The 72089-nt window shown below is 37.9% G+C and overlaps 1 protein-coding gene across 1 annotated transcript; it reads right to left on the bottom strand.

Moving 5' to 3' along the window:
• Positions 1-27846: 27846 nt before the first annotated feature.
• Positions 27847-48940, bottom strand: LOC103985137 (probable protein S-acyltransferase 22). The gene is made up of 9 exons (XM_065109169.1): positions 48230-48940; positions 47990-48103; positions 46028-46417; positions 44827-44895; positions 44672-44743; positions 44334-44462; positions 44147-44227; positions 43682-43870; positions 27847-29011 (listed from the first exon to the last, which is right to left on the bottom strand). Exons 1-9 carry the CDS (start codon positions 48269-48271, stop codon positions 28229-28231), a joined length of 1869 nt encoding a protein of 622 aa, XP_064965241.1. The 5' UTR covers positions 48272-48940; the 3' UTR covers positions 27847-28228.
• Between the last annotated feature and the right edge of the window lie 23149 nt (positions 48941-72089).

Genomic DNA, 72089 nt, shown 5'->3' on the forward strand with positions numbered 1-72089 from the left:
CGTTGGTCATGTTTTCAAGGGCTGATTGGGCTATTCAATCTGACCCAAATCGGCCCTATTAAGGGCCTAGTTGGCCCCTAATTAAGTTAGAGAAATTACCTCTCAATCCTAACTTAATTTATGCTCTAACTACAATAATTAAGACATGATCACTTCTTGTTCTAGTGCGTCAATTGCTCTTCCGACGAGCTTCCGGCGTTCTTCCGGCGAACATCCGACGAACTCTCGATAATGCTCCGGCGGACTCCCGAAAAGCTCCTGGACTTTACGACAATCTTCTTGGCAAGTTTTGATGAGCATCTTTGGCAAGCTTCGATAAGCATCTTTGGCAAGCTCCTGGACTTCTCGGTTAGTTCCGGCAAAACTTCCGACGAACTCTCGAACTCCGAACGTGATCTCGATCTTGACTCTGGCATAACACCTGCTTTATGTCTTACTGCTATCGTAGTTGATCCTACACACTTTTCTCAACATATAGATTAGATTAAACAAATTATAATTGACATCATCATCAAAATCCGAGATTCAATAATCTCCCCCTTTTTTATGATGACAATCAAATCAATTGATGACGGAGTTAACCTTAACTCCCCCTATCTATATGCCATACTTGAGAAAAGACACTCTTGAATTCAGAGCCTTTGAATTCAAGTATCAAACTGATAAGTTGGATTTATTTAAACTTATCAACATGTACATCATGATCTAACATTCTCAAGATACGATGCCAAGTATGATGTCAAGTAAGATATTTCAAATATGAAAGATGACAAAGATAGCAATTCATCATTATATGGTAAGATATCATTTTTAAAATTACAAGTTAAGCTCTAGATATCTTATATGAAAGACATTTATCAATTTGATACGATAAGATATGTTTTTGCCATATTTCAACTCATGATATCTTATATGAAAGACATTTATCAATTTGATATGATAAGATATGTTTTTGCCATATTTCAATATGTTTCAAATGATAAGCACATAAGCATTTATAATAAGATGCATTGCATATATTGTCATCAATTTACCACATTTTGGTATCATTTCTCCCCCTTTATCATCAACAAAAAGGAGAACAATTCAACAATACAAGTAAAGATTCATGCCACATTTCAATTTGTATTTGATAATACCAATCGTATTTCTAGCATTCATGACATGGTATCATTTAAAAGTTCTCAATATTAAATGTTATCAACATTAAAGCAATAGCTTCCATCAACTTCTCCCCTTTTTCTCATCAAGACTTTACATGAAGAAGGAAAGAAAGGAGAAAATCCATTAAAAATCAACTTTGTAAAATGATTTGAATCAAGTCAAAAATGATAAAAGAGTTTCATTAAATCATACTTCAATTTTCACAAGGATCAAGATATTCATGTGAAATCAAATCCTCACTCTTGCAAGTGTTCATCTCATACTAAAAAATTCATATAAAATTTTCTTTCATTAAGAAAGAATTCATGTGAAAGAATAAAAGAAATTTCATGAATGACCACATCAAATATATTTCTCATAAAAAAATTCATAAGAGTGAAATCCGTGAGAGATGCATTTATGAATGAATTCCATGTATCCAACATTATTACATGATAGAGCAAGGATATGGAATAAACTTGATATGACATTAAACTCATGAAAGTTCCATTCAAGAAGATAGTCCGGAAAAGAAATTCACCAAATTCATGCATTCGGACAATTTAACATTCCTAACTTCGCAAATGATCATCAAATAATGCGTCAGGTTATAAATACTAAAAGTTGAATGTAATAAGGAATTTATTTAGTTAAAAGATTTATCAAGTCTAATTCTTAGAGTGATATATTCATCAAAGTAAGCACAGAATTTCACCAACAGAGTAGGTAACATAATGAAATTTTTGCATCAAAGTAAGCAGCATTTCAAGATTACAAATAGCAAGGTAATCAACATAAGATTACAACATAAAAGTAAGCATAATACAATAGAGAGATTTCATCCACTGCTCATTCAGGTGGTGGTAAGTTAAAATGTCTAAACAAAGTATTAAACCATTAGTGAATCTATTGCAACTCAGTTAAGATTTGATCTTGGCATTGTTTAAGTCGATCTTGTCGTTGTTCAAAATGATCCATCCGAGTCCCTATGTTATCGATAGATGAGGGAGGTGCTTGCTATACTGGAGATGAATCATCAAAGGGACCAGTTGGAGGAGATTGATTATCCCTAAAAATTGGTGTTTCAGGTTCTGGTTCAGGTTGGAGGGGATAAGTCCTTCTAGGCAATCTAGTTCATATACCATTTCTGAATGTATATCTCATCCGTTGAAGTAGATTTCTATTTATGATACTAAATCTATCTAGTTTTATAACTTCTTCTTCGGGTGGAATGTCAATATCATAGGCATGGAGTAGTCTTGTGATTAAGTCACCATATGGAAGCATCATGTCCTTTTTCGATAGTTCTATCATGTTTTATTGGATTAGATAACCAAAACAATTGTTATGTCCCTTCATAATCCAATACATAGTACCTAATTCCATTTGGCTTACTTCATCATGATGATATTATTTTGAGAGAATGATACTTATCAGGATATGATGAAGTATTTTAGTGCTTAAAGGTAGTAAATGTTTGTAGCTTTTTGGAAGAATCGTTAAGTTAGGATTCCAAAAATTGTTCCTAAGGCATCAACATAAGTAGTCCCAACTGTTTCTTCATCCCATTATCCTCTAAAATAACACCCTCTTTCTTTAACCAGAATTCTTATGATGTTATAAATTGTTCTATCCATAATGGGTATATGATGTCCTAATAGATAGGTAGATACTCTTTCATTTTCATCTATATGTAAATTATTGTAAAATAGTCTAACAAGCCTAGGGTAGATGAGTTCACTTATTTGCAGGATTGGGAGAATGTTTAGATTAGCAAACCATTGAATGAGTTCTAAGTCACTTAGTTCCTCTAAATCAACATATTTACTTTTATGAACATTCCTAGACTCTATGGATGAAAATTTAAGGGCATGTTAATTAGAATCGAAAAGTAAGGAGTCATAATTTTCATCTAATCTTCTCTTTCCTTTGTCCCTAGAGGATCTTCTAGAAGCCATGAGACTAAACACATAAATGATGAGAGAACTACACATAAGAGGCAAGATCTATCAATAAATTGAAAGAAAAGGTTTGAGAATTACCCTTCCAGTGATCTTCTTAAAAGATTGAGATTGATCCTTGAATTTGAAGAAGAGGAGGGTTTCCTAGAGTTTCTAGAGGAGGATCAAGGAGAATGAGGGGTGGAGAGGTGTTTAGAGGTGTGAGGAAGGAATGTAGGAGGGCTTGGGGTCGGTTCTACCACCGGCCCTAAGTGCCTTTTTATAGGGCAGAGGTTGCGGGCGGTGCTACCGCTTGCCACCCTTGATAACTAGCGGTGCTACCGCTAGTTGGGCGGTGCCACCGCCTACAGGCAATGAGCACTGCTCACATTGGTGTGTGTTGCTGTTATAGGTGATTCCAATTTTACAAGATTTTTATTGTTGTGAAGCACACAACCTTATTTACATCATCATGTAAAATTCACATCATAAGAGGAGAAGACTCATATTGAAGATTGTACATTCATGATTCATTGTATAAAATGCATACCATACTTAAACATTATATAGAACTTGTATATATAAAAAAAAAATGCATACTATAATTTCATGATTCACCATATAAAATTTGTATGCAAGCATCGTAACAACTCATGTGGAAAAATACATATGGCTCATTACGCACACTATAAGATCATGATTTAAGTGAGTGATCCAAAGAATCAAGAAAAGTCTGAAAACAAAATTTAACAAATTCATGATCTTGTTGGATAAAATTCGATCCGGAAAAAAAATTTAGGGAATGTATCCAAGAAATTTAGAAATCCAGAAGAAGTGAGAAAGGGAACTTATGCATATGAATTCTCAGGTTTGAGAGATCAAGATCAAGTGTTTATCACATAAGATTTCAAATAATTATTACATTATGATCTTATAAGTATCATTTTATAACTAACAGTTTTAATTCTTATGATCCCCTTTTTATTATTTTGGCTAGAGAGCTTTATGAGTTATTTAAGATCTCTGGTCATAAGCCTTGAGCATCCAAAATCAAAGTATCATCTTTTGCTCCTAGCTTATGATGGTACATTTTTCTATAAAAAGATGAATTTTTGGTACCCATTTGACCTTGGGTACCTCAAAAATCAATCTACATAGTTTATCATGTTGCATTAAGTCATCTGAGGTTCTTTTAGGAACCCAAATCAATTTGTATTGACTATATCTCTTGAATGGACATTTGTACACAATATGTCCAAGTTTGCAACAAAAGTTGCATTTGATATGAGGTGATATATGTAAGGTAGGGCCTTTAATAAATGTAGTTGGATTTTAGTGAGAGCTACTCACAAATTCGATTCTGCTTTTTTATGAATGTGACCCTTATTGGCAAGAATCATGTTCAATGACTTGCTACCAACCTCAAATTTCTTCAAGGTTTCTTTGAGTAGCAAGTTTTCCTTTTGAAGTATTTCTAGTTCATGGCATTTTGTGTAGGAAGCTAAGTTATTTTCATGCTCAATCTTTACTCTATCATAGTCGCTAATAAGAGAAGCATGTTCCTTTTTTAAAGAGTTATACTTTTTACTCAAGATTCTACATTCATCAAACAATTCATGAAAAGCACTTGAAAGCTCATTAAAAGTTAAATTTGCGTCTAATGAACTTGTTACCTTATCTCCAATAGCCATTAGCACATAGTGAGCAACTTGCTCGATGTTGGTTGGCTCCTCTTCTTCGAAAGCACTTGAATCGTCCCATGTAGCTTTGAGAACATTCTTCTTTGGTTGCCTCCTCTTTGCATTCATAACATATCACTTGTTCTTTCTTAGGTTTAAATTTATTTTTAGTATCATTTTTAAATTTATTTCTTTTTATGAATCTTTTGAACTTCTTTGTTAAGAGTGTCACGTCATCATCAAAGTCCTCATCACTTGAGTTTTCTTTCAAGTGGTCTCTTATGTTCTCAGTGTCATATCCTTCTTGTTCTTTGGAAGAGTGTCCTCAAGCTCTTCATGAGCTTTACATGTTATTTCATAGGTCATTAGTGACCCAATTAGTTATTCAAAAGAAAAAATATTTAGATCTTTAGTCTCTTGAATAGTCGTTACTTTAGGGTCCCAACTTTTTAGTAGAGATCTTAAAATCTTATTAATAAGTTCAAAATTTGATAAACTTTTATCAAGTCCTTTTAGACCATTGATGACATCTGTAAATCAACTGTACATGTCTCCAATGGTCTCACTTGGTTTCATTCAAAATAACTCATAAGAATGCACCAAAAGATTAATTTTTGACTCCTTCACTCTACTAGTACCTTCATGAGTCACTTTGAGTGTGTGCCAAATGTCAAAAGCAATTTCACAAATCAATACTCGATTAAACCCATTTTTATCTAATGCACAAAACAAGGCATTCATAGCCTTGGCATTTAAAGTGAAAGTCTTCTTCTCCAACTCATTCCAATCGTTCATTGGAAGAGAAAACTTTTGAAACCCATTTTCTATGATATTCCATAATTCGAAATCAATTGAAATTAGGAAGATACTTATTCTAGTCTTCCAATATGTGTAATACATCCCATTGAACATGCGCGGACGTATAATTGAATGACCCTCTTAGTTGTCGGCAAATGCTATCTCTCTTAGGTTTTAAACCAAATGAGAGTGAACCTTGCTCTGATGCCAATTGTTAGGATCAAGAGCGGCACTAAGAGGGGGGTGAATTAGTGCAATGGAAAACTTTCGCGATTTCAAAAGTTTACATTTTGATTAAAATCGATTCCAACGAAAATCGTTTCGTAAGGAGTTTAACTTGAAAGCGTATGTGAGTGTAGAAAAGGTAGTAAGAAGGTAATGTAGCTTGCAGTAATGAAACTTGTACAAATTGAAAAGCAAACCAGAATTTAGAGTGGTTCAGTCTTTGTGACCTACATCCACTTTCGGATTCCTCCTCCGTCGAGGTCACTGGCGTTCACTAAAGGCTTTCCTTCAATAGGCGAAGACCAACCACCTCTTACAGTGCTTTCTCCTTTTCATGAGTTTAGGAGAAAACCCTTACAAGTCTCACACCTCTCTTGAATGATTTCAAAACTTAGAAAGGGAGGAGGAGAACTATAGCACTTGTTTACAACACTTTTACACCTCAACAATTCAAGATTATCTCAATGCTTTCGTACCCTTTCATGTAGAAAAGAGTGAGGTTTTTATAGGCCCCAATGGCTTCAAAAATGGAGCCAAAAAGTTTATCATCCCAGATTTTCGGGGTACTGGTGGTACCATTGCCATTACTGGGTGGTACTATGTTAGAACCCTTGCAGATTCTAAACTTGGGGTTGATTTCTTTAGGAGATCGGCCTCCTTGGAACTCTATAGGGGTTCCTCCCTCCAAGTTACTGCTCAAAGGCTGCAGAAAAGATTCATCTATTGCTTATGAAAAAAGGAGGAATATATGGCTATTTATAGGGCTTCTAAACCCTAACTCTTAATAGGACTCCTACTCAAGACTCCTACTTCTAACCAACTCCTAATAGGACTTCTACTCAAGACTCCTATTCCTTTACAACTCCTAATTCTTCTCTAAAAAATAACCTCCTAACCCTAGTTGGCCTTTTCACCTCTTTAATAGAGGTTAGCTTAGGTAAGTTTTACATGAATGTCCCTCTCAATTAGGACTCTCCTAGCTAGAGTCCTAACAGACCTGCCCTCTTCAAATCAGCCTTGTCCTCGAGGCTAACGATTCATGAATTTTGAAAATTTGATCTTCAAGTTGTCATAGTTCTCCCAAGTGGCATCTTCTGTTGGTAGGTTCACCCACTGTATTAGCACTTTAGTAGTGGGTCATCATTGTCGAGTCACGATCCGTTGATCAATATTAGCACTTGGCTGGGTCTGGAGTTCTCCTTGGGTAGTCATATTTGGTGGGTGGCTTTGGGCTGTCTCCAAGCACCTATTTACAACTTCTGTATGGCCGTCGATTTGTGGGTGATATGTCATACTCCTTTTCAATTTAGTACCCTGTATATGGAATAACTTTATCCAAAATCTGCTCGTGAAGATGTAAGTAGAATTTATCATAAGCACAATGCGTCCCTTACAGTGTAATTTTTTTTAGTCCCAATTGTAATGAGCCACGGAGCTTGGTGCTTTCTCCAATTTTTTTATGATTTTACTAGTCTCCAAATCTTCCTACCATTCTATCTTAATATCCTCAAGGAAGTCATTGGTCAGAAGTGAAACGATTGAAAATTCAGCTTGCTCGGATAGTTGCGAAAGTGCATCTGCAACAACATTCTCTTTCCACTTTTTATAAGTTATTTCATAATCAAATCCAAGAAGTTTTGTTACCCATTTTTGCTGCTCAAGGGATGATATCTTTTGCTCCAAAAAGTACTTGAGCCTTTTATGGTCGATTTTAATTTGAAATCGTCGACCGATCAAGTAGGGTCTCCATCTCGTTGCTGCGTGCACAATGGCGAGCATCTCCTTATCATATGTTGACATATTTTGATAGGAGGGAGATAATGCCTTGCTAGTGTATGCGAGTGGTTGACCATCTTGTATGAGAATGACTCCAATTCCGACTCTAGATGCGTTCGCCTTAATAATGAAGGGTCAGTTGAAATCTGGTTGTGCTAGCACTAGCGTCGTCGTCATGGCTGCCTTAAGTTTGTTGAAGATAGCGAAGGCTTTGTCCGATCATTGGAAGACATCTTTTTTTAGTAAGGAAGTAAGTGGTGTATTAATCTTTCCATAGTTTTTCACGAACTTACGGTAGTAGCCTATTAAACCTAGAAATTCATGTAGCAATTTTATGTTCCTTAGGGTCGGCCAGTTCTGCATTGCTTCTATTTTGGAGTCCACCATCATACCTTTCTCTGATATGATATGCCTAAGATATTCCATCTTTTGTTACAGAAAGCAAAAATTTATAGTGGTCGTTGTGTGTTCGAAAGGCGATTTTCGGTATACTTTTTTCACACACTCGTATTTGATGATACCCAGATCGAATGTCCAACTTTCTGAAGATTTGTGCTCCCTTTCATCTAGCAATTCATCTACTACTAGAATAGGGTATTTATCCTTGATGGTTATGCCATTGAGAGCTCGGTAATCAATGCATATTTGCCATGTTTCGTCCTTCTTGCATACAAGTAGCACCGGTGAAGATTAGAGACTGCAACTTGGCCGAATAACTCCTGTTTCGAGTATCTCTTTTACAATCCTTTCTATTTCATCCTTCTGGAGATGTAGATACTGATATGGCCGAGTATTTGCTGGAGGTTTGCTTGGAAGAATCGTTATATAATGATTATGCCGCCGGGTAAGAGGTAGGTTGTGCGATTCATCAAATATATCTGAAAATTCAGCAAGCAAAGGAAGTAGGTTTGGATCTTCAAATTCTATTAGCTCTCCCTTAGTTTGCTGCTCAAGTTGTACCAAAAAGCCACTGTATGCTTTATGCAAAACCTTCTCCATTTGTTGTGTGCAAATCGTTATTACGTCGCCCCCACGTTTCCCGTGCAGTATCACTTATTTCTCCTTACTGTAAAATTTCATAATTAGTTGCATAAAATTCCAAGAAACATCACCTAATGTCGTCAACAATTTAATTCTAAGCATGGCCTCATGATCATTAAGAGGGAGGAGGAAGAAATATGTAATTATCTCTTGGTCCTACAGCAATAGTTTCACTCGCGGGCGCCTACGATCATACTTCAAAATCCATCCGTCGGCAACATTAACATCAAATCTGCTGCAATTCTTGATAGGTAAGGCCATATAGACAGCAACCTTACTATTTAGAAAGTTATTAGTACTACCCGTGTTGATGAGAATAGTGATCGGTTGTTGTTTGAGAAGGCCTCCAACTTTCATCGTTTGCGAGTTTGAGTAGCCGGCTAGTGCATGTATCGTAACTTCGGTCGGTTGTGGCTCTTCTTTCACATCTTCTTCTTCATATTCAAGGCTCTCTTCTAAATGTTCAATGACCTCTTCTTCTATTGGTTCAATCATAAGAAGTCTCCCTTTACTACAGCGATGCTCATGGCTCCACGGCTCATCGTAATGCCAACATAACCCCTTCACATATCGCTCCCGAAGCTCTTCTCTTGTTAACCTCTTTGGTGTAGGGACTCGGTCGATAGTAGGGGGGGCTGAATGCTTCAGTATTGTTAGTTGAGAAGTGACTCTAGTCCTCCGAGCTTCATGGTTCAATCGCTCCTCTTGATGTCGTGCGAAAGAGATTGCCATAAGCGTGTACGGTTGTCGCGCTTTAACTTCTCCCCGGATCTCCAGCTTCAAGCCCTTAATGAAGGTCCCCAATAGCTGTTTTTGAGACCAATCACGAGTTTGATTAGTTAACCTTTCAAACTTGATTTGGTACTCTTGAATGGTGAAGGTTTATCGGATCTTTGCTAGTTGTCCATCAATGTTCTCGTAATTGATTGGTCCGAAGCGGATCAGCAGTCCTTCTTTGAATTATCGCCATGAAAGGACTCCATAAGTATGTTCAAATCAGTCAAACCACTGTATAGCATCCCCTTCAAGATGTATAGCTACAATTTTCACCATAGATGCATCCGCGGTTTTGTGGTACCGAAAATATCGCTCCACGCGTGAGATCCAACCAATCGAGTCTCCTTCTTCCCATCTAGGAAAGTCCACTCTCATGCATGGATAGTTGGGGTCAGTCATAGAGCTTCCCCTCTCTTGGAAGTCATATCTTTGGGCTTGGTGCGATTGGGCAAAGCTCTCTCCTTGATGTGGTTTCTTTAGGCTTAGTGGTCAGCCCAATCTGAGTTTAGTCAAGAGCGTCCGAATCTTATCCTCCATTCATGCCTCAAAGTCTTCGAATTTAGCATTGATTACCTCAGATGCCATAATATATGCCGCCAAATCTGTGATGTTAAGATCTCTCTTTTGTTGTTGGGTTAAAGGTATGTATTGGTTGAGAGAGGTGATGGTCAAAAGGGTTGGTGGATTGGTGGATGTAGGCTACGGTTTAGGCTTGTTTTGTGGCTATTTTGGGTGTAATTTGAGGGTGTGGTTTGGTGAAGTTTTAGGGCTGTAGATGAAAGTTTTGGATCTGTGGTAGATGACAGCAAAGGTTTGATAGAAATCAGTGGAAGTTGCAGCAAGTATGTGCCGTCTTATAAGAGCAAAATTATTGTCGAAGAAACAGCGGTTTCTCGACGAAATTTCCATCAAAAACTTACGAGAATTGAGGAGGGAATTGATAGTAAAATCATAGTTTATATGACAACAAGGATGTATAATTTAATCAAGAAAATTTTGGCAGTATAATAGCAAGGAAATTGGTGCAAGCTGCGATAGCAGAATTCTCGTCGAAAAATTTCATCGGCTTGGGATGAAAATTTGTAGCAACACAAAATCATTTTTAGAAATAAATTCCTCAATAGATCAATCTTAGATGGAAGCTAAGATGATCTATGAAGTATCTAAGAAATTTTGTTCAGAAAAGATTGCAAATAGATGGGTTAAGGCAATAATATGCGGTTGAAATTTTCTATAGCATAGATTTTCAAGTGTATCAGATTGGACGTAAAAGATCAATGGTTTATATTAAGATTTTTTCAATGAAACCAAAGGGAAATCTACTATTAGAAAGTGTCAAAACTATCATAAAAATTTCATAGAGATTTGGATAGAAAAAACATAGTATCAATATCAAACAAACAGTGTTATGCGGCTGAAATTTTACAATGCAGATTTTCAAGTATAGCAGATTAGACGTAAAAGATCAATGGTTTATATTGAGAATTTTTTGACAAAACTAAAGGAAAATATGCTGTTAGGAAGTGTCAAAGATTTCATAAAAATTTCATAGAAATTTGGATAAAAAAAACACAGCAGCAAGATCAAACAGACAGTGCTATGCGGTTGGAATTCTGCAATGTATCTTTCGTCGTAGAGATGAAAACTTTGTGACGAAAAGTTTATGCAGCAATATAGGAACAATTTATTTTAGATTTTTGAATAAGAATAACTAAATTGCAGCAGCAGTAAGGTAGGAAACCAGAACCTGTTACAATTCATGGGGAGATTAAAGGATGATCCGCGGTGGTGGAGATAACGACGTAATTTGGCGACGATCTTTTAAGCAATTATGGGAATTGCTTTAGGCGGCTGTGGTGGGTTGATGGATGACTGTGGAAGGGCAGTGAGATGCCAAGAACGTTGCTTTGATACCAGATGTTAGAACCCTTGCATATTCTAAACTTGGGGTTGATCTCTTTAGGGGATCGACCTCCTTGGAACTCTATAGGGGTTCCTCCCTCCAAGTTGCTGCTCAAAGGCTACAGAAAAGATTCATCTATTGCTTATGAAAAGAGGAGGAATATATGGCTATTTATAGGGCTTCTAAACCCTAACTCCTAATAGGACTCCTACTCAAGACTCCTACTTCTAACCAACTCCTAATAGGACTTCTACTCAAGACTCCTATTCCTTTACAACTCCTAATTCTTCTCTAAGAAACAACCTCCTAACCCTAACCGGCCTCTTCACCTCTTTAATAGGGGTTGGCTTAGGTAGGTTTTACATGAATGTCCCTCTCAATTAGGACTCTCCTAGCTAGAGTCCTAACATACTACCACCTGCAATCTGACACTGGGCGGTACCACCGCTTGACAGAGCTCGGAGACCGAGCTCTAGCAGTACCACTGCTTGAAAGGGGCACCACCGTTAGCAGCAATAACTGTCGGTGGTACCACTGCCCAGACCACCTAGGAGACTGGGTCTTCTAAGCGGTGCCACCGCTAGCTATGTTTTCAGGGGCTGATTGGGCTGTTCAATCCGGCCCAAATCAGCCCTATTAAGGGCCCAGTTGGCCCCTACTTAAGTTAGTGGGATTACCTTTTAATCCCAACTTAATTTATGTTTTAACTATGATAATTAAGACATGATCATAACATTTCTTGTTCCGGTGCGTCAATTACTCTTCCGGCGAGCTTCCGATGTTCTTCCGGCGAACATCCGACAAACTCTCGGCAATTCTTCGGTGGACTCTTGGCAAGCTCCTAGACTTTACAATGATCTTCTTGGCAAGTTCCGACGAGCATCTTTAGCAAGCTCCTGAACTTCTCGGTTGATTCCAGCAGAACTTCCTACGAACGTCCAAACTTCCGACGAACTCTCGAACTCCCAACGTGATCTGGATCTTGACTCTAGCACAACACTTGCTTTATGTCTTACTGCTATCATAGTTAATCCTGCACACTTTTGTCAATATATAGATTAGATCAAATAAATTACAATTGACATCATCATCAAAATCCTAGATTCAACAACGTCGATGTACCAATGATATGTGGATAATATTTGATTTAGTTTTGTAATAATTGTCTAGATCAAAGAAGGTTTTAGGCATAATTAGGTTGGAATTAGGCTAACTCAATTAGGGGCTAATTGGGCCCAAGTTTAGGCTATGTTGGGCCAAGTGAAAGGGCCAAACAATGACCCAAACTAATGGAACTATCAGTGGCATAATCTCTTAGATTGTGTCAGGCGGTAGTACCGCCCAACCAGTCTCCCAAGCGATGGTACCGCCTAGTATCAGTGTTGCAAGCAGTGGTACCACCCAGCATAGGTAGTGGTACCGCTAGGACTCGAAAAACCCAAGATGAGAGCTTTTTTTGGCTCTATTTTTAAAGCCAATTAGGGTCTATAAATACCCCAGCTATTCCTGCATGGAATAGCAAGAAAGTTGAGCATAAATTTATGATTCTAAAATTGTAAACCCTATTAGAAAGTTGATTTCCCTCCTCCTAAAGCTTAGAGAGAGTTCTAAGGGAGGTGTGTGAGGAAAACCTTGTAAAAGACGGGTGTAAAGGTTGTCTCCTAAACTTGTGAAAATGAGAAAGTGTAAAAGGGTAGTTGATCTTCACCCATTGAAAGAAGATCGAGTAGTGGAAGCCGATAGCCTCGAGTGAAGAGGAATCAAGAGTGGATGTAGGTCACGATGACCGAACCACTATAAAAATCTGGTTTGCATTTCTTTTGTGCAATTTGTTAGGAACAAGTCGGCATTAAGAGGGGGGAAATCACGTCAATTCTAAAAATTCTTTCATACGTTAAAAACCAATCCCGAAAATATGCTTAACTTGAAAGCGTGATCGTAAACATAATGAAAGCAGTAAGCAAGTAAAGTAGTTTGCAGTTAAAGTAAATTGCTCAAAAGAAGCGCAAACCAGAATTTTATAGTGGTTCGGTCATCGTGACCTACATCCACTCCACCGATTCCTCTTCCGTCAAGGCCATCAAAATCCACTATTGTTCTTCCTTCAATAGGTGAAGACCAACCACCTTTTACAGCTCTTTCTCCTTTTATTAGGTTTGGAAGATAACCCTTACACCCCCACTTACTCCTCTCTCAAACTATTCTAACACTTAGAACTTTGAGAGGAGTTCACACAATTAAAACAAAGTTTTCTTTTCTTTTTTGCTTTTAGTTGTGTAGTTTAACCAGGGATGAGAAGGATATTTATAAGCCTCAAGTTGATTTAAACTTAGAGCCTAAAAAGGTCTCATCCTAGGTTTCCCGAGTCTTGACGGTACCACCACCTATGCTGGGTGGTACCACCGCCTATAGCACTGACCCTAGGCGGTACCACTGCCTAGTTTGGCGGTACCACCGCCCAGTCTGGCAGTACCACTGCTTAGAAGACTATGTCTGGGCGGTACCACCACTTGGAAGACTATGTCTGGGCGGTACCACCGCTTTACATAGTCTCGGAGACTATGCCATGACGGTACCACTTGTCGGGTCACTATTTGGGTCTTTTATTGGGCCCAACACAGTCCATACATGGGACCAACTGGCTCCTAATTGGGTTGGCCCAATTCTAATGCCAGGTATGTACTAACTACGAAATCTAAGACATTTACTAAGCTAAACAAGTCTGTAAGTCTAGGTTTATTCTAGCGAGCCTCCGACGATCTTCCGGCGAACTTCCGATGATCTCTCGGCAATGTTCCAGTGGACTCTTAGCAAGGTCCTGGACTTCACGATGATCTTCTTGGCGAGTTCTGATGAGCTTCTTCGGCAAGCTCCTGGACTTCTCGATCAATTCTGGCAAAACTTTCGACGAACGTCCGGACTTCCGACGAACTCTCGAACTCCCAACGAAATCGTGTCCTTGACTTCGAGACTTCATTTTGCTTTATGCTTTACTATCATAGTTAATCCAGCACACATAAAACCTACTTCGATCTAGACAATTAATACTAAGCTAATTAGATGTTGTTCGGCATGTCATTGGTTCATCGACGTCTCGTCCGATTGTTCGGCGCATCGTCCTCTCTTGCGGCCTATTGCCCAATCGACCAGTTGACCTCTGCAACTCCAATTTTCTTGGTGCAATATCTACTCTTCTTGGCTCGATGCCCGAACTCATGGCCCGTAGCCTTTTGTCAATACGTCGATCGATCCTTCAGCTCGATATCCAATCTTCTGATATGTTTTTCTCCGGCCCAACATGATTCTTCCTGCTTTAATTGTCTCTTCCTGATCAAAGCATCCTGCATTACTCAAAACGCAGATCAAATCATAAACACTATCAATTGGTTTCATCATCAAAATATGAGATTCAACACAATTTACCTTTACTGCAAAATGCTTTACTTTCACGATGCTTCCATACATTTTCAAGTTAAACATATTTTCTATATGGGCCTTGTCAAATATCAATTTTTATCATACGAAGTTTTCAAAATTGATATAATTTTACCGATGCACTAATTCACCCCCCCCCACCGCCCCCCCGCCCCCCCCCCCCCCCCCCCCCCCCCGCCCCTCCCTCTCCTCCTCTTAGTGCCGACTCAATCCTAACAAAGGCTTGCTAACCTTGCACTTTGATAGCCATGAAGAAAAAATTAACATTGAAAATCACTGAACTAGGAGTGTTAATAAATAGGTGACTAGTAAGTCAATTAGTCTAACCATTCCTAATTGGAATCATAATACTAGAAGACTAACCTAAGTGAAACTCAAAGAACAATCAACAAAGGGTTTGTGTTGGCATTGTGATGAAAAGTAGAGTAGGGAGGAACCAAAGATTTAGGCTGTACACTATGATCATAAAGACATTGATATTATTGAACCTATCACACATACCATTCATGCATTAATTGACTATTATAATCCTCAAACTTTAAATGTTAAAGGGCTTTTGAAATGTCAATCTGTTACTGTTTTGATTGCTACTAGTAGCAACAACAATTTTATGGATAGCAAGGTTATTGTGTGATTGACCTATCGCATTGAACATCATAATAAGTTTGAGATAGAGGTTACTGATGGGTGACTTTTAACTTATGATAGTAAGTGTTCCAAAGTGAAGCTTTCTATGCAATGACAAGAATTATTCACAGATTTTTTCTTATTATCATTGGAGGACTGTAAGGTTGTGCTTGGAATTGAGTAACTATTAACTATGGGCGGTATCTCTTGAATTTTTTCTAAATTAATTATAATTTTTTTTATCAATGGAAAGTAAGTGATCCTAAAGGAAAAAAGCATGATAGTAAGGCTACAACTATTACTAGCCATAGAATAGAGAGGGTTCTTTGAAAGGCACACCATGGATTTTTGATATAATTACAGATCATTAAAGAGGAAGCTACAATACCTAAATAAAATGAAAATATTCAATCATTGCTCAGAGAATTTATGGTTGTATTTGTAGAACCACAAGGACTTCTACCTCTTCGATAACATGATTACCAAATTCCTTTACTACCTAGGAGTGCATCAACAAATGTTTGGCTCTATCGATATCGACACTTTTAAAAGACATAGATAGAGAAAATCATTAAGAAGATTCTTAAAGCAAGGGTCATAAAGGCTAGTGTTAATCCATACTCTCTCCAATATTATTAGTAAGGAAGAATGATGGTTTTTAATGGATGTTTGTAGATTATTGAGTACTCAATAATATTACAATGAAAGACAAGTATCTTATTCTAGTGATGGATAAGTTACTTGACAAATTGGGAGGTGCACAAGTTTTCACTAAACTAAATTTACGGTCTAGCTATCACCAAATTCATCTACATGAAGATGACATTTAGAAAACTACTTTTAGAATGCATGATGGCCACTATGAATTTTTGGTAATGCCTTTTGGGTTAACCAATACGCTATCTACTTTTCATAGTTTGATGAATGATATCTTTCAAGTTCATCTTCATAAATTTGTTCTAATATCCTTTTATGATATTATTGTTGAATCTCGTATTTTGATGATGAAACTACTTGATATATGTTTATGATTTAATCTGCGTTTTGCGTGACGCAGGATGCTTTGATCAGGATGAGACAATTAAAGCAGGAAAATCATGTTGTGCCGGAGGAACATTGGACGTCGGGCCGGTGGATCGGTCGACGTATCGACAGAAGGCTTCGGGCCGTGGACTCGGGCATCGGGCCAAGAAGAGCGGGTATTGTGCCAAGGATATCGGAGTTGCGGAGTCAACTGGCCGATTGGGCAATAGGCTGTAGGAAAGGACGATGTGCCGAAGAATCGGACGAAGCGTCGAGGGACCAATGACATGTCGGACAACATGATTAATGCTTAGTATTAATTGTCTCGATCGAAGTTTTGTTTTAAGTATGCAGGATTAACTACGATGAGAGTAAGACAAGCAGCAGGTATTGCGCCGGAGTCAAGATCATGATCACGTTGGGAGTTCGAGAGTTCGACGGAAGTTCGGACGGTCGTCGGAGGTTCAGCGAGAACAGATCCGAGTAGTCCAGAAGCTTGCCAAGCGAAGCTCGTCGGAACTCGCCAAGTGGATCGTCGCAAAGTCCAGGAGTATGCCGGATGTCCGCAGAAGGATCACCGAGGGTTATCGGTTGATCGACGGAAGTTGGCCGGAAACTCGCCGGAAGAAGCGATTGACGCATCGGAGCAAAGCTGCAGAAGTTGTCTTAGAGTTAATCGTAGTTAGCATGATGATTAAGCATGAAAATGGGAGGTGATCCCATTAGCTTAATCTTGGGGCAATTGGGCCCCTGAAAAGATTCGAATTGGGCCGAATGGAGTGAACCATTCGGACCCTGATTGCACCAGGAGGTGCAACCGCCCCAGCCAGGAGGTGCAACCGCCTGGGCTGTGGGGTTGGGAGGTGCAACCACCCCAGCCAGGAGGTGCAACCGCCTGGGCTGTGGGGTTGGGAGGTGCAACCGCCCCAGCCAGGAGGTGCAACCGCCTGGGCTGTGGGGTTGGGAGGTGCAACCGCCCCAGCCAGGAGGTGCAACCGCCTGGGCTGTGGGGTTGGGAGGTGCAACCGCTCCAGCCGAGAGGTGCAACCGCCCAGAGCTCAGTCTTCGAGCCAGACTGGGCGGTGCAACCTCCTCTGCCAAGAGGTAGCACCGCCAGAGCTCAAGTTTCGAGCTCTGCCAGGCGATGCAACCACCGAGCTCAGTCTTCGAGCTCTGGCAGAGAGGTGCATCAGCCTGAGCTCAGTCTCGAGCACTGCCAGGTGATGCAATCACCAAGCTCAGTCTTCGAGCTCTGGCAGAGAGGTGCATCAGCCTGAGCTCAGTTTGGAGCTCTGCCAGGTGATGCAACCACCAAGCTCAGTTTCGAGCTCTGCCAGGTGATGCAACCACCAAGCTCAGTCTTCGAGCTCTGCCAGGTGATGCGACCATCGAGCTCAGTCTTCGAGCTCTGGCAGAGAAAGGCAATCGCCTGAGCTCAGTCTTCGAGCTCTGCCAGGCGGTGCCACCTCTCCAGTCAAGAGGTGCAACCGCCTGATCCCAGAATTCTGGGATTTGATCGATTTGATCGTTTTGAGCTCGAAGTTTGAATTGGGTTGGGGCCTATAAATACCCCACCCATTCAGCACTGAAAAGATACAGATCCACACCGAATTCTTGATCTTTTCAGTGATTCTAAGAGCTCAAATTTGTGTAAAGTCCTAAAGTTCTCCTCCTTCTGTTCTTCAAGTTTTGAGTTGTAAAGAGAGGAGAGAAAGGATCTGTAAAGGTTGTCTCCTGAGCCTGTCAAAAGGAGAGAAACTGTAAAAGGGCAGTTGGCCTTCGCCCATTGAAGGAAGGCATCTAGTTGACGTCGGCAACCTCATCGGTGGAGGAAGCCAAAAGTGGAGTAGGTCAAGACTGACCGAACCACTCTAAATCTCTGGTTTGTGTTTATTTTTGAGCATTTTATCATTACTGCAAACCTCCTACATAGCTACTGCTCTCTGCGCTTTTACGAACGATTCTCTAAGTTCAGATCTTTCCGAATCTGCATTGAGACGTAAATCGGTGTTTTCGTACAATCTTTACATCGCAGTTTACGCTTACGCTTTGATTCCATTCATAACTGCGAACTGCTTTTTGCACATTCACAAAAAGATTTTCAAAGTTCAGTTTCTGCGTTTAGACGCAAAACTGCGTTTAGACGTAAAACTGCGTTTAGACGTAAAACTGCGTTTAGACGTAAAACTGCGTTTAGACGCAAACTGCGTTTAGACGTAAATTGCGCTTAGACGCAATCTGCGCTTAGACGCAAACTGCACTTAGATACAAACTGAGAATTTGCTTTTGCATCATAATAGTTTTTGAACGAACGCAGCTTTTGATTTTAATCGCTGTAAGATTTCCGCTGCACTAATTCACCCCCCCCCCTCTTAGTGCTCTCGATCCTAACAATTGGTATCAGAGCGGGGTATTTCTCATTTCGGATTTACACCCGAGAGAAATGGCTCTTCAAGAGGGCTTATCGGTTGTTCGTCCACCGTTCCTTAACGGATTGGACTACACTTATTGGAAAACTCGAATGAGAGTTTTCTTGATTTCTCTGAATCTGGATTTATGGAATATTGTTGAAAACGGTTTTCAACTTCCCTCTAAACCAACGAACGAATGGTCGGATTTGGAGAAGAAGTATTTTTCTTTAAACGCAAAGGCTATGAATGCCTTATTTTGCGCTTTGGACAAAAATGAGTTCAATCGGGTTTCTTTGTGCGAAACGGCTTTCGATATTTGGCGCACTCTTGAAATCACACATGAAGGAACTAGTAGAGTCAAAGACTCGAAAGTTAATATTTTACTACATGATTTCGAGCTTTTTCATATGAAACCAAGCGAAACCGTTGTTGACATGTACACCCGTTTTACGGATGTCGTCAATGGTTTAAAATCACTTGGTAAAAGCTTTTCGGATTTTGAACTCGTTAACAAAGTTTTGCGCTCACTTTCTAAAACTTGGGATTCAAAAGTAACTGCTATTCAAGAATCGAAAAACCTAAACAACTTACCACTTGAAGAACTAATTGGTTCATTGATGACATATGAAATGGTGCACAATGCACATGATGAACATGTTGAACACAATCACCTTCCAAAGAACAGGAAGGATTTGGAACTCTGGACAAATGAATGCCACTTGAGCGATGACTCAAGTGATGAGGACAATGATGAACAAACCAACCTTCCAAAGAACAGGAAGGATTTGGGACATAGAACATTTGAAGACCACTCGAGCATAAGCTCAAGTGATGGTGAACTTAAACTACAAATGAAACGAAAATTAAAAAGCAAAAAGAATCGAACTACTTGCTTTAAACGCAAGAAGAAGAACAAAAATTGGGATGAATCGAGCTCCTCCGAAGAAGAGAAAGTCAACAAAAGCAAGGCGGCAAACTACGCCTTAACAGCCTACAATGATGAGGTAATCGAAATCCCCCTAATTTATTTTGAAATTACTTGATGCTTTCATGATGTATTTTTCTCTTTTAGTTTAGAATTAATTTTCTTAAAAATTACATGTTAAAAAAAAAAAAAAAAAAAAAAAATTATTATGATCATACTAAGTAATTTCGAAAATGATAATATTGCATATTTTATGATAAACAAATAGAATGATTGAAAATATGAAATCATGTGTATTACGTTGATTTCCATTGTTATTTCTCGATTTTGATTAAAGATCATGTTTGATTTGAAGAAATGCATAATGATGAAATTAAATATTTTGATTAACAATTTTATGCATGAGATTTTAAGCCGATGATAAGCATGTGTTATTCTCATGAGTATATTTGAAAAACTATGGCAAAAATGTGCTCGAATGCATGAACATGTTATTTTTCGGACATTCTTGATTCAATGTTCAAAACACTTAATTGCCATGATGATTTTACACTATAACATGTTGGAAATTAGAAGTTTTGGATACATAAATTTTTATGATCCTGAGCATGTTTTATCTTCATAATTGAACTTGAAAATCTATAGCAAAATCTTATCCGAATGCATGAAAGTTCTAATTTCATTTTCGGATTCACTTAACAATTGGTATCCCAACAATCGGATTTTCTCATACACTTATGAAAAATATTTTTTCTAAAATGGATTTGATGAAATGATTCCTGCTTATAAATTCCATCTTGAAATATGAATGATAGTATCTTTGCTTGCAAAGATTTGTTTCACATACATATCTCCTATGATTCATGTGCAGAAAAAGAATTTATAAATCATAATACAATGAGATTTCTTATGCAAAAATAAAGTGCTTTTGTGATTCTTTGCTAAAAAGAATAATTATTAAAATCATGATCTTGATCATTATAACATGAAGCTCTTTATAAATCAAGATCGTTCATTATGCTCCCTACATTTATCAAAAAGGAGTTCTTCAAATGAAATGCAACTTGTCTTTTGATTTCATGATATTTTGTGAATTTCGAAATTAATTTTAATGACTTGATTATGAGTTTCAAGTTGATGATTTGATTTGAATAAGTTATGTCTAAATCATAATCATGATCCTGCAAAATTGAAATCACAAATAATATCTTTTGGTATTCATGAATTGATACTCACAATATGAAAGTATTGGTATTCATGACTTGATTTTGATTGAAACATTACATGCTTAAATTAATCATTCTTCTATGTTTCAAAAATTCCATAAATGCCTTATGTGATGATTGAAAACTAACTTGCTTTATGATGAATCACGAATCATAACTTGATCTATGATGCCTTGAAATGATTGAAATATTTAACACTTTTATGCTCTTCCCCCTACCTTCTTCTTGTTTTCAATGATAAAATGGGGAGAAGTTTTGATCATGCATGGTAGGATATAATTTGACAAAATTGATGCCATCATGATATGAAACATTTATGATGTGCAATTATGCATGCAATACTTGTGCTTTCTAATTATGATGTGATGTGTTGCATATGATGTAAATCATGATTTAAAATGCTATGAGTGCTAAGTTACACACTTTGAGAAGAAATTGCTATATTGAAACATTAATGTAATTATGAATGGTGATATGAAATTATGCATGTAATACTTCAACCTATGATAACGATGCATGCAATGATAAAATATTCATGATGAAAAATTGTCTTAACATTCATAACTTGATTATTCATCCTTTGTCATGATTTTGAAATCGTTGTAAAAGGAAAAAGAACTACAAAACTGTATTCTCTCCTTCTTTTTTACAATGACAAAGGGGGAGATAGCTAGCTTGTACAAGTCAAGAAGATGCAAAAACTTGATTTGCTAGCTTACCTATTTTAAGAAGCAAAGATTGCTAACTTGCTTATTTCAAGAAGAAAAATTGTCTTCTTGAACATCACTATCTTGAATATCTCAAGAAGCAAAACTTGCAATTTGCACATTGCAATAGGAAGCAAGAATCATGAGCTTACACAAGAAATTTATCTTGCATTTGCTTTCGAAGTTTTTGCTAGCTTGTATATTGCGAAACTTGTATATCGTAAAAATTGCTAGCTTGTAGTCTAAAGAGAAGCGAAAAGTTGCTATCTCAAAAGAAGCAAAGGTGCTATCTTGCCTATCTCAAGAAGCAAAACATGCTAACTTGCGCATCTAGCAAAGTGGACAAAATTTTCATATTTCAAGAAGCAAGAGTTGCCTTCTTGAACATCTCTAATTTGCTAGCTTGCATGATGTAGAACTTGCTATCTTGAACATCTCTAATTTTCATACCAAGTGCTATCTTGTATGCTATAAAACTTGCATATCTAAAACTTGATAGCTTGAATATTCTAAGCATGAATCAACACTTGCTATATTTTCTAGCAAAATTGCATGATGATAAAACTTGATATTATGTTCTTCATGCAATGAGTTGAACCAATATCATAAACACTTGATTGTGATACTTCTCCTTTTTGTTGATGACAAAGGGGGAGAAGTATGTTGATGAAAGTATGTTGATGACATGACATGTGATGCATAAGTTTATGCAAATGTTCATGTTGACGTATTGCAAGTATTCATGATGAATATTGCAATGACTTGAATTCAGTTTGAATTCAAGGTTCTATCAATATGGCATATTGATAGGGGGAGTTTGTTTAAACTCCGGGAGTTAAGTTTAACTCCGTCATCAAGTGGTTGTCATCATCAAAAAGGGGGAGATTGTTGAATCTCGTATTTTGATGATGAAACTACTTGATATATGTTTATGATTTAATCTGCGTTTTGCGTGACGCAGGATGCTTTGATCAGGATGAGACAATTAAAGCAGGAAAATCATGTTGTGCCGGAGGAACATTGGACGTCGGGCCGGTGGATCGGTCGACGTATCGACAGAAGGCTTCGGGCCGTGGACTCGGGCATCGGGCCAAGAAGAGCGGGTATTGTGCCAAGGATATCGGAGTTGCGGAGTCAACTGGCCGATTGGGCAATAGGCTGTAGGAAAGGACGATGTGCCGAAGAATCGGACGAAGCGTCGAGGGACCAATGACATGTCGGACAACATGATTAATGCTTAGTATTAATTGTCTCGATCGAAGTTTTGTTTTAAGTATGCAGGATTAACTACGATGAGAGTAAGACAAGCAGCAGGTATTGCGCCGGAGTCAAGATCATGATCACGTTGGGAGTTCGAGAGTTCGACGGAAGTTCGGACGGTCGTCGGAGGTTCAGCGAGAACAGATCCGAGTAGTCCAGAAGCTTGCCAAGCGAAGCTCGTCGGAACTCGCCAAGTGGATCGTCGCAAAGTCCAGGAGTATGCCGGATGTCCGCAGAAGGATCACCGAGGGTTATCGGTTGATCGACGGAAGTTGGCCGGAAACTCGCCGGAAGAAGCGATTGACGCATCGGAGCAAAGCTGCAGAAGTTGTCTTAGAGTTAATCGTAGTTAGCATGATGATTAAGCATGAAAATGGGAGGTGATCCCATTAGCTTAATCTTGGGGCAATTGGGCCCCTGAAAAGATTCGAATTGGGCCGAATGGAGTGAACCATTCGGACCCTGATTGCACCAGGAGGTGCAACCGCCCCAGCCAGGAGGTGCAACCGCCTGGGCTGTGGGGTTGGGAGGTGCAACCACCCCAGCCAGGAGGTGCAACCGCCTGGGCTGTGGGGTTGGGAGGTGCAACCGCCCCAGCCAGGAGGTGCAACCGCCTGGGCTGTGGGGTTGGGAGGTGCAACCGCCCCAGCCAGGAGGTGCAACCGCCTGGGCTGTGGGGTTGGGAGGTGCAACCGCTCCAGCCGAGAGGTGCAACCGCCCAGAGCTCAGTCTTCGAGCCAGACTGGGCGGTGCAACCTCCTCTGCCAAGAGGTAGCACCGCCAGAGCTCAAGTTTCGAGCTCTGCCAGGCGATGCAACCACCGAGCTCAGTCTTCGAGCTCTGGCAGAGAGGTGCATCAGCCTGAGCTCAGTCTCGAGCACTGCCAGGTGATGCAATCACCAAGCTCAGTCTTCGAGCTCTGGCAGAGAGGTGCATCAGCCTGAGCTCAGTTTGGAGCTCTGCCAGGTGATGCAACCACCAAGCTCAGTTTCGAGCTCTGCCAGGTGATGCAACCACCAAGCTCAGTCTTCGAGCTCTGCCAGGTGATGCGACCATCGAGCTCAGTCTTCGAGCTCTGGCAGAGAAAGGCAATCGCCTGAGCTCAGTCTTCGAGCTCTGCCAGGCGGTGCCACCTCTCCAGTCAAGAGGTGCAACCGCCTGATCCCAGAATTCTGGGATTTGATCGATTTGATCGTTTTGAGCTCGAAGTTTGAATTGGGTTGGGGCCTATAAATACCCCACCCATTCAGCACTGAAAAGATACAGATCCACACCGAATTCTTGATCTTTTCAGTGATTCTAAGAGCTCAAATTTGTGTAAAGTCCTAAAGTTCTCCTCCTTCTGTTCTTCAAGTTTTGAGTTGTAAAGAGAGGAGAGAAAGGATCTGTAAAGGTTGTCTCCTGAGCCTGTCAAAAGGAGAGAAACTGTAAAAGGGCAGTTGGCCTTCGCCCATTGAAGGAAGGCATCTAGTTGACGTCGGCAACCTCATCGGTGGAGGAAGCCAAAAGTGGAGTAGGTCAAGACTGACCGAACCACTCTAAATCTCTGGTTTGTGTTTATTTTTGAGCATTTTATCATTACTGCAAACCTCCTACATAGCTACTGCTCTCTGCGCTTTTACGAACGATTCTCTAAGTTCAGATCTTTCCGAATCTGCATTGAGACGTAAATCGGTGTTTTCGTACAATCTTTACATCGCAGTTTACGCTTACGCTTTGATTCCATTCATAACTGCGAACTGCTTTTTGCACATTCACAAAAAGATTTTCAAAGTTCAGTTTCTGCGTTTAGACGCAAAACTGCGTTTAGACGTAAAACTGCGTTTAGACGTAAAACTGCGTTTAGACGTAAAACTGCGTTTAGACGCAAACTGCGTTTAGACGTAAATTGCGCTTAGACGCAATCTGCGCTTAGACGCAAACTGCACTTAGATACAAACTGAGAATTTGCTTTTGCATCATAATAGTTTTTGAACGAACGCAGCTTTTGATTTTAATCGCTGTAAGATTTCCGCTGCACTAATTCACCCCCCCCCCTCTTAGTGCTCTCGATCCTAACAATTATGATATATATCCATCTTTATAAAATCATTTATTACATTTGTAGATTATCTTTATCCTTCTTCATGAGCATTATCCTTTTATTAAGAAACCAAAATGTAGCTTTCAAAATCTAAGGTGGAGTATTTTGGCCATGTTATTTCTTGAGAGGGTGTTGCAATTGATCCTTCCAAAATCTAGACAATAAAAGATTGGCTAATTCTAAAATCAATTAAGACTCTAAAGGGATTCTTGGGACTCATTAGTTATTATCAAAAATTTGTGAATGACTATGGCAAAATCAATGCTCCTTTGACATTACTTTTAAAGAAAAATATATTTAAGTGGACAGAAGAAGTTACTCAAGTTTTTAGTTCTCTAAAGTATGCAATGACCGCTATGCTAGTTTTTGTTTTACTATATTTTAATAAATTATTCATGATTAAATATGATACTTTTAGAGTGGGTATTGGAGCTGTATTAATGCAAGAGGGTCGTCCAATTAGTTATACCAGTAATGCACTTTCCTTATCTCATTTGAGTTTATTTGTTTATGAAAAGGAGATTTAGCCATTGTTCATGCAAATACTAATTGGAGGCCTAACTTAATTGGTTGATTATTTCAAATATGCATCGATTACAAAAGCTTGAAATATTTTCATAAGCAAAATGTTTCTTCTTTAGAGCAGCAAAAATGAGTCACTAAGCTATTGGGTTTTGATTACGAGATTATTTATAAGAAGGGGAGTGAGAATTTAATTATAGATGTACTTTCTCACCTTCCAGAGCAAGCTAAACTAGTAGCTATTTTTATTTCTAATTGTGAAATGCTAAAACTTATTAGGAGTGAATAGTTTGATAATCCTAAAATTTGAGATATTATTAAAAAGTTAGAAAAAGATCCAACTTCTATTTCTAATTACAGTTGAGATCTCATAGATTTGTGCTATAGGGGTAGAAAATTGTCTCGACACTAAATTCTTCTTGCCAAAATATAAGTTTGAAAGAGTTTCATTCATCACTAACTACGGGTTATTATGGATTTCTTCATATATACAAACACGTTTGTCAACTTTTTTATTGAAAGGGTATGAAGAAAATCATCAAGAAATTTATTACAGAATATGATGTTTGTTAGCGCTACAAAGGTAAAACCATTATCTTTGTAGTTATGGATCATCTTACAAAATATACTCATTTTTGTGCTATACAATATCCTTATACCATTGCAAGTGTTGCTTGTACTTTTGTTAAAAATATAATAAAGTTATAGAGAATTCTGCGTTCTATTGTTAGTGATTGAGATAGAAGTTTTTATTAGCAACTTATGAAAGGAGATCTTTTGTTTGTAAGGTATCCAGTTGAATATAAGTGTTACTTATCACATGCAAATAGATGAGCAGATTGAAGTGGTGAACAAATGTCTACAAAATATCTCAGATGTTTTATCAATGATAAACCAAAGAAATGGATGAAATTACTTCTTTAGGCAGAATGGTGGTATAATATCACTTATTACTCTTCTAATAAAATGACTCCTTTTGAAATAGTTTATGGTCGACCTCCTCCCACAATTTTAAAATATATGCTTGATTCTTCTAAGATTAATCAAGTATATAAGGAATTACTTGATAGGGGTAAGATTATTTAACTTTTAAGAGATAATATCGTAGTCTCACAAGCTAGAATGAAGTAACAAGTTGATAAGCATCCTAGTGAGTGGGAGTTTATGGTAGGCGATTAGGTTTTTCTTTGACTTCAGAATTACATGCAAACTTCCATAAAGGTTCGATCTTCTATGAAGCTATTTCATCGATTCCTTGGGCCTTATAAGGTATTGGAATGTATTTGCCCAGTCGCTTATCATTTGGACTTGCTAGCAAACTCTAAGATATATCTAGTTTTTTTATGTTTTATCTTAAAAAGAAGTTAGTTGAGGATGATGTGGTGTAACACCATTTGCCAAATATTTCTTCTACTGGTGAGGTTCAAATCCTACCTCAAGCCATACTTGATCAACATGTTATGGTGCATCATAGATATCTTGTCATTGAAGTGCTTGTTCAATGGGCCAACTTACTAATTGAAAATGCCACTTGGGAATCTTACAAAGAATTAGAGGAAAAGTTTTCACTCAGCCTTGAAGGTAAGACTGTTTTGGAGAGACAAGAAATAGGAGTCCTTAATTTTAGGAATTTGATATTAATTTATATTTTTCTATTTAGTTTTTGAGTTTTTCCTAATTATGTTAGGACTAGTAAATTAGGAATTGCTATTTTTATTTTTTGTTAAAAATTCTAATCCTAGTTGACCATGGATTAAATAACTATATATATATATATATATATATATATATATATATATATATATATATATATATATATAATATGGCATGTAATATGAAAAGAATACAAAAGAAAAAAGGTATGACATGTAATAAATTTGATCTTGCTATTGTTATGTGATATACATTTTTTTTATTAAAATATTAATATTTATTGTAAGTATACCTATGCTATTTGTTAACACTCTTGTTAATATGTAAATCTTTTTGGTTGATATTTTACTCATGCATGACATATATCCATATAAATGTTGATATTGATTTAGTATATTGTTACTTTCTTTGAATTCTAAGGTAACGTAGTATCGGGAATAAAAACTATAGCATTATTCGAGATGAAGATAGATTCAGTAATTATTATTATTGAAACATATATATTTATTTTAAACTAAAACAATATGATTATATAAAAATAGATTTTGTTTACTTACAAACTGGTCTTTTCAAGAACCGACATCGTGTTCGAGGTGTGACATCAGAAATAAGAGAAGTGTTTAACAATTTTCGATGATGCTGCAAAGAGAATAATATAATACAAGCCACCCCACAATTCATAATATCGTGTGTAGTAGAAAAAGAAATTGATAATCTTAAAATGGCATTACAAGATTTCCGAAGTGCTACCACATCAGTCAAGCTTAGTATGTCAATTCAAACATAATAAACATGCCAAATTAGGGTAGATACAATAATAGAACTGAGACCAGAGAAACTGGTGAATATGTTCAAGCATGATAGCCGATAATAACACGTGTCGAGGTGGCACCATTACATTCCAAGCAATAGTTGCAAGTCACAGCACCAAAATATCTCTTGTAAGAGAGATCAGCTTCCGATCATTTCCATCCATTGTTGGAACTCCACTCAATAACACATTTTCTATGGGGAAATTCAATCGGTCTGCCGGGAAGTCGAGCCTTTGCATCAAGTATCTGATCTCGTGTTGCATTACTGTGGTCTAGTGTATAGTTGCGAGCTTGCGGAGGATGAGGCCTTCAGATCATCCACTATCTGACTATGTTCAGAGCCAAGGACAATGCTAGCCCAGTTGGATGACCTGTGGACTATCCTTGACGGAATCCGGTCGCTGTCTTCACCACCAGATGCTTCGTACCCGTCACTGGTTGATCTTGAGCGCTGAATCCCCCTCGGTGGGATAATGCCTGGGTTGGAAATGGAATTGAGACCTCGTGCTTCCTCGGTTCCCGAAGAGGAAATGCGAAATGGATGTAGATCAGGTGAGTCCAAACTACTATCAGGAGAAGAAGCAATAACTCTAGCAGATGGCATCGGCCTGTTAGGCCAAAAAGCACTACGGGCTTCAAGCTGCAGGGGTGCTAAACTGGAGGATGTTTTAGGAACCAGGTCGCTGACATTACCGTCGGTTGCACTAGCAGAAACTTTTGCAAGAGGTTCAAGAGGAAGGTCAACTGGAATCCTTCCTCTTTTGTTCATCCGACTATGGTTATCAGGCCTCAGGACAATTCTGCCAATATTGTTCTCTGCGTCTTGCCCCTGCAGAACTTCTCGTCTAACAATTGGCTGCAGGATTTTGGATTTCTTCCTTGCCTCCGCAGCAGCTTTTGAAACTTCTTCGGCATTAAGATGAGCAAGGGTCCATGGACTAATTTTGACAGTTCCAGCATTCCTTTTCTTGACTTGTTCCTCTGGCATCATCTTCTTGCTTGTGTAATTTGCAGATGTGCCAATCTTTGGGGGTACAACATCAAACTGGGAGAAAAAAATGGAACCCTTTTCATCAACCCAAATAAGCATGACAAGAAAGCAAAATAGAAAACACAAGAAGCCCATCCTACCGCTAGGTTACTTTGTATGTTGTAAAAATGTTACACAGTTCACTTTATTTTGGGCCTAAATATGGGTAAGACTACCATGAGTGAACAAAAAAAACAAATTACATCACAGTGATTCCATATATGTATGCAATAACAAGCAAGCATGAGGATCCAATAAGTTATCTATAATTAAGGGGATTCAAAAGCATCTTAGGTGATGGAGAACCATCTAATTTTATAAAGGATTTCAGAAAAGTTGATTCTAAGCAAAGAAATCAATAAAAAGTCATCAATTAGTTGGCCTAGAAATTCTAAGAGTTTTGTTAAAAATTAAAAACAAAATCTTTTGGTCTTTCTAGGGACTCCTTTTGTATTAAGTGTACTCTTGTATTAAGTGCACTCATTTACTATTTAGATATCCTAAAAGTCACATTTTGTTTTATTTTATTATTATTTTTTGGATAACTTTCAAGCGTTCAAATTTTAGTGGTACTGTTGTTGTAGCTAAAAAAATGAGAAAGTGTGATAAATAGACAAAAAAAAAAGAGAAAATGGGGGGAGAAAAGATAAAAACCATGATCGAATAAAATAGACAAGACCATTGCATCAGTCGAGGATAAATTTTACTGGCCTTCTTTAAAAGCGAGATGTTACTCAAGTGGTGTCGCAATTTCACACCTGTCAAGTTGCCAAAATTTGCAAACACAATAATGGCCTATACCCATTCCGTATTCACCATGACAAAATGTGAGTTTAGATTTTATTCTTGGACTTCCCGAAACAACTTATGGCCATGACTCTATTTTGGTTGTTGTTGATCGATTTTAAAAAATGACCATTTTATCCCATATAATAAGTCTGATGACGCCTCACACATTGCTAAATTGTTCTTTTGATAAATGATTAAATTACATGGCTTGCCCCTTAACCATAGTGTATGATAGGGATGTGAAATTTATTAGCTACTTTTGAAAATTTTTATGGAACCTATTTAGCACAACATTGAAGTTTTCTTCAACCTTTCACGCCTAAACTAATGGTCAAACTAGGACTTAACTTTACCCAATGCATAATTTGTGTACAATAACTCAATCAATCACTCCACCGGAAAAAGCACATTTCAAACTATCCTTGGCTATACTCCTCGCACCCCCATTGACCTTGTAGCCTTTCTACTTATCTATTGTGCCTCAGAACTAACTCACTCCTTCGCTCAACATATTCATAATTTGCATGCTAAAATACGACATAAAATTATCCTAAAGTAATGAAAGTTACAAATTTGTTGCCAATGCACCTTGTAGAAGTCAAGAGTTTTAAGTTGACGATTATGTCTTGGTTCACATTTGTCCTGAGAGATTCCTTAAAAACTCATTCAAAAAGTTATATGCTTAAGCTATTGGACCTTTCCCCATTATCTAAAAACAAGGATCTAATGCATATATGCTCAATTTGCCTTCTAGCTTAAATATTAATCATTTAATCTAGTTTTCAATGTGGAGGATTTAACGCCATATCATGGTACTTTTAAGCCTCCTCTATCTACTAGTGTTCCTGCAGGTGACAATCCTCCCAAAGTATCGATTCTCTCACAACACAAGGATAACGTAGAGGCCATTCTTGATGACCGCCTTATCATGTCTGCTACTAGCATTACTCAATACTTTATTATCAAGTGGCATGATTGTCCAGCTTTCGATGCCACTTGGATTACCTTGGAGGAACTTTGTGAGTTTACACCAGACTTATTGGACTAGTACCTTGTAGATCACTCTCCAAGGTCGAGTTCTTTTCTACGGGGGAAGAATGATGAAGAACTATCTAGTTTTACAAAGAATTTTAGAAAAGTTTATTCTTGGGAAAGAAATCAACAAAAAGTCATCAATTAGTTGGCCTAGAAATTCTAAGAGTTATGTTGAAAATTTAAAAAAATCTCTTGGTCTTCCTAGGCATTCCCTTTGTATTAGGTGCACTCTTGTATTAAGTGCAGTCATTTACTATTTAGATATCCAAAAAGTCACATTTTGGATTTCTAAAACGTTTATTAATTCCTATGGTCTTCATTAATTATATCAAGGCTCCTAAACCCCTATAGATAGTAGAGCTTGTCAATTGATCAATATTTCATATTTGAATGAAAAGAATTCCATCTTCTCTCTTATCTCACACTTCTCTTTCTTTCTCTTCCCTTTTCTCTCTACTTCCCTAATTTATTCTACATCATTAGGATTTGGTCCTAAAGAGAAGGTAATCTGACAATCACAGGAGATTGTATTTTTTCCTTATTACATTGCGAAAGCCAACAAATTCAATAAAGTAGATAACTGCTCAGGAATTTGAACGAGCAGCTTTGCTTCTTATGTTAGCTGTACTAACTATCAACAAAACCATATATATCTGGCATTTAAAAGAAATATTTTTGGCCTACTGGACTGTTGTCTAGTCAAGAAAGGTATGTGACCATAACATACCTTCTTTGTTCAGTTCCTGCTAGGTCACTTTGACATCACAAGAACATATGGTTGTGGACAATTCCACTTGCAATTCAGCCAAGAGGGAGGGATAGGAATTCTTTTTCTTAGGTGATGTGTTTTGCATTAATAGTCATGTTACCATTATTATAAGAGTTGTTTTGTTTAGTAATTTGCTTATTAATGCTTAGAGCCTTTGAAATTGGAATTGCTTCTTACAGCAAAATTTATCATTCCGTTTCCTTCTAGGATCTTCTTAAACTCAAAAGGTGTTTCTAGAATATGGTTCCATGTCACTTGAGCTCAAACTGCAATCTGTAGAGCAGCTTTTGGCCTAACTAGCCTTTTAGGTTAGGCTAATCCCTCTCCTGCCTAAATTGTCATTGACTAGGAATCCGGAGGGGTTTTAGTTCCTCAATCACTTACTAAGTTTTAACAAATTTCTGAAGAGAGCTTTCTCAAGTTTGATTTACTTTATAGCCCATCCCATTTTTATGGGGGAGACTTGGAAGAGAATGATAATTTTGTTTTAACATGTTTCAATTGTATTTGTGAGACTATGCGACCCTATTTAATTAGATAAGATATTTTATAGATCTGATTGGATTTTGATTATGATTATTGGCTAACAAAAAATAAATCCACTCATTGTAAGATTCCCTAGGAGATGATCTTGATGGGAGGGAGTCTCTTATTTTCTTATCATAAACCCTCTACTCTCGCCTATAAATAAACAGGACCTTGTAGGGACTACACACGATACGAGATCTATTCATAGCCTTCCTAAGTCCCTATTTCATCACTTATAGTGGTCCTATAAAAGATACGAAGAGAAAAGACGAGTCTAGTTATCCTTGCAGATTGACATCACTATAACCTTCAGATTTGACAATGGTGCATTTGCATATAAGATAAAAGGTTTTGAAAATGACATCGAAAGGTATATAATCCTGATCTTAATCTATCATTATGGCATTAAGTTTTTCATATAACAGTAGCATAATTATAGGCTTTATGCTTACAATTGGTATGAGAGTCTATCGTTTTGAAATCAAATAATGTAGATAAGATTTGTTTAGTATTTAGATCTGTTTATTAGCACTCTTCGCATGCAAAAAGGTGTTGTTCAGTTTTGAGTGTATAATGCTTAAATAATCTATCTGTGTTTCAATCAGCATTCATATATTGTTTCTCTTGTCCGATCTTTGAATCCATTCCTCAATGCTCCTCGTCTGCTTGCGAGCGATGTAATGCAGGTGGAACCACGACAGAGTGCCTGTAATTATTTGGCAGGCTACTGCCGACAACAGCTCTGTTAAGGGTAGCAGCCTCCGTTGGTCATCAGCCCTATCACAGAAAATGGCTACGTAGATGGCAATTGTCGCTGCATTGTTGCTGCCTATGTGCAACAACCTAAGCGACATGCCTTGGTCACTAGTGGTTGCACACATAGCGATGCTGCTACGTGCCATAGCAGAGCAAGGCAGGGCGCTACCTTTGACCGATGGCTATAGCGATGCCACTGTGGCAGCGTCTGTTGGACGCGAATAGCATTTACGAGATGCTGATGGCCATGGTTCAAAGTGGCTCCGTAGCGGCCACAAGGGTCGCTGATTGACTGTGAACACGCGCAGCCGATGAGACTCGCGCAACGGTGATAACCATGTGCAAGGGAAGGGAGCACCGATAAGGGAGTCACTGATCAGTTGCGGAGGGAATTCGAGCCAACGACGCATAGGCGGTGGACAACTGTGCACCATGGCAACCACATGGCTTACACAGGCTACAACAGTTGAGAAGGGAATAAAGTTTCACCCATTAAAATTATAGTTTTGAACTTATGAATTCTTTTAGTTTCAGTCAATGTCCTCGACAGTTTTGCCTTTAGAAATCAGATATTTACATTGTATCATGATAAAATTATAATTTTGCCCTTAAAAAATCAAATATTTTTTACTTATGTCCTCAACCATAAAATTGACTAATTTGACCGACTTTAATCAAATATTTTGATTGGACTTGATTCTGGCTATATTTTGGTCGCTTGATTGGATTTAGATTCGATCAATCTTGTTTTGATTGAATTTAGAAAAAGTCAAATTTTGATCATTTTTTTATCTTAGTCAACTTTAATTTTAACTGACCTAAGTGGGCTGATGTTTAGCCTAAATCTACTAGCCAATATTTGGGTAGCCCAATTCTGGGCTTACCCAATTAAAATGGTTGAATAGGTTTCATACGAAATTTAAAAAATATAAATTATGATTTTTTTTATACTTTTCTCATTGAAATATTGATAAAATTTTTGCTTATGTTAATTAAATCAGTGATTTAAAAAGCACTAGGCGCCAAAAGACACCAAGGTCCAAAAACGCCCGAGGCGCTAAGCGATCGCCTAAGCAAAGCGAGGCACTAAAATATAAAAATATATAATATAATTAATAAATATAATTATTTAAATAAAAATATGATATTAAATAAATAAAATCTTATAAAATCACAATATCACATTAACAAAAAGTCTCAAAATTCAAAACAATAACAATAATTTCAAATAAATAAAAATTAATAGTATTAAAATTAAAATAATATATTATTAATCTAATAAATAAAAATACTATTACTAGTATACAGTTAGTAGTATAGTGTTAATATACTGTTAACAATATACTACCAAAGTGAGAAGAGTGTGAGTAAGAGGAAGATCGAGGTTGTGGATTGAGAGCAGCGACAACGATAGCGAGAGCAACGAGCGATGACAGTGGTAGCGATAGCAACGAGCAGTGGCAGTGGGAGCGGTGAACGATGACAGTGGTAGCGACATTGGGAGTGGCGAGCGATGATAGTGGCAACGACAACGACGAGCAGCGATAGTGGCAGCGGTAGGAGGAGCGGCGAGCAGCGGGAGCGGGAGTGGTAGTAACGAGCAACGACAGCGGGAGTGGGAGCAGCGAGCGACAACAGTGACAGCGAGCAGCGGTAGTGAGAGCAACGAGCAGGGTTAAGGGTGGGAAGTCGCAAGAGAAAGGTTGATATCGATGCTTTTGTTGGTTTGATTGAACCAACTAAAGCACCGGAGACTGAACCAGACCTAAAACGCTGGTTCGTTCGCCTGGTTTAACTCGGGCACTCGCTCGAAGCACTCGGTGCTTGGGCTCGAGCGATGGGTCTCTTTGAAGCGCACCGCCTAGAAATGAAGGGAGGCGCTCGGGCCTCATCTCGTCTCGCCCAAGCGCCAATTGAAATTATTGAATTAAATTATATTTTATATTATTGTATTGGTCTTGTAACCATCAAAATGGCTTAGACCAATAAATTATAAAATCAATTAAAAAATTAGTCATAAATGATAATAAAAATAATAATATTAATAATGATACATATAATTTGGAATTTAGATAATCCCAAAAGAGAATTTACTTCGAATAAGGATAATACTATTTTGGATATCTTTGTAATTTAAGGTTATATACCCAAAGATAACAATACTATTTACAAGGATAATATTAGTCCTCCATAAATAATTTTGAGTAAACATTAGATATATCAATATTTCACCCAAAGATGAAATATGGATACTATTAATAGTTTATCATATTTTGGATACTCAAAATATTAATGTTGTTTTATATTTTACAATGGTACTACCTTCCGTACACTCTCATGTTTCTAGTATCCTTATACTCTCTAGTATAAATTAATCAGAATTGTCAGAGCATATGTAGTTCACACTGGGTGTATCAGATCTTCACCTAGCATTGCTTGTTGAAAAGCTCACAAACTTAACTGAAGGAAGCACTATAAAATATATTAATAAAATGAATGCTTAGGTTAGATCTAATAGGCTCAATCTAATATTTATAAAAATGATAATTGTAAATAACATCAAGACTTCATTACTGCCTATAATTAGCGCACAAAAATATTTGAGGGCTATAGAAGATAGATTTAAATATGCTGATAAGTCAGTAGCTAACACATTAATGAGAGAACTGATTACGGCTCAGTATGATAGCACTTGAGGAATTCAAGATCATGTCCTCAATATAATTGAAAAGACTACAAAACTTAGAACATTAGGTAAGAATGTGGATGAGTCTTTCCTCGTGCAGTTCATTTATAATTATCTTTCTCCTCAAGTTTAGGTCATTCAAGATTAATTACAATATAAATAAGGATAAATGAGACTTGAATAAGCTGACTAGCATATGTGTTCAAGAAGAATTAAAGTTAAGGTATGAAAGATCTCATAATATTCTGACTATTATTCAAGGACTTGGTAACAAGAAAAGAAAATTGAAATGTCATCTACCAAATAAATTTGCGGGTTTGAAAATGTTAAACAAACTAATAAAAAGAAAACCTTCACAATAAAATGATTCTTTTGTGGCAAGAAATAACATATGAAAAAAGACTACATTAAATGCAAGACTTTGTTTAAAAATAAAGGTATAAACTCAGCCTTTGTATGTTTCAAATTAAATATTACTAAGATTTCTTATAATACCTAGTGGATTGATTTTGATACTTCAACTCATATTATCAATAATATACAAGGATTTCTAATAACTCGAAAATCAAAAGAACATAAAGGATTTATTGTTATGGGGAATCGTCTCAAAGCAAAAGTGATAGCAATGGGAACTTATCACCTACACCTATAGACGGGTCATCTGATAGATCTTACAAACACATGCTATGTACTATTTCTATAAACTTAATTTCTCTATCTAGAATTAATGAGTTAAGATATTATCTTTCTTTTAGTAATGATAAATTTAATATATTTTATGATTTACTATAATTGGTTATGAAATTATGTGTGATGGTTTATACAGAATTAATTTAAATCTTGAGCTTACAAAGATATTAATAACACTGCAATCATATGTTAGATTGAAACGTAGTTTCAAAGATAAGAAATCTTCTATAATATGACATAAACGTTTGGGGCATATCTTCAATAAAAGAATTGAAAATTTTGTGAAGAATAATATTTTAGAAAATTTAGGCAGCATTGATTTTGATATTTGCATATATTACATTAAAAGAAAACAAACTAAACACATAAAAAAAAACATTATAAGAAGTAAAGAACTCCTTGAGATTATTCATACTGATATTTGCAAATTGCTTCATATTCCCTGTTTTAATGGAGAGAGATATTTCATTACATTTATAGATGACCTGTTAAGATATAACCATGTGTATCTAATACATGATAAGTCTCAGGCTGTTAACGCTCTTGAGGCGTACATAAATGAAGCCAAAAGACAATCAGATAGAGAAGTCAAAATTGTAAGATATGATAAGGGTTGTGAATTTTATGGTAGATATGATGTCAAGTCATAATCTTGGTCCTTTAGATAGATTCCTTGAAACACGGGATATTTGTGCTCAATATGCCTTACTAGGTGTACTACAACAGAATGACATTACTAAGAGGAAAAATCGTATTTTTATGAACATGATTAGGAGCATGATGAGTTATTCCTCTATACCTATCAATATGGGATGAAGCTCTTATGACAACTATGTATATCTTGAATTGGGTTCCTAGTAAGTCAGTTTCATAACTCAATTGAAGTTATGAACTAATAGAAAACACAATTTGAGATCTCTATATATTTGGGATTATTCCACATGGATAAGAGTCTTCAATCCACATGAAAAGAAATTGGATCTAAGAATCATTTTTGGATAATTCATTAGTTACCCAAAAAAATTCAAGAGATACAGAATTTATTACCCTAACCATAATATGGGGATAGTAGGTACTGATTATTTTATATATATGATATATGAGTTGATATTCCTTTATCATTTCCTATTCGAGAGGTTATTATTCCTCAAATCATTGTCCACATAATGTTCATGTTGCTACAAATTATTTTGTGGAACAACCATAATTATCAATTTTTTAAAATACTTAAAGGGAAAACTATTTCTAATTATTATGTTATATATCTAAAAGAATCAAATTATGATATAGGAATAAAAAAGAACCTCTTATCGTTTTCACAAGTCATGAAAAATATCGATCTTGAAAAGTGATACAATGTAATGAAAGAAAAGTTGAAATCGATGGACTAGAAAAGTGTCTAGGAACTAATTAAATTTTTCAATAATTATAAAAGAGTCGATCGTAAATGAGTCTTTAAGACAAAATATGACTCAAAGAGCAATATCAAACGATATAAAGCTAAACTTACAACCAAAAGTTTTCTAAAAAGAATACATCGAATATAATGAGTTCTTTTCTCCTATTTCTAAAAATGACTCGTTGAGGATCGTAATGACATTAATAACTCATTATGATCTTAAGTTACATCATATAAATGTGAAAACGACATTTCTAAATCGGGATCTAAATAAGAAAATTCACATGGAACAACTTGAAGGATTCGTAGAAAAGAAAAAGAAATTTTAGGCTTACAAACTTAAGAAATCTATGTATGGCCTTAAACAAACTTTCAAACAATGATATATAAAATTTCATGATACCATTACTTCTTTCGAGTTTAAGAAAAATGTTATTGATCAGTGTATATATCTAGAGGCCAATGGGAGCAAATTTATTATATTGGTCTTATATGTGGATGATATTTTGCTTGCCAACAGTGAGCTTAGATTATTACACGAAACTATGAAATTTTTTATTAAGAATTTTAAGATGGTTGATATAAATGAGACAGCTTATGTTATTGGCATTGATATATCCATGGATAAATTTCAAATATTGCAAGGACTGCCTCAAAAAGGATATATTGAGCGAGTCTCCAAGAGATTTAGTATGCTGTTTTGTTCACCTAATGATATACCTATTATTAAAGGTAAAAAATTCAGTCAAAGCTAGTGTCCTAAAAATGACTTAGAAAGTAATCAAGTGAAAGATATTCTTTATGCATCCGTAGTTAAAAGTTTATTATAGCTTAAACTAGTACGAGACAAGATATCAATCTTATAGTTGAAATGTTGGGCAGACACCAAAGCAACCAGGAATAGAATATTGGAAAACTGTTAAGTAAGTTATAAGATATTTGTAGGAGATAAAAAATCATATGCTCATATACAAAAGATCAAATTAGCTTAAAGTGATGGGATATTCAGATATTGCTTTTGCAAATTGCCTTAATAGTAGGAAGTCCACTTAAGAATTCATATTTATATTAGTTAGAGAGGCAATTTCTTCGAAAAGTATAAAACATTCACTTATTGCATCATCAACAATGAAAGTTGAATTTGAAGCCACAAATTAGACTTTATGGTTGCGAAATTTCATCTTAGGACTTAAGAGTAGTCGATTTAATTGTTAAGCCACTGAAGATATTTTATGATAACATCGTAACAGTTTTCTTCTCTAGCAATGACAAGTACTCTACTTGGTGGTTGAAGAAAGTATTCAGAAACAATAAGTGTCAATTGAGAACCTAAGTACCACCTTGATGATAGCTGATCCATTACTAAAGTTTTATAGCCTAAAGTGCCTAAAGAATATTTTCTTAAAATGAGGCTTATAAGCAAGCTATAAAAGATATGGTGATACAAGTTTACGTAGAAATTATTATTGATATTTTTTTTTCTTAATTAAAGTTATTCATTTCTACTATCATGTTTACATTTATATTTATACATATTATAGTTGAATATGATAGTAGGATTGTCTTAACAAGGCAAATTATAGGGGTTGTTATAGATTATATTAAGAAAGACTAACAATATTATGATACATAATAATGATAACAGGTTTACAGTAAATCTTCTCTAGAATAACTAGAGGATCATAATAACATCAAGAACATAGATCTTGGCTCTAGCATATCATCATAGGATGTATCTCCTCAAAAGAGAATTCTAGGTCTCACAAAATGGGTATAGCAGGAAAGTACCTTAGAGAGGGTAAACTGTAGATCAACACCGTTAGGGTTGTAGAGTTTGTTGCAAAGATTCTCCACATAAAATTTGGGCCAAAACTGACAATATTTGGCCACCAATCGTCAAGCAAAAAACTCAGAAACCTAATCTTTCTCTCTCTCTCTCTCTCTCTTCTTTTCTCTCTCTCTTGCCGTGTGCTGCCATCGTTCACTGCACACGTTTTCTACGCACACTCGCTGCTCTCTCTAATTTTTTGCCCTCACCTTTTGCTCTCTTAATTATTGATTTGGGCTTATGGCCCAAATTGTCTAAGCCCACATATAGGCTGGACCCAACAATTCTCCCCCTCCAGCTCATGGTGGGCTGTACTAAGCCCGCTCTTCGCCTACATGCTTCAAGCTTCTCCTTAGGCAAAGACTTTGTCAACATATCTGATCTATTATCATTAGTATGCACTTTTTCCAAATTATAATTCTTTCATCTCAAGCACATCACGAATCCAGTGATATCTCACATCAATATGCTTGGATCTAGAATGGTATGTTGAATTATTGGAGAGGTGAATGGCACTCTGACTATCGCAGTAAACAGTATTATAACCTTCCTGTTTCAAGTCCAATTCCTATAGAAACTTTTTCATCCATAAAGCTTCCTTGTAGGCTTCAGTAATTGCTATGTATTCTGCTTCTGCGGTTGATAGAGCAATACAATTCTGTAACTTTGATTGCCAAGAGACCGCTCCCCCTGTAAATGTCATCAAGAACCCTGAAGTAGACTTCCTGGAATCAGTATCACCTGCTATGTCTGCATCTGTGTATCCTTCTAACACAGGTTCATCACTGCCAAAACATAAACATAACTTGGAAGTACCTCTTAGATATCTTAATATCCATTTCACTGCTGCCCAATGTTCCATTCTAGGATTAGAGAGAAATCGACTGACTACTCCAACTGCATGAGCTATATCTGGCCTAGTATAAACCATAGCATACATCAAACTACCTACTGCAGATGAGTAAGGCACTCTGGACATTTCTTCTTTTCTTTCTCACTTGTAAGACATTGTTTCGAACTAAGCTTGAAATGACCTGCAAGTGGAGAACAAACTACTTTGGCTTTACTCATGTTGAATCTTTCAAGAACCTTTTCAATGTAAGTCTCTTGAGATAGTCAAATCTTCCTTTTCTTCCTATCACGAAGAATCTTCATGCTAAGTATTTGTTTCATCGTTCCCAAGTCTTTCACGACAAAAGACTTAGCTCTCTTTTAAGCTTTTCAATTTTTCCAACATCATGACCAACAATCAGCATATCATCAACATATAGCAGTAAAATAATAAAATTGTCATCTAAAAATTTCTTCATAAACACACAATGATCAGATGTGGTTCTATTATAACCTTGGCTCATCATAAAGGAATCAAACTTTTTGTACCATTGTCTAGGTGCCTGTTTGAGTCCATATAAGCTTTTCCTAAGCTTACACACCATATTTTCTTTTCCCTTGACTTTGAAACCTTCTGGTTGCTCCATGTAAATTTCTTCTTCTAAGTCACTATGAAGAAATGTTGTTTTCACATCAAGTTGCTCAACTTCTAAATATAAGCGGGCAGCTAAACCAAGAACAACTCGGATAGAGGACATTTTCACAACTGGAGAAAATATTTCTTCAAAGTCAATACCTTTCTTCTGACTGAATCCTTTCACAACTAGTCGTGCCTTATATCTTTGTTGTGAGCTATTATTTCAAGTCTTCAATTTATAAACCCACTTATTCTTGAGAGCTTTCTTCTCTTTCGGCAATTTTACCAAGTCATAGGTATGGTTCTCAAGCAAGGATCTCATCTCTTCTTGCATGGCTTTAACCCACGCATTCTTATTCTTATGTAGAATAGCTTCTTGGTAAGTTTCTGGCTCTCCCCCGTCAGTAAGCATAGCATACTCATGTGGAGGATATCTAGTAGATGGTTGTCGCTCTTTAGTGGATCTTCTCAATGAAATCTCAACTGGTGGTGGAGGTGCTTGTTCAGTTGGTTCAGCATCATCAACTGTAGGTGTATCATTACTGGTATTCTCACCACAATCTTCTTGTTCATCTCCCCCATGATCATCATGATCTACAGGTGAAGGAACTGGACCCAAACTCCAAGGAATATAAACAGAGGTTTCTGGCTTCTCAATATTATCATCATCATCAAACAATTGGTCTTCAAGAAATACAACATCTCTGCTTCTAATAATCTTCTTGTTCACTAGATCCCATAATCTATACCAAAACTCTTCATGACCATATCCCAAAAAGATACATGCTTTTGCTTTACTATCAAGCTTGGACCTCTCATCTTTGGGAATATGAACAAATGCTTTACACCCAAAGACTCTCAAATGATTATAAGATATATCTTTTCCTCTCCATATTCTCTCTGGAACATCACCTTTCAGAGGAACTGATGGAGAAAGATTTATCAGGTCAACTGTAGTTCTCATAGCCTCCCCCCAAAATGACTTTGGTAACTTGGCGTGGGAAAGCATACACCTAATCCTTTCTTCAATGGTTCTGTTCATCCTTTCTGCCACACCGTTCTGTTGAGGAGTTTTAGGAACTGTTTTCTCAAGCCTGATACCATGGAACCTGCAATAATTCTCAAAATGACCCCTGTACTCGCCACCATTATATGATCGAATACACTTTAGTTTTCTACCAGTTTCTCTTTTAACACTAACATGAAACTCCTTGAAAACATTGAGTACTTGGTCTTTAGATTTCAAAGCAAAAGCCCACACTTTTCTAGAATGGTCATCAATAAAAGTAACAAAATAATGAGCACATCCAAGAGTCTAGTTTGCATAGTACAAACATCAATATAAACTAAATCAATAACATCTGATCTTCTAGATGATGGATATGTATGAAATGCAACTCTATGTGTTTTTCTAGCTAAGCAATGATCACAAGATTTAAGAGATGTACCTTGCAACTCTGGTAAGAACTGCTTTCTAGCAAGAGTTTAAAGTCCCTTCTCGCTGATATGTCCAAGTCTCTTATGCCAAAGATCTATACTTTCATCTTTTTGAACTGTATTAATCTCTCATTTGTGTAGCTTAGCTTTCATGACATAAAAAGAGTTAAGTTTCTTTCCTCTTGCCACAATTAGAGAACCTTTAGTGAGTTTCGATTTGCTTTCACCAAAATAGTGTGCAAAGCCCTCATCATCAAGTCTACCTGTAGATATCAAGTTAAGACGAATATCTGGAACATGTCTTACATCTTTGAGTATCAATTTGCTGTCAATATTGATCTCCAAGCAAATATCTCCAATACCCACAATCTTATATGTACCATCTTATCATGTGCTGCCACCGTTCATTGCACGCGTTTTCTGCGCACGCTCGCTGCTCTCTCTAATTTTCTGCCCTCACCTTTTGCCCTTTCTCTCTTAATTATTGATTTGGGCTTATGGCCCAAATTGTCTAAAAGCCCACATATGGGCTGGACCCAACACTTATAGTGGTCCTGTTAAGGATAGAAAAGAGGAGAAGACGAATCTAGTTATCCTTGTAGATTGGCATCACTGCAGCTTTCGGATTCGACAACAATGCATTTGTAGATTAGATAAAGTTTTTTAAAATGGCATCGAAAGGTACGCAATCCTGATCTTAATCTATCTTTATTTGCTTTCAATTCTAGCATTAAGTTTTTCCATATAATAGTAACATATTTTCAGTTTTTATGCTTACAGTATTTACATGTTGATTGTTGATTGTTGATTGTTGATAGTTGAAATCAAGAAAAACATGCAAATTGTTTTTTGGTAAAGACTCACAACTTTGGGATATTATCGTTCAAGCACAATCAAACTCAGGATTCAACAATCTTAAATGCAATAAGACAGCAACTAAATTTTCAAGAGACTAGGACTCAAAGCGAGCATGTAAACAAGAATATAAATGTATTTTTTATCAATCAGAAAAAAGAAAGAAAGTGAATTGTATATTTATTTTTGACTTAACACATCAAAACCAGACAGAACAAGAAAACCCACTAAAATAGCTTGACAAGAGTGCTTTTTTGTTTTTTAAAAAAATTGCTTTATCAATCATATTCTAAGTAATAAATGATAAAAAAATTGCTTCACCTAAAATGTCCAGAGATGTTAGTCGCTAATAGTGATTCTTCAAATACAGCTTTTTCTTGTCTTATTTGTTCTTAGTTACGTTCTGAGTGTTGTGAAACCTTCAGAAGAAAGATACACATGGTACCTGATCTTCAAGGAATAGTCTTGGTGGAGTACACCATGCCCCTCGATGAAATGCATTGAAAGAACTGGTGCTGCTTATTCCGGTGAAGGAACTCACTTGAGACATTTGTGGACTTTGTTGTTCATCAACAGCATGTTGTTCCTGCTCCTGCTCCCTCAAAGCTATGATGTAATCATACGTACTGATTCCCTGTGACCACATCCTTGCAAATATTAATTAATATAACGTAGCCTAAATTGATGACTTTGCAATCAACTACTCTTTCTATCATATTCTATATTAGTATATTAAAGATATATTATATTTTGATCACAAATTGTAACAAAGTCAGTTGTGTATTAGATATGAATAGAGCATTGTTAACATGGATGCATCTTAGATGTCAAAACAAAAAAAATGGCATCTTCCTAAAAGCAGTTGAACTATTTTGCTAATAGCAGAAAGAGAGTTTCAGCAATAATTTACCTTTTTTATCAGAAGTATGTGGAAGAAGAAAAGTTGTGCGACTGGTAGAGTGGCAACCATGGCTAAGAAGGTACAGGAAGCCTGCAAATGTAGAGCCACAGTGTCAGATAATTAGGGGAGGTATTAAAGAGTCATTTTCATCACTATCTGTGGGTACATTTATTAAACTCCTACTTCAATAACTCACCACCACCACGATAAATGGTATTAAAGAGAAGCTGCTTCCCAACTTTGAGATGATTTCTGCAGAGAACCGCTTTCGTTCAAGAGAACAGAGTATTAACACGAGGATCCCAATCAACCACTGCAGAATAAGCTGGCCCAAGGTGCACAAAGCATGGAGACCTGACAATAGTCAATCAGAATGAAGAGGACCCAACAAAATGCATGCTATCAGGTCCATGGTTCAGTCTGCAGTTAGTGTCTTCTTAGTAGGCACACTAATAGGACTATCACGTCTGCAGGCATATGATGATGCTCCTTACAAATGTAACCACCTTAGCAAATAAAAGTACTTGCACTTACCAAGAGAAGAGAAGATGCCATGAGGATGAAGAACCTTTTATAGTTTTTTCTTCCTATACAGTTGTTGATCCACTATAAAATAAAGGCAAGATATTAAGAATTGGATATCATCCTCAGAAAGAGAAGCAAGAACTTAGAGGTGTGAACATTCTCACCCTACAATGATGATCGAATCCGTCCACACATTTGTCACAAACTCTACAATGCTTACTATACTTCAACACCTGCAGAACGAGTGGCCCAAGTTATATATAAGAGAGAAGAACAAAACTAATAGAAAGTACATTAGATTATTGTTTTCCTTGAAAAGGTATGTATGAATTCCTAGAAAAATATCTTTTCGGTCTTATCTTTATATCCACAACTTAAATGTGATTAGTTAAATGCTGCGATGAACAGCCAGAAAAAAATATGCAACTAATCATCTTTTATCCAAATAGTGAACAATTTTTAATTATTACACATTTTTTGTTTCATGCATGTTCCTAATGCCAACAGGAAAATGTGAAGCAATGTAATCAGTAAAGGGCTTGCCACCTCACAGTAAATTGCAAAGGATGTGGGTGAAAGCTTAGAAAAAAAAGTCAATGAATAGACTGGACACAAAATTTCAAGTACACATACTTGCAACATTAACAATTCAAATCTTAGAGATAACTAAATGCTTTCCTGTCGCCAAAAGTGAGCACTTGAGTCAATGATAGCTGACTGCATAGAACACAGCACATAGTTCACCCTTTTCTCAACTTAGATTAACACTAAAACCTCCGGGTAAAACAAAATAATGTTTGGTGCTGCCAAGTGCCAACTATAGACGCAATGAAAAGAGGACCCTGGGGGCATAGACAAAACCCACCATTGAGAGAATAACAAAATTGGAAAACAGAATTGAAATATCCTTTATTCAGTTGTTTCCAGCATTACTTAGCTCATCGATAGAAAAGGGATGAACCACAATTCAAAATATAATTTCTCATAATACCTATGGAAAACATATGTTTTTCCTAATAGTAAGTCACACATGATGAAACGGCCAAAGGTGCACATTACTTAAGAGTTAAAGGCACCTTCTATATAGCACATGATCAAGGCATAATTAGAAAAACATATCTGACTCAGTTTGTGACTATGTCCTAGAGCATAAGTAGATTATATCCACCTTTTTCAATTCAAGGAAATATCCAATATAAAATATTCCAGGAAAAATTACAAATCAAATTAGTTGATTTTGAAGCAGCATGACTTCAGGAGAAGGTCCAAGGAGTAAAATGCAACATGATTGATGACAAAGAACCTATATGGTGAACTAATATAGTATGTTATTATTTTTTGGTATGTTTTTAGTTTTTGCCATACCTCAACATCACACAGACTGCAGTAAAACATGCCTTCCTCACTCAGTTGCTGTTCAGAAGACTGCTCATGTGAATGACACCAATTACACATAAAAGACATTCCACAACAGCTCAAAAATGCTGCCATCCAAGTCATAGTGTAGCCAGGCAATCTCTCACTTTCAGAATGCAATTCATCCCTAGTGGCATCCGAGTTGATGTTCCCATCAAGTTGCATTTCGGCAGTTGTTTCAATGTTTAGTTCCTTTGTTGAGCCTTCTTGCTTAGATACCTCGGCAAGATTCTGTTCTCTGTGATCCTCTACTTTAAGATGCTTCTTGGATTTGAAAATACCAGGGTCACCAGGATCTGTTGCTGCACAGCACACGTATAAGCAAAAGACGCACATAACCTGACAAGACACACGAAAGACATTAGACTCTGCATGTTGCCACCTGCATCTCTTTTGCAGTGAGATCTTGAAAAAAGAAATACGAAGTTAAATACTTCTCAAATTGTGTATGTGCATCATTTCTTGAATAGAACAGTTGTGGTCTAGCAGAATATTCACAATTTAAAAATGTGCGCTTATCATTTTTACACATCATAGATAATGACTTTTTCAAAGTATATATGTTGTCTGTGGAAGGGTATGAAACAGTATTTAATCAGAAATTTTCTTACTTTGCTAGAAATAGCACACAAGTTTCACACCATTGAACATAATCCAAAGTGACTAAGAAATGAAACCAATTCACATCAATCTATCTTGTTGATAGCAGGGATTCTAGAGCATATGCAGTAAGTGCAAATGCCGCACATGCTATCATATATATTCTCTTCAAATTTATTGTCTGTTTACTTGATGCCTTATGCAATTTTAGGTGCATCCTTCAAAGCTATCCAGAATGAACAGATCAAGTACATTTGTCTTTTAAATGCTTGATCTGCACAGCACAAGAGGGAAGCAAGAATGAGAGTGTTGATGGACCTGGCAATCAAGTTATAGGAAACTTGAAGATTTTTTTCACAAAAGTGAAGTTTAATATATTAATATATTTAGAGGTAAGGAAACTTTATGGCTGCATAATTGACCCTCCCTAGATCCCGCATTAGTAGGAGCCTTGTGCATTAGGTATGCCCTTCTAATAGATGTTTAGTTCATGAGATCCAAAATTCTTCCATACACCATAATCTTCCTTTAGCAGCTTGATTACTCTGCTTGATCCTACCTTGCAAAGACAGGATGCAAAAACGGCATCATGCTAGACAACATATATTCTGTGCCTTCATTGATGATCTTACCATTATAGTCATGGTTCTTCCTGTCAAATCAATGGTTCTAGAGTCTAAAATGACCTCTCGTATTAGTCAAAGTGCATATATATGTAAGTTGGAGAATTAATCAGCTAGGGTATATACATTTACTCATTTACTGGTTATCAGAAACTTCCCTGACATTTATGACATGAATCATGGATACCTATCCCAGTAATTTTTATAAACTTGGAAAGACATTATCAGTTTTTTATCACTAGAGTAAGACCCATTTTATTGGAACAGTTACACAGATCTTTCCCTGTCGCTCAACCCTAATCAGTTAAAAACACTAGAGCAATTTAACAATCAATGCAAGTTGCAATGGTACATTGAAATTGTAGTTTAGAGAAGAATCTAAAGGATATCCACTTGTTTTTATTTTCCTAATCAGGTATTGAATGCTTTTGAAAAATGAATGGACATTGCAGAATCCAGGATTGCAGATGCATTTCAAACGTTTATGAAGAAACTTAGAAGAGGCAAAACAAATATTAAACAAATAAGACCGACATTGTGCTAAAAGTAATTGGAATGATACAAATCTGATGGAAATAACAAGCCACCAAGAACTGGACAGAGAAATGCACAAGATGAGACATTTATAAAAGAGAATTGAAAATCACAGGAGGAAACAATTCAGAATGGTGTTACCGAAATGGATTACCAGGGGAGTGTAAAGCCCCATTATCACATACTGAAACAGCTTCTTTCCAACAAATGGGACGAAGAACACATAGAAAGCAAACCCCAGTGCAAGAAAAACGGCTATTGCTACCACCTGCCCTCAGTAAAGCAAAAAAAAATAAGGATCGGTTGGGCACCTTTTAAACATAAGCAAAAGAAGTCTAGCCAAACCCATAGAAGCAAAGGAAGAAGTAAAGAAGAAAAAAATAAAGGAAGATACCTGAAGAGGATGGTAAGGAAGCTGCCACCCATGCTTCCTCATTTTTCCAGATCCTGGTCGATGGGAGAAATACCAAGCTGAGAGATGGCTTAAGATTTAGATTTGAAGAAGCCAAAGTCCAACTTGAACCCACACAAGAAAGAAATAAAAAGAGAGAGAGAGATGTCCTCTTCTCCCTTAAATCTCTTTTATCAGGGGAATAACGATGGATAAAGGATGTGGCCACAGATGGAAACCATAAGCCTTCAGTATTGGAACCTCAGCATGCTAAATAAGAAGATCAGTGATATGGGATAAGTGAAAAGGGGAAAAGAATTCTTGCTTCAGGAACCATAAATGCACTCAAGAGTTCAGACTTATGGGGGAAAGCAATGCGCTGTTGGGCTGTTCTTGTCCTGTGAAACCTTTCCCAAGAACAAACGATCTGGCTGGTATGCTCGAGGCAAATAGCCTCAAGACAGAGACTTTCAGATGGTGCTCCTCCAGCATCGAGGGAGAGAGAGAAAGAGAGCGAGAGAAGCGAGAGTTCAGATTGTGCTAGTTAGCCTCGTTTGATCTTATAATTACCAAGATAACCTAATTGGCTCCCTACAGCCTACGGTCCCAATATGTCGCTGTTACCTTAGGCAAGAACTAGGGCTTGGGGTCAGAGATCATAGAGGAGATTGTGCTATTCTGTTGAACTTAGCCCTTGGCAATCACCGTCGGGCAAACCTATTTACCATCTCTCTCTCTCTCTCTCTCAATGGTGCTTGAATAACTCTTTTTATCTTTTAAGACGGCTGAAACAGGACACCTAGTTCGTCTATCATTTTATAGGAAGGAGTGCCTTCAGAGAAGATCGACAAAAGATGTGGACTCGATGAATAGAACCTACTAATTGGCATCTTGTCATACGTCTGGCTGGAAAAAGAGATGGCAGAATTAATCTCCTAAAAGGCAGTTGATGTTGAATCCAAGATTTGGCCATAAACAGTGTAAGGTCAATGCCCTATAAACCAATGGCCCTAATTGTCCTTTCTCATACAGACAGCACCAAAAACCTGCAACAGTGGAAGATGAATGATACTCCGGTACTTGTCCTGTGGCACATTGTATTTAATACTAGGATGTCGTTCAATCATTTGAGAACAAATTACATAGGCAAGATTGTTTTCCCCCTAAAATAGTGGGATATGCCAGACACTCTGAGACTCCCATCTTTGCTGCAAGCTTAACATTGGAATCTCTGGATATATGTTCTGAGATCCACAGATAAGCCTTCTTAGAGAATGTGTTAGGATGAAGAAGCTGAGTACAACAAATCTTATCTCAGTCCTAAGTTGTTTAGGACTTGAGCTGTGATTTGTGGCCATTCTTGTCGGTGCCAATTAGACGCACCGTAAAAGATTACAAAGTTGAGTGCAACAAAAGAAACACAACTCTGGCTGCATTTTCCTTTCTGTTCTCCTTTTTCTGCCTTCTGACAAAGCTTTCCTTACGCGCCAGCAACAATGTCGTTTGACAGTTGTGCCCACAGTCCAGACTTTATGAGGTTTCTTTCTGTGAGTTGAAACTATTTTATATATATATATATATATATATATATATATATATATGCTCTTTTATCTTGGGTGAATAGATATATCTATTCTAATATGATAATTTAATCATGTCAAATATTTTTAATATTACTTTATCTTGTTGGATGCATACAGAAAGGACGTTTTAGTTGTATTAAAAACTTGTGATGTGTTTTTGTCAAAAAAAAAAAGAAAAAATTGTATATGTACAAAGGATATGCACTAATCACTTTAGAAAATTTAAATATCTTTTCTCCTAACGAATGAATCATGTATAAAGGGATATTTTGGGTTAATTCATCACCTTAGATTTTTCTTTTAGACATATTATGCTTAAAGAGAATGTCGGGTCACATCAAATACTTTATATTTTTTTAACTGAATATATATATCATACATAAAAAAGACTATGATCCAATCATAGATTTTTAATTATTTTTACCTGATGTATCATGTATAAATGAAATGTTTTAATTTCATCGAGTACTTCAAATATTTTTTTATTATTGACAAACAGATTTTACATAAAAGGGATAATTTGATCGTATTATGTGACATGAGCACAATTAAACCTTTTGTGTATTTGTGTTATCAAACTTAATATAACTAATTAAGTGATATGATGGTAAGATGTTTCTTATGCAAAAGAAAAGACTTGAGTTGAAGTCCTAACGGGTCTAGAAAGACCCATTAATTAATTATTTATTTATTTGACAAAAGATCATGCTTAACTTAGCGTGATCGAGTTGGTTGTACTTAGCTTATTGTTGATCGGGCTCCGTCGTCAACCCTAAGCCGGCCTGGTTGAGCTCGACCAGCGTGAGTCGTGCATGCCATCTATCTTGCAGTTTAGAGCTCCCTGCTAACCTGGACAGACCAAATATGTATACTGGAGTCCAACCTTGAGCCTGCCAACAAAATCACCTGGGCGAGAAGCTATGTATTATGAGCAAAGGGTCTTGCTACAGGTTGGCTTGACTCGAGCGTTTGGCTTGGCCTATTCTTATTTGGGCTCGACTGGTCTGAACTGACTTTTATTGACAAGGGATCAAGCTTAGCTTGACCTAACTGAGTTGATTGGAGCTCGGCTAGCCCAAGTCCTGCATGTCACCTAAAACTCTCGTGTATCATACCGACTTAACATCTTACCTATTGACACGGACTTAGCTGGTTTTGCCTAAGTCGTGCGGCACCCTTGCGCGTCCGTCCGCAAAGGTCAGCCTCCCCGAAGCCTCCCATTGTCCCTTAGGACCAACAAAAGAGAGAACGGGTTAAAAAGAACGCCTCAAACGGGATCCACAAGCAAACATGTCCGAAAAACACTTCATAGACAAAGCAAATTACAAACAGACTTTCCAAGCTCTGAACAGTGGCACAACAAAGGGTAAAATGGTCCATTACAGACCGAAAAGCTCTCGCACGTGTCCACATGACACAACCTTTATTTACAAGCCTAAAGAGGCCACCAACCCAACTAAAATGGGACTTATAAGCCTTCGGCTGCCCCTTTACATTCTGTACAAGGCATGAACATGTCAAACGACACGGACATACATAAGCATTACATCAAACACCTTATTTAGAGGTTTGTCCGTGACATTCTCCCCCACTTATCCCTTCGACGTCCTCGTCGAAGCCTTTGTGAACACTGCAACTCTTCACCTTTGCTGAGTCTTCAATCTTCTGCTCTAGCTGCAATGCGCCTCATGGCTCCCAACTGCTCTCCGCTGCTGTTTCTGAGTAGTCGAACCTTTGATCCGCCATGCTGCTTCAACTCACCAATGACTCTTGACTCTGGTGTGGGGTTGGCTGAGTTGTGTTGATCATTGTTGATTCTTACGGATCCCCCAAATGAAGGAAAAAGACCATCCTTACTGCGCCAGTCTCTCAAAATTTCCACATGCTGCTTGAACTGGGTGGATGCTTGTTGGAGCTTTAACGAGCATCGCCTCGCAAACTTCTGAAGTTTTGGGTCCTTCCTCCACAAAATCTGCTCATTGACTCTTCTTTCAGTTAGTTGTCACATCCAAGTAGGTTCGCATCACTTCCGCTTTCGATTGGTATTTCGTTGGGAAATGAGGCGGACAATCTACTCTCAGTAGCACTGATCACCGTTGGTGAGGATTTGACAACTATTGTCTTCCATTATCTTCGAAGGGTCTTTGAACTTGTGCAGAGCTCCTCTGCTGGATAGATAAGAGAACTGGGGTACTCGGTTTCGCCCATTCTCTTAAGAGTTGAGAAGGCAAAGGTTACTTGACTTCGCCCGCCTCCTCGAGATTGTACTTCATGCATCGAGCTGGTTACTGGCCTTCGCCTGCTCTTTGCTCACACTTCTGAAGTACTTGAAGTGTTTGCACTCCTTGCGTTGAGTTAGCTACTGTGATTCACCTTCTCAATGCCATTGAACTTCTGGAATGCAGGAAGTTTTCACCCCAACTTGGAGTAATTCTCTGATAGATGAGGTCGCCTCTGGGATTGTACCGTCTTCTCCATCAACCCTGCCGCCTACTCCACTGAGTAGCAAAGGTACAGCACCACGTACTGCTTGCTTCGTTCCTTGGTCGTGCACTCTTGCATGACCCGAAGTCCTTCACTTACGGCTATCTTAATGAGAAACTTGTTGACACCGGTCTTACGAAGTTTCTTAGCCTCTGCCCTTCAGCCTTGTCTCGGTACTTGGAGATTGCCTCTGCATGCTCCACCTCCTCGGCCCCTTTCACGACCAAGCGCTCTCCCTCCGTGAGAGCAAGGGATCAACGACTTTGACGGAAGTCCCGCCTCTGCGGTACCATGGCGCTGCCATGCCCATGGCCCTACTATCCGTCGCCTCGCATCTACATCCATTTTCTTCACAATCAGTAGATATGCCTTCGTGACACTCCTCTGAGTCCACCTCCATTCTCACTGATTGCTTGATTTTGGGTAGCTAAGTCCCTCTGGACTTGTCGTCGCTTCCTCGCCCCTTTCGACCCCCTGCTTCAACACCTCTGTGTTCTCCAAGCAGTCTGTTTGGTCGATGGAAAGACAAACTGCAACTCCCATGCATGGCCTCTGCCATCGCGTTGTAGGGTTTGCACCAATTCTGTTCTCCTTAGCTTCCTTGGTAGCAACGTTCGCTTCCTCTGAATTGTCGGGCTCCCTTAAGCGAATATGAGCTCTGAAGCAGTCCAACTCTCCAGCTGCTTCGATCATACCTCTGCATGATCAAGTCCCTCCCATGGGACTCACTGGTACTTGCATTCGAACTTTTCCCTTGGTGGAACCCAGCCCCCATATGCTGATGACCAAGGTTTTCATCCGATGCAAAATTCGGTGCACGCCCGGAAGACCCGCCTCTACGGTACCATGGCCTTCACTCCTTGAATCCATAGCCCTTCTTGCCGTCGTGTTGTTCACCAAAGCGGAGCTCCCAGTAGCTCTCGATCATACCTCCATATGATCTAGTCCCTCCCGGGACTATGTCGTGTGTGTCGCATTGCCACGAACTGTTCCACCACGATCCGTTGCACCATGTCGCCTCCTGGTGACATCTCCATTGCATTCTGATCCTTGTGGAATAAACTCGAATTTTGAACCCTCCATGTGTGGCCTCTGCCAATACATCGCAGGGTCTCCTCCACCTTCGATTTTGTTCGCTCCTTTGGCAATCGACCTTCATCCACCCACTCTTGGGTCACACCTAGATGAAGCACCGCTCTAGGACAGTCCGTCGCCTAGTAGCTCCCGAAGTCCACCGACTTCACTGTAATTTGTGCACCATTGTCTGGATCCTGGGCCTCTGCCCCTACCAGCACAATCTCCGCTGCACACCGCTTCCTTCATAGCAACTCGAATGGCAACACTGTGGCATATTCTTCAAGAGTACCTGCCTCTGCGTCCTCTTGCCCCGTGCTAAGGCCTTCTGAACCCAACTTCGCCTCCGCAAATTGAGTCGCCTTAGTTCCTCCATCAAATGCTCCTCCGAGATAAGGTGCATGTGCCCAGAAGCTCCCTTCGTCTTTGGCACCATGCAAGATGAGTCCGCTCCGTCAGAACGAAGGACCCATGGAACAACATGATCCTACTCTTGCCTCTACAAGAGTTCATGTCTTTGACCTCTGTCTAAGGAAAGCACTGTGCTTCTGCTCCATGTTCTAACTTCTCTGTTGGCTCCCTTCATGCGGCTTGGGTACTTCGCCAAGTTACACCCAAGTTGCTCCGCTCCTCGTTTTTGCATTGAGTCGATGGTGGCCCTCGCGCCCACCATTCCACGGGTCAGCCCTCCCTTGAGTCCGATCTCCATATCGACTCTAAGTGTGCCTTCATTTAAGTTGCTTCAGGTCGCTCCCCCACTTGATCTCGCAATGCATCCACCCATGCATTCTCTCGAGCGAGATCATGTGACAACTCCTCGCTGCTTGCTCGGTCCATTGAGCTTCGTGGAGTTGTTGTTTGTGAGGTACTCCTCCTCAACATGTGAAGTCCGTCTCACATGATTCTCCCTCTGGAGAGCCGAGACTTATCCCTCCTGGATAACTGTCCCATTGGAGCAATATCTCTCTTCGTTTCGGAGACCACCATCCCCTTGGACTACTCCGATCTGCTGAATAAACTGTGCATTGTTCTGCCTCCTGCAAACGCACTTGCTAGATTGCGCCTCCACGTCAATACAGCCACCACTGCACCCCTCAAGGCCTAGAAACATGCTGAACTCGTTGCACACTTCAGTCTCCTCCGGACGTATCCTTCGCATGCCGAAGAGAAAGTTTCAATGCTCCATAGCGCCGAGTCTCGGTCGCCTTGGGATGGCCACGAACATTCCGTCGTCCGCATACAAGCCCATGCATGAGTACCAAATTCTTCGAGTTAGCAATTCCCCTCACCTCTGTGAGCTTTGCATAACTCTTTTGGTCGTTGCGCAACTCATTCCACCTTGCATGGTCTCATTCTTGCCAAGCGCCTCGCTTGCCTAGAGCATCATCAAGTATAGTTGTCAACGTTGAGCCGTAGCTCAAACTCAGCCATCCCAACCTTTGTGCGCTCCGCATTCTTCCAAGCTTGCCTGTTCTCGTGGTGCCTCTTGCGCGAAGGGTTGGCCATTCCACTGAATGCCAATGTCAGATGCCCGCTCCTCTGAGCGACTCTTTTCCCTACATCTCCATGCCCGTTTTCCCTCAAACGGTCGCGCGTGTGCTGACTGCCCTCCATGCAGCCCCACTAGGTCCCCCACGTTTGCATGTCAAGTGTTTATATGAGTGCTTGTCCCGCTCTGATACCATATGACACGGACTTAGCTGGTTTTGCTTAAGTCGTGCGGCACCCTTGCGCGTCCGTCCGCAAAGGTCAGCCTCCCCGAAGCCTCCCATTGTCCCTTAGGACCAACAAAAGAGAGAACGGGTTAAAGAGAACGCCTCAAACGGGATCCACAAGCAAACATGTCCGAAAAACACTTCATAGACAAAGCAAATTACAAACAGACTTTCCAAGCTCTGAACAGTGGCACAACAAAGGGTAAAATGGTCCATTACAGACCGAAAAGCTCTCGCACGTGTCCACATGACACAACCTTTATTTACAAGCCTAAAGAGGCCACCAACCCAACTAAAATGGGACTTATAAGCCTTCGGCTACCCCTTTACATTCTGTACAAGGCATGAACATGCCAAACGACACGGACATACATAAGCATTACATCAAACACCTTATTTAGAGGTTTGTCCGTGACACTATGTTGTCAACCAAATGACCTCGACGAGAAGGTACCGTTAGCAGAGGGTCATGCTTGGTTGACCTAAGCTAGCTTGATTGAGCTCGGCTAGCCCGAGTTGTGCATGCCATATAAAACTCACATGTGCCTTAACTTTGCAAATTGGAGCTCTCGATTTTTCAACTTAACATCTTCCCCGACTTGGGCAGGTCATGTAGGTGTTGTCTAGTCCAACCTTCTGCTGCCAACCAAATAACTTGGGTGAGAAGGTGCCATTAGCAAATGGTATAGCAAGACCTTTTTATTCTTTGACAAAGAATAGCTTAGCCTATTTATTGTGGGCTTGGTTATCCTAAGCTGACATGATCGAGCTTGGCTAGCTTGAGTTACACATGCCACATCAAACTCCTACATGCCTTAACCTTGCAATTTGGAGCTTCCAATCTACCGACCTTGCATCTCGCTCGACCTAGCTGATTTGGCTAGGTGTTGTGAGCATAGGGTATGAAAGTCCCCTTTATTCTTGGGTTGGTGTGTTGTTGGTTGGATTTAGTTGGCCCAAGCTGGCTTGATCGAGCTCGACTAGCTCGAGTGATTCAAGCTTTATCAAACTCACATGTTCTCAACCTTGGCGTGTGGAGCGCCACGTCTACCAATCTCCCATCTTTGCCGAACTGCATTGGTTACCATGAGAAAAAATATATTTTTTTTTAACAAAGAGAGAGGCTGGGGCTTCACTCAACACGGGCCAGTCAATCCTAGCTTAGCCGGAGGTAGCCCACGCCAAATCAAACATGCACGCAAAAGTCATGCAAGCCTAGCTGGGGTTACTGTTGGTTGGCCTCGACTGGCCTGAGTCATCTCGATTGAGCTTATCAAGATTGAGTCTTGCATGCCATGTAAAACTCATATGTGCCTCGATGTTGCTGTTTGGAGCTCTCGATCTGCCAATCTCACATCTTGCTTGACCTAGGCAGGTCAGAATGTGTTGCCTAGCCAATCTCACATTCTACCAACTATGAGAAGGTGCCGTGAGGAAAGGGTATAAAAATATCTTTTATTGTTTGACGAAGGGTCATGCTTAGCTGGGCAACATCGGTTGGTCGGGCTTGGTTGATTTGGATCAATGTAATTAGTTTATGTAATCATATTTAATTAAGATATATTATAGTTATAATTAAATTTTTATTATAATTATTGACTGAAAATTTTTTAATTATGATAGGATTCAAGATGACTTGAAGGGACTTATATGATATAAGATTTCTTCTCAACCTCTCTTAAGTTTCTATTCCATCGCTCATAATGATTGAATGATAGAAAGGGAAGATAATAAAGTCTAATTTTTCTTATATATCGATATCATTGTAGCTTCGGATCCGACAATCATACGTTTGCAGATCAAATAAATATTTTTTTAAATAACATCAAAAGATATGTAGTCTTGATCTTAATCTATCGTTATTTGATTTCGATTCTAACATTAAATTTTTTTCGCATAACATAAGCATGATTACAGTTTTTATATTTACAATTAATATCAAAACCTGTTTTGAAATCAAATATCCTATATTATAAAAGCATTAGATATGTTTTGTATTAAATCTATTTTGTGTTATGCCTTTTACTTGCGAAGGGTGATCCGATCTATTTAGTTTATCCTACTTGCCTTAATCACCTACTTGCGAGCAATGAAAGTTTCTTATCCAAATATATGGAATCATGGATCAAAGCGTGATGCTCGATTATGATTAGAGGATTATGGATTGCAACTTACTATCGGTTATGATATTACGAAGGGTGATGACCCACTATGATCGACAGCAAACATCAAAGCAACATTGGTTTTGGTTGCTTGTGGGTTAAGGGATCGAAAGAGATACCACAACAAGAAGGAATGGCCATGACGATAGAACTTAGCAAAGGCATTTGGTAGATAATGATCGCCGATAACAAGTAGCATGGTTGATATTATTATCACTAATCACATTGTCATGGGCAAAGCTGTGAATGAGGTATTTGATATAATACTCATATATGTCCGTGTATTTTAGTTTTGTTCATGCTCTGCACAACATATAGAGAGCTTATACTAGGATTAGTAGCTCCATTTTAGTTGGCTTTCAGGCTTATAAATATAAGTTATGTGCAGTTATTATGTAGAGGCAAAACTACCGAAAAATAGATAATCTAAGTAGTCATTTTAGGAGTTTTCTAGCTCTAAAAAGTAGTGCGGAGTTTCAGCCAATACAATATGTTTGGGAAATCTTGGGGGCGACATCACATGTATAGCGGAAGAATATAAAAAAAAATCATCAATTCCTAAAGATATGTTCGTCGTCGTGCGAAGATTGGTGCACAAAAATCCATAAAATAAAAAATCACATATGAGATAGATTGTGTTACCTAGGGAGATCGTATATTCCTGAATCCCTGTAGATCTCTAAGAGAGGGTGAAGGAGGTCAAGCGCCCTCCTCTCTAGCGATGATCTACACAATAGGGCTGCGATAACGCTCTTCAAAACTCCAGGCCTGCTTTAAGATGGAGAGGTGGAGGAGAATAGGAGAGGAAGCAAAAAGCTCTAGCCTATAAACTATTGAAACCCTCCTATTTATAGAGGTCCCTTACCAACTTAATCCTAATGGATCTTCTCCTTATTGGGTATTGGATCTCCAACCAACTACCCAAGCCTCTTAGATTAGTGGATCTCTATCCAATAATTTCTCATGGGCTCTTATTGGATCTCATCCATAGGATCCAATAATTCAGAGGCTTATTGGATATCCAATAAGATAGGGGCTCCGATAGATATCTCATATCCGAACCTGTTAGAACTCTAGCTAGGAGAGTCCTAATTGAGAGGAGCATTCATGTTAACCTACCGAGTCAACACCTATTAAAGAGGTGAAGAGGTTGACTAGGGTTAGGAGGTTATTTCTTAGAGAAGCATTAGGAGTTGTAAAAGAATAGGAGTCTTGAATAGGAGTCCTATGAGTTGTTCTTAGAGAAGCATTATGAGTTGTAAAGGAATATGAGTCTTAAGTAGGAGTCATATTAGGAGTTACAGTTTAAAAGCCCTATAAATAGTCATGTATTCATTCTCTTTTAATAAGCAATAGATGAATCTTTTATGCAGCCTTTGAGTAGCAATTTGGAGGAAAGAACCCCTATAGAGTTCAAAGGAGGCCGATCCCCTAAAGAGATCAACCTTAAGCTTAGAATCTGAAAGGGTTCTATCACTTAGTATTAGAACAACGTTCTTGGTGTCTCGCTGCCCTTTCACAACCATCCATCAGCCCTCCATAGCAGCCTAAAGCAATTCCCACAATTGCTTAAAAGATCGTCGTTGAATTCCGCCATCATCTCCACCACCGCGGATCATCCTTTGATCTCCCTGTGAATTACAACGAGTTCTGGTTTCCTACAATTTAGTTATCCTTATTCAAAAATATAAAAAAAAAATTATTCCTATATTCCTACGAATTTCTTTCGTCATAAAAGTTATCATCTTTGCGAACGAAGGATTGCTGTAAAAAATTTCAGTCGTATATTGTTGCCTTAACCGATCTATTTGTAACCTTTTTTGAACGAAATTTCTTATACACTTCATAAATTATCTTGGCTTCCATCTAAGATTGATCTTTTAATGAATTTATCTCTAAAAATATTCTTATATTGCTATAAATTTTTGTCGTAAGCAGTTGAAATTTTTCGATAAGAATTCTGCTATCGCAACTTTCACCAATTTCCTTGCTGTTATACTGCCAAAATTTTCTTGATTAAATTAGTTATCTTTGCTGTTATATAAACCAATATTTTACTATCAAATTCTCTCCTCAAATCTCTCGATTTTTGTTAGAAATTTTGTTGAGAAACCGCTGTTTCTTCGACGACAATTCTGCTCTTACAAGATAACACATATCTGCAGCAACTTCCACTGATTTCTATCAAACCTTTGCTGTCATCTACCACAGAACTAAACCTTTTTTCCCTAATCTTCATTCACTACCATCACAGCCTTAAAACTCCACCAAACCACACTCTCAAATAGCATCCAAAACAGTCACAAAATAAGCCTAAACCGCAGCCTACATCCACCAATCCACCAACCCTTTCGACCACCACTTCTCTCAACCTATAAATACCTTTAACCCAACAACAAAAGAGAGATCTTAACATTACAGATTTGAAGGCATATACTATGGTATCTAAGGAGGTAATCAATGCTAAATTCGAAACCTTTGAGGTGCGAATGGAGAATAAGATTCAGACTCTCTTTATCGAACTTAGTTTGGGCCGACCACCAAGCCCGAAGAAATCACATCAAGGAGAGAGCTCTGACCAATCACACCAAGCCCAAAGAGATAACTTTTAAGAGAGGGGATGCTCTATGACCAATCCCAACTATCCACGTATGAGGGTAGACTTCCCTAGATGGGAAGAAGGAGACCCGATTGGTTGGATCTCACACGCTAAGCGATATTTTCGGTACCACAAAACCGCGAACGCATCTATGGTGAAAATTACAACTATACATCTTGAAGGGGATGCTATACAATGGTTTGACTGGTTTGAACATACTCATGGAGTCCTCTCATGGTGACAATTCAAAGAAGGACTACTGATCCGCTTCTAACCAACCGATTACGAGAACATTGACGGACAACTAGCAAAGATCCGACAAACCTTCACCATTCAGGAGTACCAAACCAGGTTTAAAAGGCTATCTAATTAAACTCATGATTGGTTTGAAAAATAGCTATTATGGACCTTCATTAAGGGCTTGAAGCTAGAGATCCGGGGAGAAGTTAAAGTGCGACAACTGTACACGCTTATGACAGCCATCTCTTTCGCATGACTTCAAGAGGAGCGATTGAACCATGAAGCTCGAAGGACTAGAGTCACTCCCCGACCGGTAATACTGAAGCCCTCAGCCCCCCATACTATCAACCGAGCCCCTGCACTAAAAAGGTTGACAAGAGAAGAGCTTCGGGAGCAATCTGCGAAGGGGTTATGTTGGTACTACGACGAGCCGTGGAGTCGCGAGTATCGCTGTAAAAAAGGGAGACTTCTTGTGATTGAACTAGTAGAAGAAGAGGTCATTGAGCATCTAGAAGAGAGCCTTGAACATAAAGAAGAAGATACAGAAGAAGAGCCACAACCGACCGACTTTACGGTACACGCACTAGCCGGCTACTCAAACCCGCAAATGATGAAAGTTGGAGGCCTTCTCAAACAACAATCGATCACTGTTCTCATCGACACAAGCACACTAATAACTTCCTAAATAGTAAGGTTGCTGCTCGGATGACGCTCCACATTAAAGGTGTTAGGATCGGAGCGACACTAAGGATCGGATGACGCTCCGCAAATGATTAAAATGTTGGTTTCGACAAATCTTTGTTGCGATAAAGATCGAACTTGAAAAGCTTAACTTGAACACGTGTTCGTAAAGGTGTGCAGCAAAGGTAATGAGGAAATAAAGCACGTAAGAAGGTTTGTAGTAATGTAAATAGCAATAAGAAAATACAAACTAGGGATCACACTAATTTTAAAGTGGTTCGGTCAAATGACCTACATCCACTTGCGAGGCCCTCTTCGATGAGGCTCCCACCTTCCACTAACAAATCTCTTGAAGGGGAAGGACAAATACCCCTCTTACAACCTTTTACAAGCGGTTCACACTCTTACAAATTTTCAGTAAGAAAGAAGGAGGTGAACACTCTAACAAATTGAAAACAAGACTTGCTAAGACTTTTCTAAGACATTTTTCTCAATCTATTGCTTCTCAAAAAGTTGTATTCTCAGCTGAGAATTGAGGGGTATTTATAGGCCTCAAAAGGATTTAAATTTGGGCTCCAAAATTTAAATTCTCTTTGGTTCCCGATGTTGGCGGTGCCACCGCCTACACTATTTCAGCTCACTGGTTGGGCACCAAACTTGGCCCAAACCAGTCCGAACTCGGGCCCAATTGGCCCCTACTTGAGTTATAGGATTAACACCTAATCCTAACCCTAATTAACACGCTAACTACGAATTTAAAGATATTTTCTAAGCTATTACAAAGTCCGCAAGTCAAGACTTTTTCCGGCGAGCTTCCGGCGAACTTCCGACGGTCTTCCGATGAACTCTCGGAAACCATTCTACGGACTCCCGACAAGCTCCTAGACTTCACGATTTGATCTTGGCGAGTTCCAATGAACTTCTTTAGCAAGCTCCGATCTTTCTCAGCGAGCTCCGTGAACTTCCAACGAACCTTCCGGTAAGCTTCCGAAAAACCCTTCGGCAAGCTCCCTACTCATTCTCGGCTAGTTCCGGCAGCATTCCCGACGAACCTTCGGACTTTCGTCGAACTCTTGAACTCAACAAATCCTTCGTGCTTGACTCCGACACTTTGTTTCGCTTTATGTCTTCGTCGTTATCGTAGTTAATCCTGCACACACAAGCCAAAACTCTACTCCGATCTAGACAATTATTACAACGCGAATTGACATTTTGTTGCCGAGCACATCATTGGTTGGCACTTCATCTGATTCTTCAGCGCATCATCCTCTCTTATGGCTTGTTACCCAATCGGCGGTTGACCTCCGCAACCCCGATATCCTTGGCGCAATTCCGCTCTTGGCCCGATGCCCGACGTCCGAAGCCTTCTGCCATCCAATATCCTAACGTGATCTCCTCCAGTGCAACGTCAATTCCTCCTGCGTTAACTGTCTAATCCTGATCGAGTAGACCTGCATCACTCAAAATGCAGTTAAACATATAAACACAATCAATTACTTTCATCATCAAAATTTGAGATTCAACAATCTCCCCCTTTCTGGTGATGACAACTAATTGATGACTAACGGAGTTAACCTTAACTCCCCGGAGTTTAACCAAACTCCCCCTATCAATATGCCATTGATAGAACACTTGGGTTATCCCAAATCCAAGTAACATTCATCACATGTTATGAAAAACATTTAAACCATCATGCAAATATATATAAAATATTCAATTCAATGCATGAAGTTATCAATATACTTCTCCCCCTATGTCATCAACAAAAAGGAGAAGTAGCTCTAGCTATTTAAAAATATATTCAAGTTTTTATAACATGAAGCTAGATTTTCATCACAACATATAAGCATAAAAGCATACGAAGATTCTTAAGTTCAATCATGACAATTCAACACTTGAATTTTTGTGCAAGATTGCACTTTGCTTTTCTTTGCAAGTAACAATATTTATGATGTTTGATATAGCAAATTTCTTCATTACAATTATCGAGCTAGCAAATTCTTCATTCAAGTGTGCAAGCTGGCAATAACTTTCTCCCCCTTTGTCAATGTCAAAAAGAGGGAGAGGAACCAATGATTTAGACTTTTACATCAACTTTGCATCAATCAATATTTCAATCATCACATGATGCATACAAGACAATAATGCAAAGAAATCATTTCAAGAAGGATATCAATGTGAAAATTCACCAAGGATCACATGATACAATCGTAAATCATGATATCATTATGCGATACATCATGAGATTGATAATTTATCATATCAATAAAAGATATCAATTGTTAAACATGATATGATAATAGTCTCAAAAATTTTAATTTGCGATACATGTGATACATTGCAATACACTAAAAAATTTAATGCGATGCTTTTAAGGATATCAACCTATTTTTGATACAAAGCATGGTAAGAGCAATTATATTGCAAGTTTTCTAAGTTTTGTATTTTTTACTTCTTTCGAGATAGCAATTCTTTGCTTCTCTTTAGATTACAGGATTTGCAATTCATTGGTAGTGTTCATGATAGCAAGTTCTTTCAATGAAATGATCGAGCTAGCAAATTTTTCTTCCTTTGAAATATGCAGGCTAGTAAACTAACTCCCCCTTTATCATTATAAAAAAGAAGGGAGAAATCAATGGCTAAAAATTTTTAATCATTATACAAGCCATATTATAAAATCATGTCATGATATCAAGAAAATTCAAGAAGGACATGATTCATTCGATAAATCTTTTTAATAAAGCAAAAGAATTATACAACCAAGAATCATGATTAAAATATATCAATATCATAGATCAAGTCATGATTCATGATTCATCATAAAGCAAATTAATTTTCAATCATCACATAAGGCATTTAAAGAATTTTTGAAACATAGGAGAATTATTAATTTAAGCATGCAATGTTTCAATCAAATTCAAGTCATGAATACCAATACTTTCATATTGTGAATATCAATTCATGAATACCAAAAGATATTATTTATGATTCTAGTTTTGCAAGATCAAGACTATGATTTAGATAAAATTCATTCAAATCAAATCGTTAACTTGAAACTCATAATCAAGTCATCAAAATCAATTTCGAGATTCACAAATTATCATGAAATCATTAATCTTGATCAGATAGGAAAAGCATTTTTTAAGTGATTCTTCTTCATCTAAGCATGTCTTAGTCTTTATATGCCAAATCAAGATAAGCATGAAAGTTCAAGACGTAAAGGCAAAATCTTATAAAACAACTCATCAAGCAAGATTTTAAACATCTATTTTCAAGCCATATAAAGAGTAAGTCAAGGACTCAATTATCTCATGTCATGAATTCCAACAGGCATCTCAAATTATCAACATCACATTAAAAGGATATTTCAAAAAGATATATCGATAAGTGATTCATTTGTATCATTTCATTCATTCGAAAAGTTCTCCTCTTTGGTAAATAAATTTAGGAGAACAAAATGAATTAAGGGAGATATAACATAATTGAAGCATTAAACATGATTCATATTTAAAATGTGTCTCATGTCATAAGTATGAATCAAGCATTTGTGAAATCCAAAATCATCCTCAAAGTCACATTCAATAAATTCATATATGACAAGCATAGATTTATTGAAAAGTCGATAAGATAGAGGATCGCATTTCGTTTTTATAAATTTCTATTTATGTGATTTGCTTCTTATAGGCATGCCTTTACTTTTAATAAAACAAGTGTCAACATTTAAGATGAAAAGGTAAATTTCGTAAAATAAATCATCAAGCATATTATTTCAATCATTGTTTCAATCATCACTATAACTCATCATGTACAAAATGTAAAATCATCTAACATGATACAAACATTTATTTTCAAAATATTTATCACTATTTTCGGTTATTATCGTATCAAAAGATTTGTCGAAACAAAAGTTTTAATCCGCTGCACCAATTCACCCCCCCCCCCCCTCTTAGTGTCGCTCCGATCCTAACAATAGGTTGTAGCAAGTTCGATGTAAATGTCATCGACGGAAGAATCATAAAGTGCGACCAAAGATGTCCGTAGGTGAAACTATTACTACAAGACCAAAAAATTATTATCGACTTCTTCCTCCTACTAATTGATGATTATGAGGCCATGATTAGCATAGAATCACTGACGATGCTAAGTGATATCTCTTGGAACTTCTCCAAATTAATTATGAAATTCTACTGCAAAGGCAAACATATCATCCTACATGGGAAGAGCAGAAGCAACGTAACCACCATTTCAACCCAATGAATGGAGAAAGTTTTGCACAAGATAAATAGTGGCTTTTTGATGCACCTCTAGCAGCAACCAGAGGGGAAGAAAATATAAATTGAAGATCAAAATCTTGCCTAATTGCTTGTTGAATTTACCAACATTTTTACTGAGTCACGCAGTCTTCCTCCTACTTAGCAACATGACCATCAGATTCCAATCCTTTTGAGCAAGCCACCAGCGAATACTCGGCCATACCGATATCCTCACCTTCAGAAGGATAAAATTGAAAAGATCGTAAAGGAGATGCTTGAAGTAGGGGAGATTCGGCTAAGTTGTAGCCCCTATTCCTCACCGGTGCTACTAGTACGCAAGAATGACGAAACTTGGTGGATGTGCATCAACTACTGAGCTTTAAATGATATCACCATCAAGGACAAGTACCCAATACCAGTGGTGGATGAACTTATTGATGAGTTAAAAGGAGCTCGAGTCTTCACGAAGTTGGACCTCCGATCTGGTTACCACCAAATTCGGGTATGTGAAGACGACATTCCAAAAACTACATTATGTACACATAACAACCATTATGAATTCTTGGTAATGCCTTTTGGACTCACTAATGCTCCTTCAACCTTCTAAAATCTTATGAACAATATTTTTCGAAGCTTTCTTCGTAAATTTGTGCTGGTATTTTTTGATAATATTCTCATTTACAGCCCTTCTCTTGAGACTCACTTTTAGCATTTACGGGTTGTTTTGACGATCCTTCGGGAGAATACTCTTTTTGTTAAGCAGCCAAAGTATATTTTTCTCCAACAAAAAGTAGGGTACCTTGGGCACATAATATCAAAAGAAGGAGTGGCGGTAGACCCAATAAAAATTAAAGCAATGCAAGACTGACCGAAACCTATAAATGTGAAATTACTATGCGGGTTCCTTAGACTAATGGGCTACTACTGAAAATTTATTAAGGCCTATGGGAAGATCAATGTACCCCTCACTTCTCTACTGAAAAAAGATGTCTTCCAATGGTCAGACAAAGCCTCCGCTGCCTTCGACAAACTTAAGGCAGCCATGATGACAACGCTTGTACTAATGCTACCTAACTTCGGCAAGACTTTTGTTATTAAAGGCGATGCCTCTAGAGTTAGAATTGGTGCTGTACTAATGCAAGATGGTCGCCCCCTTCTTATACCAATAAGGTATTATCTCCTTCCCATCTCAAGATAACTATTTACGACAAGAAGATGCTTGTGATTGTATATGCGGTGGCCAAGTGGAGATCATACTTGATCGGGCGATGCTTTCAAATCAAGGCCGACCATAAAAGCCTAAAATATTTCTTCGAGTAGAAGATATCTTCCCCCGAGTAGCAAAAATAGGTAACAAATCTTCTTGGATATGATTATGAAATTACTTACAAAAAGGGGAAAGAGAATGTTATTACAAATGCGCTTTCGTGACTACTTGAGTAAGCTGAATTTTCGACCGTTTCACTTCTGACCAGTAACTTCCTTGAGGATATTAAGAGGGAATGACAGAAAGATCCGGAGACCAATAAGATCATAAAAAAATTGGAGGAAGCACCAAGCTCCGTGGCTCATTATAGTTGGGACTTAAAAGGATTGCGCTATAAGGGACGCATTGTACTTGTGTCAAATTCTACTTGCATCTTCATGAGTAGATTTTGGATAGAATTATTCCAGATGTAGGGCACTAAATTAAAAATGAATACGACATATCACCTACAAACCGAGGGCCAGATGAAAGTGGTGAACAGGTGCTTGGAGACAGCCCAAAGCCATCCACTAAATATGACTACCCAAGGAGAACTCCAGACCCAGCCGAGTGCCATTATTGATCAACGGATCGTGACTCGACGATGACAATCCACTACTGAAGTGTTAATACAGTGGGCGAACTTACCAGCAGAAGGTGCCACTTGGGAGAACTATGACGATTTGAAGATCAAATTCCCAGAATTCATGAATCGCCAGCCTCGAGGACAAGGCTGATTTGAAGAGGGCGAGTCTATTAGGACTCTAGCTAGGAGAATCCTAATTGAGAGGGGTATTCATGTTAACCTACCTAGTCGACCCCTATTAAAGAGATGAAGAGGTCGGCTAGGGTTAGGAGGTTATTTTTTAGAAAAGCATTAGGAGTTGTAAAGGAATAGGAGTCTTGAGTAGGAGTTATATTAGGAGTTATTCTTATAGAAACATTAGGAGTTGTAAAGAAATAGGAGTCTTGAGTAGGAGTCATATTTGGAGTTAGGGTTTAGAAGCCCTATAAATAGCCATGTATTCATCCTCTTTTAACAAGCAATAGATGAATATTTTCTGCAGCCTTTGAGCGACAATTTAAAGGAAGAAACCCCTATAAAGTTTCAAGGAGGCTGATCCCCTAAAGAGATCTGTTAGGATCAACAACGACACTAAGAGGGGGGTTGAATTAGTGTATCGGTAAAATAATGTCGGTTTAAAAACTTCGTTGCGATTAAAATTGTTTCTGACGTAAAACTGTTTCGTAAAGGTAATACTTTGAAAGCATACGTAAAAGTGTAGTGGATGTAAAGACTCAGTTTGTAGTAAGGTAAATAGCAAGAATAAAATGCAAACCAGATTTAGTGTGGTTTGGTCAACGTGACCTACATCCACTTTCGGCTACCTCCTTTGACAAGGTCACCGGCGTCTACTAGAGGCCTTCCTTCAATAGGCGAAGGCTAATCACCTTTTACACCACTCTTCTCCTTTTCATGGGTTTAGGAGATAACCCTTACAAGCACTCACTTACTCCTCTCTCAAACTAGTCTAATACTTAGAAGAGGGAGAGGAGATTGCATAAGATTTTAGTAGCGTTTCTTTCTTTTTAAACTCTTTGTGCTTGTGTGCTTTAACCAGGGATAATAGGGGTATTTATAGGCTTCAAGTTGATTTAAACTTGGAGCCTAAAACTTTCCCATCCCGGGTTCCCCGGGCAAGGGCGGTACCACCGCCTACGTTGGGCGGTACCACCGCCCAATGTCAGTCTGACGCTGACACTACCTTGGGCAGTACCACCGCCTTGGGGGGGACAGTGATGGGTGGTACCACTACCCAGATTGGTGGTACCACCGCCTGGTACCTTGCCAGGGGTGGTACAATCGCCCAGACTGACGGTACCACCGCCTGACACAGTCTCGAAGGCTGTGCCACGATGGTGAGACTTCTTGGAGTACTCTTTAGGCTTCTTATTAGGCCCAACACAATTCTTACATGGGCCTAGCTAGCTCTTAATTGGGTTGGCCCAAATCCAAGCCCAATTACATGCTAACTATGATTCCTAAGACATAATCTGAGCTAAACAAGTCCGTAAGTCTATTCTTCCGGCGAGCTTCCGGCGAACTTCCGACGACCTCTCGGCAACATTCCGGCGGACTCCCGACAACCTCCTAGACTTCATGATGATCTTCTTGGTGAGTTCCGACAAGCTTCTCTAGCTTTAAGACATCTCGGCTAGTTCCGCCAGAACTTCCGACGAACGTCCGGACTTCCGATGAACTCTTGAACTCCCAACGAAATCACGTCCTTGACTTTGAGACTTCATTTTACTTCATGCCTTGCTATCATAGTTAATCCTGCATATATAAAACACACTTCGATCTAAACAATTAATACTAAGCATTAATCAAGTTGTCCGGCATGTTATTGGTCCCTCGACGCTTCATCCGATTCTTCGGCGCATCATCCTCTCTTGCGGCCTATTGCCCAATTGGCCAATTGACTCCGCAACTCCGATATCTTTAGCGTAATATCTGCTCTTCTTGGTCCGATGCCCGAATCCATGGCCCGAAGCATTCTGTCGATACGTCGACCGATCCACCGGTCCGACGTCCAATCTTTTGACATGTTTTCCTCCAGCATAACATGATTCTTCCTACTTTAATTGTCTCATCTTGATCGAAGATCCTGCATCACTCAAAACGTAGATTAAAACATAAACATTTATCGATTGGTTTCATCATCAAAATCCAAGATTCAACAATCTCCCCCTTTTTGATAGTGACAACTAATCGACGACGGAGTTAACCTTAACTCCCGGAGTTTAAACAAACTCCCCCTATCAATATGCCATATTGATAGAAACTCTTAGATTCAAAAATCCAAGCAACATGTCATGATCAAATCATGCATGACATCAATATACTTCTCCCCCTTTGTCATCAATAAAAAGGAGAAGTCCAACTATTCATATGTTTGGAATATAAGTTCAACTCATTGCATGAAAAACATAATATCAAGTTTTATCATCATGCAATTTGAAGCTAGAAAATTTAGCAAGTGTTATATCATGCTTAGAACATTCAAGCTATCAAGTTTTAGATATGTAAGTTTTACAACATACAAGCTAGCAAATTTAAAGATGTGCAAATTGGCATATTTGCTTTTCTTTGCGATGTGCAAGATAGCATTTCTTTATAATGTTCAAGATAGTAAGTTTTACATCATGCAAGCTAGTAATTATTGATGCTTACGAAAGCAACTCTTGCTTCTTGAAATATGCAAGTTGCAAGCAAGCAAATTTTTGCTTCCTTTGCATTGAAGCAAAGGAGAAATTTAAAATTAGAGCCGAATACAAGGAGACATCAATACACAAAATACTAAGTTTTGTATCATGGGTTCCCCGGGCACGGGCGGGGGTGAATCGGATTCAACCCAATCTCCAATTGTTTTGATGTCTCCAATTTTTAATGAAGACAAACAATTTTTTGATGTCTCCAATCCGATACAAAACATCCCTCTTAACACATATCGATTATTTTAAGTTATGGATGTTTTGGATCTTAAAAACATAAACACATAAACTAAAGTAAATGTTTTAATGCTCGATTTTGAGATGTTTTGTATGGAACCAAGAGAGACTATTAGAGACATGTACACCCGTTTTACGGATGTCATCAATAGTCTAAAAGCACTTGGTAAAAGCTTTTCGAATTTTGAACTCATCAAAAAGATTTTGCGCTCACTTTCTAAAACTTGGGATTCAAAAGTAATCGCTATTCAAGAATCAAAAAATTTAAATACTTTTTTGATCGAAGAACTAATAGGGTCTTTGATGACCTATGAAATAACATGCAATGCACGTGAAGAACTCGAGAACCACCTTCCAAAGAACAGGAAGGATTTCGAACTTAAAATATTTGAAGACCACTCGAACATAAGCTCAAGTGATGGTGAACATGAACTCACTAAGAAATTTAAAAAGTTCATAAAACAAAAATTAAAGAATAAAAAGAATACAACAACTGAACGCAAGAAGAAGAACAAAAATTGGGATGAATCGAGCTCCTCCGAAGACGAGGAGAAAATCAAGAAAGGCGAGATGGCAAACTACGCCTTAACGACTTTCGACAATGAGGTAATCAAAATCCCATTAATATACTTTGAAATTACATGATGCTTTTCATGATGCATTTTTTTTAAATTTAGTTTAGAATTAATTTTTCTTGAAAATTACATATTTAAAAATAAAAATGCAAAAATTATGATCATGCTAGTAATTTTGAAAATGATAATAAAAATTACATGTTTTATGTTAATGGAATAAAATGTTAGATTTAAATCTAATGATGATCCTATGAATGTTTTTTTAAGAAGTAATAATGTGTATCATGTTGATTTCCATTGTTATTTCTCGATTTTGATTAAATGAAATCATGTTTGATTTGAAGTAATGCATAATGATGTAATGAAAATATTAAATATTTTGATACCATGATAGACGACTTTATGCATGAGATTTTAAAGTTATACATGATGATTTTTGTGATTTATTGGTCTTGATGGTTTTTATGATGAAATTCACTTTTCAATCCTAAAAGTTGATGCATGTTTTTATTTACAATAAAAAGATAAATGCATACTTGTATGAAACCAATAACTTAAGATGAAACATCTCTATCTTATTGATTTTTCGATAAAAGATTAATGAATCCATGTATATTATGCTTTTGTGAATCTCTTGGACCATGAAAATGATTTGATGAATTTGAATGAGTTTTATCGAAATCATAATCTCTCATGAAACCTTTTATATGAATCAAGATATTTCATGATCTCCTAAGAATTCTTTACATTATTTATTTAAGAGGAGATTTGTTAAAATGAATCACGGTTTCTCTTGATTTTTCAGAATTATAATTTTTATGATTTATAATGAATTAAGAGATATTATACATGAATCAAGATTGTTTATGTGTTCTCTCATGACATCTCTTAAGGTTTATGACTTGAATTTTATTATGTAAATTTTTTTGAATTTATGAAGTATATCTCATCACCATGTTCTTTTTGATATTTTTCATGTGATGATATGAATGCATGAAACACTCATGATATTATTTTGATGCATGCAATGATGAAATATTCATGATGAAAAATTGTTTTGATATTCACGACTTGATTTTTTATCTTTGTTACCTTACCTTTGTCATAATTTAAAAACTGATGTAAAGGGTCTTCCCTTCTTTTTGACAATGACAAAGAGGGAGCAAAACTTACTAGAAAGTAAATTTGCTAGCTTGCACAATTCGAAATGAGGCAAACTTGCTAGCTTGCTAATCTCAAAAAGGAAACATGAAGTGCTATCTTGCAAATCTCAAGAGAATCAATGTTTGCCAAGTTACACATTTCAAAAAGAGGCAAAATAGTCCATCTTGCACAACTCAAAAGATGTAAAATTTTGCTAACTTTTTTATGTGTAAAATTTGATAGCTTGCATACTATAAATTTGCATACCAAAAGTGCTATCTTGCCTATCTCAAGATGCAAAAAATGCCAACATGCACTTTCCAACGGAAGCAAAATTGTTAGCTCAAACATTGCAAAGGAAGCAAAAAATTACTACTTTGCAACTTGCATATTTCAAGAAGCAAGTGTTGCTTTCTTGAACATCTCAAAACTGCTAGCTCGCATGTTCCAAAATATTGTAAAATTTGCTATCTTGTATGTTGTAGAAATTGCTATCTTACTACCTTGCATATCTATGATGATAGCAAAATTGCATGATGGTAGAACTTGATGATTTATTATGCAACAATTTGAAATTGTTATGTCAAACACCTAG

Source organism: Musa acuminata, chromosome BXJ2-5, assembly GCF_036884655.1.
Source record: "Musa acuminata AAA Group cultivar baxijiao chromosome BXJ2-5, Cavendish_Baxijiao_AAA, whole genome shotgun sequence".
NCBI classification, from domain to species: domain Eukaryota; kingdom Viridiplantae; phylum Streptophyta; class Magnoliopsida; order Zingiberales; family Musaceae; genus Musa; species Musa acuminata.

Bases quoted from the DNA above. Each gene is read 5' to 3' on its own strand.
- LOC103985137 (XM_065109169.1), bottom strand. From the start codon at position 48,271: ATGAGGAAGCATGGGTGGCAGCTTCCTTACCATCCTCTTCAG. The intron at 44,896-46,027 runs GTATGGCAAAAA...CTCGTTCTGCAG, and splicing joins GCAGTCTGTGTGATGTTGAG to GTGTTGAAGTATAGTAAGCA. The intron at 29,012-43,681 runs GTACCATGTGTA...TTTTTCTCCCAG, and splicing joins GACTATTCCTTGAAGATCAG to TTTGATGTTGTACCCCCAAA.